This window comes from Camarhynchus parvulus, chromosome 5 (genome assembly GCF_901933205.1).
Source record: "Camarhynchus parvulus chromosome 5, STF_HiC, whole genome shotgun sequence".
Classification (NCBI taxonomy): Eukaryota; Metazoa; Chordata; class Aves; order Passeriformes; family Thraupidae; genus Camarhynchus; species Camarhynchus parvulus.
In genome coordinates this window covers 44,383,303-44,439,660 of record NC_044575.1, presented here as the reverse complement: position 1 = coordinate 44,439,660, position 56,358 = coordinate 44,383,303, and the positions used below count along the sequence as shown (strand labels likewise).

At 41.5% G+C, this 56,358-nt stretch overlaps 1 non-coding gene across 1 annotated transcript; it reads left to right on the top strand.

Moving 5' to 3' along the window:
- The first annotated feature begins 18,561 nt into the window (after window positions 1-18,561).
- On the top strand, window positions 18,562-18,634 carry TRNAT-UGU. Its single transcript has one exon. It is a non-coding gene; the product is annotated as a tRNA-Thr (tRNA).
- The last annotated feature ends 37,724 nt before the right edge of the window (window positions 18,635-56,358 follow it).

The window sequence follows — 56,358 nt, the reverse complement described above, 5'->3', positions numbered from 1 at the left end:
TTCCTTCCTTCCTTTGCATCCTTTCCAAAAGGATACAGATCACCTGAGCCGTATTGATCATTATCTTGTGAAATCCTAAGGGATTCTAAAGTGGCACCAGACATGTTTAAATACCTAAATGACTTCCCAGTTGTTGTTGGCAGCCAGCTTCTTACTCCAACGTTCTGCATTATGATTTTATTGGATCTCATAACTTGGCTGTACCGAGCACTGGTCACAAACGGGCAGTGGAGAGTGTCTTAGCAGTAGAAAAATCTCATTGCTCACACAAAGTTACAGAAGCTTCCTGGAAGCTGCCAAAGCCAAAGAAACTGTTCCATTTATTATGCTGGCTCATAACATGACCTGCTGTTGTAGTCTGTGCACCTTCTTATGCCTACAGATTTCTTGTGCATGTCTTAAGAGCATAAGCTTGCAATAAGAATGGTTTTCTTAGCACAGAGCTGTACTTCAAGTTGTGAGTAACAGAAAATCTGAAACATAACCGCCAAAGGACTGTCCAGTTACATGACTCAATTTTCAGCTCACCTATTTGTCTCTGTCACTTGCTTAACCATTCCATAAGATTCTGTTTGCAGGTTGTATTACCCATTTTTAACTGAATGATAGTGTTCACATTGCTGGGAATGGCAGGTGGCCTGGATTTTCACTGGATGTATAAATTAAACAAAATAGTTTAGACAGCCTTCCAAATTCTTCCATTCTTTCTAGAGTAGGTTATGATGTACCTTGTCAGGAGGAAAGTACCAAATTGCATCAGATCTGACCTACCTTTCCAAATAAAGTGTTGAAATTAAGAATCAATATTACATCCTTATGTTAACTGGTCGATGCAAATGTTATGCAGATATATACTTTCATAACAGTTGTTGTCATAACCTAGTAACAATTTATTTTAAAAGAATGAGTTCTACTCTAACACCTGCTCATACATTGTATATTCCCTCCTGTATCTCTCTACACATATCACATATTTATCAGCAGGAACTTGGGGATTAAATTATTGATAAAATGATAAAGAGAGACAGGAGGCAAAAAAGTTTTCCTGAATGAAGGCCAGCAAAGCTGTACTGCTGTACCACCAAAATCTGTTTTCCACATATACCACAGGAAAACTGCTTTTGCCTGTTTCCAGATTCTTCCAGTGGTCTCCACTGTGTCCTTCCTGTGTCTCATGAACATAGACTTCTTTATTCATCCTCTACCTAGGGCATTATCAAAATTGTCCTCCTGCTCCCCCAGCCTATCTGTGGCTACGAGCGCCATGCAAACAAAATCTGCTGCTCATCTGTTAGAAGAAAAGGGACCTCTGTGATCAGTAGGAATCTCTTGTCTCTAGCTCATAAGGCCTTTGAAGAATGGCCTGTCACTCAATAGATGTGTACAGCGTTTAGTACACGGGGCTGCCCCACTGGGGGCCTGGAGGTGGGACTGCAGGACAAGTGGGAGCAGTGCAGGTTTGTTGTAAAATGATGAATGACACAGCCACATGGCATCATTTATCACCAGCCCTCACTACAACAAACAAAGCATGGAATACAATAATTCCTGAAGATGTATATCACTTTTTCTTCCTTCCTTTTTTATCTTCTTTAGAGGGGAAATATATACACCACTATGCTAAGTTGAGACTAAGAGTGGGTACTATATGAAAACAGGGCTGCAGAAAAAGATTTGTTTCAAAATAATAAAATGCTTAAGAAAGCTTCACTAGAGAAGACTGAAAATTACTTGATGATAATCTGCTCTCAGTCTAGGAAGAGTCAGATGATGCTGATAAAGAAACATTTGAAACTTGAGCATTTGTCAGTGGCGTTAGGGTTTTTTAATTAATCAGCTTTCCAAGTACACTACAATTTATATCTGCATTTGGCATTTAGTCATTGCAGATAGTAAACTGTACTTAGCAATCTTGCCTGTTCCTCATGAATCTTCTTGACAGACAGATGGGAGCTGCCTGAAGCCAAAGAGGTCTTCTCACACATGAGAAAACTTACAATCAAAGCCTGACCAATAAAGTGATCCTCCAAAGTCAGTAGCCTCATCATAATAATGCACAGGAGAGCTGGAAAGGGTGGGAAAGAAAGCAGGAGAGCTTGATGGGAAAGAGTACGCAGGGAGGACCAGAACCCACAGAGGGATGGGGAAGGGAGGTCTGAGACCACTGGAAAGGCACAGGGATAAACAAGACAGTCTCCCACAGACCTGAACATGCAAGTGGCCTTTGTCTCTCACCTCATCTGTCTCCCATAGGGAATAGTCTGGCATCTCATCTCCAGGGTTACTGGGAAGGAGGAGGGCTTGCCAGTGCCTGTGTGACTGGGAGCTCCCAGCTACTGCTCACACCTACCACTTGATCTGCTGCTAAGTGCAATATGCTTTGCCATTACCCAGCTGTAATTTGTTAAATCGTTATAAAGAACTTTATCACTATAAAGGAAGGCTTCAGCTGCAGAGTTGAAAGGCTTGTTTCAAATGTGAATATTCCACATGAAAGAATTTCTCTTGTTTCAATCCATTTGCATTTTCCTTGCCTGTTATTGATCTGATTGAACAGTTCCCAGATCAAAGGCATGCTGGTAAATGAGCAGCCGAGGTGGCAATATGCGAAGTGGACAGCTGTTAAGGGAGCAGCTTAAATAATTGCCCAGGGATTTATTGGGTAACATGATTAATGATTATGGAAATATGATGACGTGATACCAAAGAGTAGTGTGCAGTGATTGATGGGGAACTTGGATAAGGCCAAGCTTGGATATCAGAGTATGGGAAACAGTATTATAGCTTGTAATCATTGTATATATGGTGCTTAGTTGTTAAGAAATTTTGATGTTTAGTTTTCCCTTCTGATAAGAACTTAAACTCCAAAGTTGTATGCAATATTTGTTTTGCAATGAGGTAAGAAAAAAACCCTCCTGCTAACAGTGCATAGTAACAGCAGTAACAGCAGAATAGATGCAAAGAGACAACCTCATCTTTTTAAAAAATCCCCATAAAACTTACTGGAAGCTCATGCTGCTGTTTTAATTAACACCTGAGCAAAATATACGTAACACAGTAAAGGAGAAGATCTGTTAGTGGAATGACAGTAGTTTGCATATAGACAGCTTTTTGTCCTGTTTTGTTTTTTTGTTAACCTCAAATTCCAGCAGCCAACAGTAGCGTAGCACAGGAGATGGGACCAAATTGCAGGCTAGAGCTACACCATGGCAAAAATAATGCAAACCCTTGCAGTTCATTCTCTGTTGAAAGTTACATGAGATTTCTATTCACTCTGTGCTGGTGAGTGATGCAAACCCTCCTCCTCCTTCAGAAATTTTTGTTTAAGGCTCACAAAAAAGAAGGTAATATTAAAAAAATTAATTAAAAGCTATTATAAAATGTGAAACATCAGCAGACAATTTTAGAAGTGAGAGTAGGCAGCAAAATCCTCAGGGTGAAACCCCAGTCCAGGAAAATGGAGTGCAAAATTGAATACAGCTTGGGAAGGATTCCATGCTGGGTTTTTTTGGTTTGGTTTTAAATTCTATTTCCTATATTGAGTATACATGAATAGGATTCTACTCTGGATCTGAGACACAATTTCTGTGTGCCAGAAACTTGGCTGCTGTAGGTGATGGGACCTCATTGAAATTTTCACTTGGGTGGCAGATGACAGCTATTAGGCCCAGACCTCCAGCTCCTGCCATTAGATAGTTGTGGTATGACAACAATTGTCATGGCTTTAAAGACAGAGTGATATGGGTAGAATTGTTTAAATGAAAGCAGCGTTGTTCATGCTAGACAGTTCTGGAAAGAAATATCCATATTTGAAGCCTTGGAAATGCTGTTAATCTCTTCAGGGATGTGAAACAACAACAGAGATGGTGTAGGATTTGAGAGAGATAGCAGGAAGCCTGGTGCTTTAAAGCCATAATCTAGTTTGCAAGCCTCAAGAGTGAGTATTAGTGAGATTACAGTTCTGGTGAAGATTTTTCACAACAGAAGGCAAGAGGTAGACTTGGATCATCTGTTGGCATTTAGGGACAGATTTATTTGTAGCCTTAGGTGGGAGACCTGGCACTATTCACATGCAAGATTAAGTGATGGGTCAGAGCCCCAGTGTTTAGCTATGGCCATGCTCAAACATCCTGAAATATCAATCTTTATTGAATCCATCACAAATACCATCTGCCCCATCACTCTTTACTATGAAGCCCACACTTCATTTTATGGCACACACAGGCTTCCTCATGAGAGAAAACTGGGATCTCTCTGCAGCACTTCCACACCAGCTACACTCTACCTGGCCTGTCTGAGAGCTGTTTTCAGGCAATTACAAATGACAGCTTACTACAGGGTTCACATACCAGTTCTGTCATTTCAGTATTTCCAAAGTGTAACCTGTAACTACTGTGTGGCAAGGACTGTGTCTGCCCAAGTGTCTCTTTATGCTGCAATCATGATGTTAGAGCCAGAGAAGTATAATTTACAGCCTTGTGCACACCTGAACCCAAATATGTAATGTCTTTTTATCTTGTTCCAGAGATTTGTTCTGATAGAGTTTCTCATTAATACCAGACTGCTAGCACTGCACTGGCTTTTTTTAAAAATTATATTTATAACCACAATCAAACCTGGCCAAGCCCCACCTGGTCTCTGCAATGCACCATGGCAAATTCTGTGGTACACTGGGATTCCTGCAGTGGCATTACTTTAAAACCAAAAAACACACAAAAAAAACCCCAAACAAACAAATAATTTAAAAAGTTTGTCCCAATCACATTTAAATCAGTAGCAATGTTGTTTGCCTACAATCCTATAGCATTTAAAAACATACTTCGGTGACTGTTCTCCTGATCATTTTGGTTCTCAGCATTTTCCCAACTGCAGGCTGGGCAAGCCTACACCCTAGAAGTTGGGAAATCATGTTAATACCACTGAACATGTGCAGGGGTGAGCCGAGGGTTTGTGCATCAAGCTGGATGGAAATGCTCATGACAAATGCTTATGCCCTTGTTTCAAGAAGGCTTGACTGGCAGGTGCTCCCTCCTTTCTCACCCTGCACCAAGTCCACAGCTCATTTCTGGCCAGCTCAGCTTTCACACTGATTGGCAACCTCACTGGCATTCCAGGTCCCTGGGCCTCCCCCACATACCCCAAACAGGCAGTCCTGCTTTCAGATTCCCTCTCAACACCACAAGAGGTGGGGAGATGACTCCACCCTTGGACTGCTCCCTCTGGTCTCTGTCTGCTTGGTGACTTGGCAGATCAAGCCATTTTTCAGTCTGCCCCTGTTCCTGGCTGAGGTTCTCCCATGAAGAGTCCTTTACACCTTTAATAGGAAGTTTTACTATCACAGTTGTGACAGCTACAATACACAGAGTATCACCATATAATTTCAGAAGGCTTCAAACCCATCCAGAGTAACACCATACCTCATCAGAAGGCTTCAGGCATCTACCCAGACAGAGTAACATCCCATCATTTCAGAATGCTGCAAGCATCTTGTTCTTCAGCCCAACCTTTTATACCCTCATGTTGATGCATTGCACCTGTGTGCCTCTGTTCCCTTGTGCTTGGTCAGTGCCCCTGGGCACTCCATGGCTCATTGCTGTCAGCGCCGCTCACCTGCTGCTCACAGCTGTACCCATTGGGGACGAGACTCAGCAACAGCCCCACTCCCAATCACCACAAACTGTGTGCCTACAATTCCCCTTTTATTTTTCTTTTAAATAAATGCTATGTCTACTATATCTTTACAGGGCCTTTGCAGAAGAAATAGTAAAAATGGTACAAGTATCTCTTTTGTAGGTTCCACTAACTCTGGAATGTGTCCATGCACTGACCTTGATTCACTCCTGCAGGACAGGAATTCAGGTAAGAATGAATGATCAAACCTTTCATCTCTGACTCCAGCTTTAACCTCATGCTAACCTGCTCTTGCTGTGTCTGGTTATAGCAATCAAATTATTAGTAAAAATATTAACTGGGCTAATTTGAATCAGTGTAAATGACTGATTAATACTGTAGGCATTATAAGAACCCAGTAGCTCCAGCAAGAAATTAATATGGGTTTTTGCCATAAAGTACACAGGAAATATATATAGGTTATCAATAAAACAGGGGGCATTTGGCACTTTTCAGAAGGTAGTGAGGTTGGTAACAAAACTCCTTTGGCAGAACACGAGACTGATTTGCATTGCAGGAATCAGATTGTGAATGCTTTTTGGCATAATGAACCTGATAACTTCACACCTACTTCTGATGGAAAGGTGTGCAAAAGCTGCACTTTGCATGCTTGCTGGAAGCTGTACCAAGGGACTGAGGACTGAAAAAGTAAGTGAGTGTGAAAGTTCAGATCTGGAGAGGAGCTAGATTTGCCTGCATGATGTGTTCAGAATTGTGCCCAGTTCTGGGCTCCTGTGTACACAACAGACATGGACTTACTGTGAGCCCAGCCAAAGGCCATGAAGATGATTCAGGGATTGGAGCACCTTCCATATAAAGGAAGGCTGGGACAGCTAGAACTGTTAAAAGAGAGGCTCAGGGGGAATCCATTTGGAAACAATCCTGTGCAATATGCTCTAGGGTAACCCTACTTGAGCAGGGAAGCGGGACCAGATGACCACTGTGATCCTTTTAACCTGACCCTTTCTGTGATCTTACCAGTGCAAACACCTGATGGGAAGGAATAAAGACAAGGGAGCCAGACTCTTCTCAGTAGTGCTCAGTGACAGAACAGGAGACCATGGGCACAAGTTAAGCCACATCAAATTCAAACTGAACACAGGACTTTTTTTTTTTTGTAAGGGTTGTCAATCAGTGGTTAAAGGTTGCCCAGAGAGGTCATGAGACTCCATTTATGGAGATCTTTGAAACCCAGCTGGACACAGTCCTGGGTAACTGGTTCCAGATGACCTTGCTTGAGCAGAGGGGTTGGACTGATGATATCAAGAGGCTGCTCCAAACTTCAACCATTCTGTGATTCAAAACCTGTATTCAGCTGCTCTTTAAATTCAGCTGGTACATGCCCTGTCATCCTGTGTGCATTTGCATCCAACAATCACTTTGCCTCTTGTCTCCTTGCAGTGCTGCCAGTGGAGTGCCAGGAGCCCAAAGTGTGTTGCTCCACCCTGTGCACGGCATCGCAAAGGTACCTAAATACCTCTGCTGGTGCACAGAAGTGCTTCAGTACTGAGAAGCTTCAGAACCTGGGTACAGCAGATCACAAACATGGGGTTTACTCTGTGTTACACTCAGGTTTTAGAAACAGGGATTATTTTGTTAGCCTGTCCTGATTAAACCTGCTAAGTGACCTGAGAACCACTGTAGGGACCAGCTATGTGGGTTTAACACCAGCTGCTGCTGCTTTCTATGAAATGCAGCTGGAGAAAGAGTAAGCAGTGGCATGTTATCTCTGCAGTAGCTTAGTGGTTCTCTCTGTCAGGGAATCCAAAAGTTAAATTATTTCCTGAGATAGAGATATTCAAACCCAAACCTTTTGCTGCCCCAAAGCACCAGCTACATAACTAGTCTACTGCAAAGTAGAAGCATTCTTCAATTTTCCTGTTGAAATTACTCAAGATACTTAAAATAATTCATACTTCATTGCATCAGACCTGGAGGATGACAAGCTGGCCTAAAATCAGAAATTTTTGCTTGGAGGCAGAGCCCTTATCCAAAAGTTTGTCTTGTAAAGCATCTACCTCAAAGTAGACTACAGCCATGTTATTGGGGTATTCCTGTGGGAGGCAGGAGCTGTGAGTAAAAATCCTAACTAGAAAGATATAATTAAGACCTTGCAGCACCAGAACTGAACCATACTGCTCTGCTAAGCCTTCCCTACTGTGGTGACCATGAACTCTGCACGCAAGGTGTGAATGTTGCAGCAGATGTTGCATTCTGCAGCTGCAGGGACTCCACTGTGGAAGGTGCACACTTAAAAGACACGAGTTGCAACAGTAAATGATATGTGCCTAAAGCAGTTGATCATTCTGGATCTTGGCTTTGGTAGCTTTACCTGCAGTATGTTTCCCCAGATCAGAGCTGAGGGACTTCATCAGAGATGCCCATGGAGGAATGAGGGAGGAAATGATATTGCAGTGTGGTATTGCTGTATTTGCTTTTTCAATAGGCTCTAGTCATTAGTGTTGTCACAACCTTGGAAATTCGCTCAAAAAAATATCTGAAGGAAAAGCTTCCTGTGCACACAAACATACACAAGCAGAGTTTTTTGGATGATGCCTTCAGATAAACAGCCATCACAAAGCCTCAGCTTCATTTTATCTCCATTTTAGATCCAGGAAAAAAATTGCTGCTTCTGCCCGCAGCCTAAACAATTCACTTTGCTGCCAAGTGCCATCTCAAAAAGAGGAACAGTATAAACTAATTTCATACCTATTCAGTTCAATAATAGGTATTGTTCTAACTATACCGCTAGTGATAAGAGACAGAACAGCTTATTTGCCATTGCTAAGCAACTGTTAAAACAGTGTGTAAAATTCAGCCAGCTCTAATGGGCTGATAGAAATCAGTGTCTGAAGTTCTTGTTTGCATTAGGAAGTCAACAATAATTGTCCTTCTCTATTAACATGCATTTAATCTGGCTGCATCAGATTCAATCAGGATTCTGTCTTAATGGCATTTGGAATGGTCTGCTCTCCCTTAGAAAAAAATATTTAACCATAATGCACTGACCTGCTTAAATCCTCTTGTCTTGTTTTGATGCAGTGATGAAGGCAACACAGGAAAAATAAGGTAATATGAAACACGCTGCAAAAATAAAAGCTGATGGTGCAAATGGTACCAAGTGGTAAAGCAGAATCTGAGGTATTTAGATATTTAGGTTCCCTCAATCACAAGATGGCATTTGAATCTGAGATGCAGACATCTGCAAACCCCCTATACATTTGGAAAAACAGAATGTAGGCAAAACAGATATGCATAAAACCATGGGATTTTTTTTTTCCAAGTTTAATTTATGAGTTCAGATTTTAGTAATTTCTGTACATCATTTAGGAGAAGGGACTTTGGGGGCTCTGATCATGCCTTACTGAGATAAGGAATGGGCAAATGAATAAATGCAAGGGCAGAAATGTTGCACAAGAGGCTCCTGCATTCATAAGCACTGCTTTGTAGCTGCAGAATTATTTCTGTGACCTGAAAGGAGAATGCATTATTATGAGAGGCTGATGCCTCCTCAGATGCTCTGTTCCCTGTGTGAAAGTAAAGATGCATGAGTAAGTAACAATGCATAAGCAGAGGGACTGAAGACTGACTGATGCTGGAGCTGGAAATCTGTACTGGTACTCAACACAGCTCCATTGCTTTTACTGGTACATAAACATATGATTAACACTTATGCCTGTCAGCAATCCTATCACATTCATCAGAACCACCACTGTTTCCTGTTAAGTAGAAGCTTAAATGCTCTGTTGTCACAAGCTGAGAAAATCAGAACTTTGTTCCATGCAGGTGAAACAACATTGCCTTGCTCAGCCCACTGTACCTCACACCATGACTTTGCAAGAGACACATCTTGGTGTAATAACAGAAAAATAAGTGCTTTGAAAGACAGACCTCAGCCACTGCCTGAGTCGGAAAACTAACTTGTCACATAATGATATGAAAATGTGGGGTAAAAAGTTGAGAGTGTCCCTGTGTGAAGCTTACGGCAGTGTCTGAGTCACCACAGGACATGAGCGAGCTGCCGGCAATGGCATGCAAAGCAGGCTGGAGCTGAATCCTCCTCTTATGTAACTCCTACGTTAGCATCTTCCCTGTTCCATATATAAACCCAGAAAACATTAAAAAGCTGTTGCTGAAAGCACTGCTTTTATTTATTCATTTGTATGAGCCAAATGTGACTTAAAACATTAGATATTTTCCACACAAGCTTTAGTGCAGGACCAGACACTTTCTTTGCTGGAATTGATGAGACCGTTTATTTCTGGACTCATTAAAAGGATGTTTGCACCCCCTAGTGTATAAGAATTTGCAAGAAATCAGGTTCTTCTAATAGCATTAGCTAAATGAGGATGTTTATTATTAAGCCATAATACAATTCCCCTGCTACAGTCTTGAGTAATTTCAAGGGAAAGAATCATAAACTCAAAGATCATCTTAGGTCCAATCTCTCATGTCCCTGACCTCAACAACTGTAGGGCCTGAAAATGAGTTCTACTGAGTTGGATTTTTATCTCACTGGAAGGTATCATGTGCTTACAGTTCAAAAATGAGACTATACTGAAACCAGAGAATCAAATCCAGACCTTCCTGAGACTCATGGGTGTTGCATCCAGCATCAGCCCATTTGTGAGATAATGTCTGTAGGACAGATTTCTCCAAATTGAACTTTATTCCAGTTAACAGAAACTGTGAAAAATGAGAGGCAGGCACTTAACTGTTCTCCAAGAACTACTGCCCAAATTGTCACAGGCATGCACACCTCTCAATTCTGACAGTGGCCCACATCCTGCTGTTTGGAGCTAGGTCTTAAAATACTTTGGAAAAAACTTCTTACAGCTGTGGATTCCTTTGTCATTCTTCAGATGTGACTTCACTTATGGAGTTAAGGCAGACCCTGTCCCTGAGATGAACCAACTGAACATCCCTCACTGGGACCCAAAGTGGCAGTTCAGCTCCCTGTGTCCAGGGTGAGTCTGGAAGCTGAGAAATGCCCAGGTGCTCCTGGAACCAAACCAAACTCAAGTGCTGGCTCCTGGCTGTTGAGTGTGGAAGGGGAATGGTTTATGGGGGCACTTTGTGGTGGGACTTGCACTGACTTTTGAAGATTCACTGTGTGACCCAGATCTCTGCAGCATAGCCTGCTAAGTGCTGCTTGCTGTCTGTCACTCGTGTGGGCAGGCTCTGATCTGACCAAACACACACATGTGGTCTCAAGAATTCCCCTGCTCAGCCCTTTGCTGAAAACAGGATTTCACCATTTCCCCTGAGGTGTCCAAACCCCAATCACTGCAGCCTTGGCAAATGTCTGACAATCAGAAATATGATACTGCCAAGGAAAAAAAGCAGACTGTTTTCATTATCCAAGCAGAATGAAATGTAAAAAGCAAACAAACTGCATAAATGATGAAAATTATATTCGATTTTTAGATTTACTTTCATTATCTAAGTAGTTTCTCATAATAAATGTATTCCAAAATATGACTTTCAGCCAGTGGTATTTACTATATTAAAACCAGACTGATTTTATTTACTGTACTATGCTTGTTAGCTCCTCCAAGCCACTTTATTCTGTAACTTTAAATTAATTCTTTGGGCTTTCTTTCAAAGAAAAGAAACATGGCTTTTTGACAGAATAGTCCTTAATAAGTCACAACCAAGAAACTGCCAGGAGCTGTATTGATGACTTCTGTCAGGTATTCTTTTCTTCCAGAGAATGGAGTCATTGTGATATTAATGAAGAGTTCTTTGTGTCATTTGTATAAATAACAGTAATAATGTAATATATTAAAAAAACCAGCATATCACTGCTAAGGGTCCCCAAAGAATTATCGTTCAAGGTTCAGTAGTACCAGTGTGATATAAGGCAGGAAAATGGTATAATAAGAACAAGTTTTAAAAATTACATTAACAAAAAGAAAATTCTACTGGCATGTGCAGGTGTCAATTTTAAAAGCAACTCTCCACCCATATTTTGAAAATTAAATTTATCTGCTTTAGAAGCTGGACTAGTTACTTGCAGATGCCTTTCTTTTTTGTTTAATTAAAAGCCCAGATCTTTCCATATAAATTAATTTATTGTTAGAGCCTTTCTTTTTTACTATCATTACCAGATACTCAGTACTGTGATTTTTGTGGGACAAAATTCCAGCTGGAAAACTACTGAAGTTCACAAGCTCTTCATTTTTATTAAGAAAATGCTGGTACCATGTGTCTCATTTCTAAGAACAGAAAGAAAAAATACTTCCTTCTGCAGATTTCACTGAATCTGGGCTGTGATTTTACTGCTTGGTCCTGCTCGATTACTTCAGTGGCTCATGAATATAGGACTGGGGTTCCTGGTCACAGGCTGCAGGAATGTTGAGGTTGAGGTTCAGATGCAGCTTGACTTGGAGATGATGGTCATCACTGTCACAGCTTGTCTGAAATGAGCTGGTGTAGAAGACACTGCAGTTGTGATACTGCTGACAATGCAATAGATGCTGCTATTGACAGTAAGCAAGCAGGAGCAGGAGACTGCTTTAAGTTTCAACAACTGGCCCAAGTGAACACGTGAATTCTTTTCCCACCTGAAATTGAGATGTTTTAGCCAAACAATATGGTGGAATTGGTACAGAGTCTGTTACTGGGATATAGAGCTCCTGGATGTTGACTAGAATAGACCTAGGGCTCTAAATTAGCCTCATAAAAGCAGTGCAGATAGGAATCAAGAAAAACTTTTATTACATATAAAAAGAAGTCTTGTTCAAGACAGCAAAATCTACCCATCACACCTGTCATTTTTCACACGAGGATGTCAACATAAAATGTAGTTAGAGAAGTGTGACACACAGCTTTCCAGGGATTCAGCTGAAATCAAACAAAGGAATGGAAGATGTGATAATTCCCATGCTCCAAATAGTGAAAATAACTGAGGAATTTGTAGCTAGGACATGGCTTGCCACAAAATATACTGGCTACATTGAAATTCCATATAAACTGAAATGGGCCTTTGTTGTTGGGGCTCTGGAAGAGACTGTCACACTTTTCTGGTCTTGCAATAATGCCCAATGTTGTTTACATAGGAATGTCAGAGTGAGTTGTTTCTACTCCTTACTGTGTAAAATTAAAGTATAGATGAGACAGATCTCTGCATAGGTTATACATCCAGGACTGTCTGAGATCATACTCAAAATTTTGATTTTTTTCTTTATTTTTAGGAAACCTCAATCCTACTTTTTGTTGGTGAGATGCTGAATTTCAATTAATAACCTGTTCTTGTCCCTTTTGAATATCTAATATGTTATTTTATATTAATATTAGTATGTGTACGAATACTGTTTGTATTTCCTGCTTCAAGAAGGCTGAAGGATTCAAACTTTTGCAAAGATGCAAATACTTGGTCATATTTCCCAAAAGCCTCATGCAGCTATTATTCCAAGAGGCATCACCTTAAAGTCTTGGAGAGAAAGCACTGTGGTTAATGCAGTTTGGCAAGTCAGTGTAATATTCACTGCATTACCTTGACGTGGTTTAATGGAATCAGAAGCATGCACTGTGTGTCAAGGAAAATTACCTGGTGACCCTTGCTGTAGCTTGATGCCTGTTCTTAACTGGATAGCTATGAAATGGTGTGGAAAATCTTATATGAGCTCCATTCCTCCCAGCTCTGTCCCATAGGAAACTCAATTCCTATCAGCTTGCCTATTAAAAAAAAAAAGCTTGCTTTGGTGTTTTCATTTGCTACAGTATTATTTCAAACACACAAGAGAAGTCTCTGTTCAGCCTTCCTCCTAGCATACCCCCTGATGGAAAGATAAACCAATAATGGAAGTTAATAGAGAAAAAATTAAATGTAGTGAAATGCAAAAGATACTTTTATTGTGATGAGAAAGCTAAGAGACTGTTGCAATCTCTTTTTGCAGGAAGCAGTCTTGGTCTGCTCTCAGGAAATTCCTTCTTTCCTAAGAAAACAGATTTGCAGAGTGAACTTTTTAGCTATGTAATATAAGGGAACTAAATTTTACCCCCCTGCATGAATAAATAGATTAATTGTGAGTGACAGCTGGGAAATTAATTTAATGTTCTTGAAAAACAGTGGATAATGTCAGAGTCCTCTGTTGATTCACTTCAGAAGAGGCATGTCCTCTTCCAAGGGCCTCACCCCTGACCAAGGGATCAAATTGGTAAGCAGTGGGCAGGGCAGATCATTTTCATCTTTGGTTCATCTGTTCTGATTGCCAGGAAGATTCCCAGTCACTGACAGCCCCAGTAAGTGCACACAGAGATGCAACCACCCAATTTATCACTTAAGAGCTGGCTCTTCCCTTGCTTTGGTGGAGAATGTTGGCAACTGGTTGGGGCAGATCTCTGGAGCCTCACATGCTGATCCTGTAAACGCATCCCTTTGGATTTGTGCCAGGAAACTTCTTGGTCAGACATCTGCAGCAGGGCTCCGGCAGGACCCTTCTGCTTTGGTAGCTCACTTTCTGTGGGAAAGAGGCAGCTGGGTGCCATGCACTGGGAGAATGCAGTACCGTGTACTGGGAGAATGCAGTGCCATGCACTGGGAGAATGCAGTGTCACGTACTGGGAGAATGCAGTGCCATGCACTGGGAGAATGCAGTGTCACGTACTGGGAGAATGCAGTGTCACGTACTGGGAGAATGCAGTGCCATGCACTGGGAGAATGCAGTGCCATGTACTGGGAGGATGCAGTGCCATGTGCAGGGAGGATGTAGTGTCACGTACTGGGAGAATGCAGTGCCAGGTACTGGCTGAATGCAGTGCCATGTACAGGGAGGATGCAGTGCCATGTACAGGAAGGATGCAGTGCCATGCACTGGGAGAATGCAGTGCCATGTACTGGGAGAATGCAGTGCCAGGTACTGGGAGAATGCATTCCTATGTACAGGGAGGATGCAGTGCCATGCACTGCTGTACCCTCCCACAGCCCGTGCTGGGTTCCCAGCCCAAGCCATGCTCAGGAGCAGGAGCAGTCTGTGCTCCATGGCACAGGCAGGGCTGGTTAGGTGTCACTAGACCTAGGCTCAAAGCTTCCAAGAGCTGGAAAGCTGCACACTGGCACCTCTGACACAATAAGGACTAGCACACTGCTCCAGCACAGGGATGCTATTTTGGCAGCGTGTTGGACTCATTAGGTGGGAGTGCCAGTGCCTGAAAAGGGTGGGAAACAGTAAAGAGACAGGTCCTCAGTACCTCCCTTTGATTTCTCTGATAACATGAAAGGCAGCCTATGCCACTGTTCTGGTACAGTGACATTAAAAAAATCAAAAAAGAAATGGAAATCATTGACCATAGAGGAGATCCCTGCAATTTGGCTGTGCTCCTGATCCACAAAGCTACTTTTCTGGTTTTTCCATTAGCCCAGCTGCAATATGTGCAGAGGCAGATTATGTATCAGGCCAAAATATTAACGTTCAGAGCATTAATGCTTTGGAGCCTTTAAAATGAAGAGCACTAACAGAAAAATCTTTTCAATCCTTTCATATAAAATCCCATCATTCTGAACTGACAAAAATAAATGCAGTGAACTTTCAGTGATATTGCACCATATAAAAAGGTTATTAAAAATGTATTTGAAAGACTAGCTTTGTCAATACTAATGCACTGAAGAAAGGGAGGGCTTCCACTTCAGGCACTGATGTACAGACTTAGGGAGGGAGTGATTACTGCAATAACAGATTCTGGTAGCTTTAAGTTAGACAGCATTTTTAGACTTCATATGCAAAGAATCACCTTCAGTTATAAAAAGATTAGCTACTTAGTAATATGGAGGTGAAATAAGAATATGTGTTTAAAGAAATTCTGCCAAGTAGATATTGGTTTGGCTCTGAAAATGTGTTTGAAAGATGGGGTGGGAGAGATAAAAGATAGCAGTGTAGAGAAATAGAAGAGTACTGGTAGTAATGTAAATGATTTATTGGTTTATTTGTTGATTCTTATTTCCATAGTAATCAGAAGGGTTTTTTGAGATGATCTGTACATTCCCTAAAGTGATATGAACATAGCAACGAAGTGCCAGCTTTAAAGCACAATTGCCTCCACTTTGCGAACTGCGTCCATTCTCTTATCTTGAACTCAGTCACCTCTGACCTTCCCACTCAATTTTGGACTAAATAACTATTTGATCAAGATTCAGTAGTACTACAATGGGGTTTTGGTCCCTGTTTTCCAAGAGCAAATGAAAACCAGTCAATCTTGTTTCATAGATGTAAATGAGCCTAGAACTAAACAATAACAGACAGAAAAAGCCAGTATTTCAAACCTTTACATCCAGTCATTTAAGATGATTATAAGAGGAGTAAGAATTTATTTTAAATTATAATTGTGGGGATTTTTTGATAATGCCCCCTCTGAAGAATACAAAAAACATTCTACTCCTCCCATCGGTACGTGCTGCCACTTCCAGTTTTGTTCTCCTCAAGTATCACAACTGGTGCATTTCTTTTGGTGTTCAGAGAAGATGAACATCTGTGACTCCAGGAGTCAGTTCCTGATGAAGTGAGAAGGTAAGTGCCAACTGCCTCAGCTGTGCTGACAGCCCTCACACAGGTTTGGTACAATCCTGCCTTTCTGAGCCTCAGCTCCTAAGGGAGCTGTGTTCTGTATTGCTTTCTTTTCAGTGCACAGTAGTCTCCTTTTCCCAGGTTAATTGAATTAATGCAATGCCCATTAGCTCTTGAGGCCTGTGTGTCTTAAGGATGCAAGGCTTTTAACTAATAAACCCAGTACAACTGTTCTTGTTCAAAGAGGGTCCCTTTGAACTACAGCTGGAATGTCTGGCAGCTCCTGCCCTAGTGGTGAAAGGTCCATCCCCATCAGGACTTAAAAAACCTTTCTGAAATATTTTCTGGCTGTTCTGCCTTAGCAGTGATGTGAGGTAACAGAAGAAAACAACAAATGTTTAAGAGAACAGTATAGTAACATGTAACAAGTTTTCATAAATTATATTTTTTTTTGGTTTGGGGCTTTTGGGGTGTTTGGGGCTTTTTAAAAATAATGTTTAAATATGTTCTGGACTTCTGTGCTCTAATGCACTTGCACGACAGTCTCCAGTAGGGATTTCATTGACTTTTCCAAGTTCATAGATGGGCATGTGGTAACTCAGGCTGAGCATGAAAAATGGCATGGGGGAAAAAAATTGCATGCATGATCTTTTGCAAGGCAATGGCATTTTTCTGTTTTCCAGGGTGTGACAACTAATCATGACAATATTATCTTAACAACAAATAATCTGTAGACCTACAGTTTGCTACAATGCAGTGCTCTTAAACTTCCACTGCATTACACATGTGCAGATAGGACACACACACCATCTAGAAAAGCTTTAAAGCTGCCACCAGCAGTCATCACAGTTTTGAAGACTGAAAAATCTGCAACCTGGCTTAGTATCAAGCAAATCTCAGAGGAGACATGTCCTGAAATAACACAGCAAATAATGTATGATTAATACATCCATATGTAATTTTAGCACAAATATCTTGGTCATGATGACTAGAAATAGAACTTGCACTTTCTTGTTATGTCCAGAGTAGAGATTTGAGATTAAGTGCTTAGTGGATCCAAACACTTAATCTTCACTGAATATTCTCCCAATGCTTCAAATATACATGCATGCAGTGAGTATCATTCAACAGAGAAAATGGACTTGCCCCCCATTCTGTTGACTGTATCTACTATCCAGCTGCTGCATGGAGCTTTGTTTTATGAGTCAGCAATAATTTTTTAGTGTTTATTTCAAATTTCACTGACATAATTTATTAAAAACTATCAGAGGGTTAATGTGAGAAGATACTTTGAAGGAAAAAATCTTTGGGGAGAAATCACATATTAACACATCTAGTGCCCAGGATACTGCAGACCCTGATGCTGCTGTGGACTTTGAGATTTAATTCCATAGTGCAACATTCCTTGTTTCAAGATTTTGTTAAGCCAAGCCAGGTTTACGAGCTCCCCCATTGCATCCCTTTCCCATCTGCTGATCCAAGTCTGAATTCTATATAAAGAGATATTAGTACAGAATGAAGACAGGGCCCTGAATAGAGCTTTCTGAAAGGCATATGGCTGCAGTAATTTTATTTACCATGAAGTAAAAAAAAATGTTCAGGCCATTCATAAGTTATCACAGACCTCTTGCTAATGTGTGCTGTTAGCAGCGATGATACCAGCACCAGCAGTGCACACCAGCATACACTTAGATGGATCCAACAGCGGGGCTGCCTTCCACCTTTTAGCTGTTAGCTGAAGCTTCCGAGCTCTATAACCTCTGTTAAAAGTTGATCTGCAGGCACCAGGTGAGAGAATTACCTAGAAATCCTCTCTCGGGTCCATGCTCAGCGCTGCAAGGCATCACTCAACAAGTGATGCTCAGAGGCCCCGGGCAGCACCTCTGCCCCGCAGCAGCCTTGCTGAAACATCCCAAGAACACCCAACCTTTGCTGTGGTAACCCTTTGTTACGACAGGGTTTTTTTACTCCTAGCCGGTACAGATCCACATAGAGGGGCGGGCGGGATCCCCCGGGGAGAGGGCACAAACAGGGCGTCGGGCGGGATCCCCCGGGGAGAGGGCACAAAGGGGGCAACGGGCGGGCTGCCGCGGGAGAGGGCACAAAGAGGGCAGCGGGCGGGCTGCCGCGGGGAGAGGGCACAAACGGCGCAAGGGGCGGCTCCCGCCGAGTTCCGGCAGTTCCGCGGCGGGCAGGAGCGGCTCCGGGCGGGCCGCGGGCTCCCCCCGGCGGTGGCGGCGGCGGTGGGCAGGCCGCCGTGCAGGGCGGGCCCTCAGGGGCCAGCGCGAGGGCGGGGCCGGCGGCGCAGGGCTCGGGGCGCCCGGCAGGGGGCGGCGGGGAGGCCTGGGACCGGTCTTAGACACAGCCGGGACAATTACAAAGCGGCGGCTCCATAGCTCAGTGGTTAGAGCACTGGTCTTGTAAACCAGGGGTCGCGAGTTCGATCCTCGCTGGGGCCTTAGGGTTTTGTTTTTATTTCTTTTCAGAGCGGCAGAGTTATTTGACTGTACCCACGACTAACGAGCCCGATTTTGGGTATTTTCGTGGCGGCGGACTAGAGCATGCGTGCAGGCGCCGGGGGCTTCCTGTAAAAGGAAACGCTTTGGAAACAAATGTGTTCTGTAAGACCTGAATGTTACCGTTACCGGCGGTCGCCAAATTAACTCATGGCTGTGCTTCGTGCCGGCAGGGGAGTGGGGGGGAACAATAACCTATTTGGGAGGCAGCGTGGGAATGACTGAGTAAATATTTGCACAGCTCATGTCACAATTTTCCTGATGGCAGCTTTGGCAAAATACTGTTAGGGCTTTAAAAGGAACAAATTGCCCCTGAGTGGAGAATAAACTGGACAGGATTATCTGAATCTTCACAGCTTGTCAGGCAAGCCAGGCTGTTGGGTTTATTTCTGCGCTGAAGGCTGAACAGCAGAAGTGTAATGATTCTATGCCCCTTCCCCCCTTTTAGGTTATAGAAAGAGCTAGAAAGCCCCACACAAATCGCCTTGAGCACAACACTTCAAAGATTCGCATTTGGAGTTTTTTCAAATACCTTGTCAGCGGGGCGTTTGGTTTCCAGCACCGCAAGCACGGCAGCAGTCGTTAACGCCATCAAAGAGGGCAGTTAATACACGCGCTCCGCTGAGGGGAAGGCCCGGCCCGCGCGGGGCTCGGCCCAGGCGGGGCTCGGCTCGGCCCGGCCCGTGCGGGGCTCGGCCCAGGCGGGGCTCGGCTCGGCCCGGCCCGTGCAGGGTTCGGCCCAGGCGGGACTCGGCTCGGCTCGGCCTGGCCCGTGCAGGGTTCGGCCCAGGCGGGGCTCCTCGGCCCGGACAGCTGCCGCAGGCTGCGCCTCAGCGCGCCGCAGGTGTGGCGAAGACTCGTGGGCTGCCTCGTAGCTCGCAGCCCGTGTTATACCCTCACAGCTCCTATCACAGCTTCTCTCCAGCCTCCTTCCTCTGCTGAGCAGAGATCAAAGCTGTGAGGATAGGATGCATGCGGCTGGGTATGTTGCCATTGCCGTGGTGAGAAGAGTAAGTGGCTATTTCTCCCTTATAACTGGAGTTGTGCTATGCCACGAGATACACATTTGAATTTGCAGTGCTTTGGGATACTTACACGTAAGAGTTTGCATGGAATGACTCCTTGTTTGTTACACTGCCTCCCCACCCCATCTGGGAAAACAGTGCTTGATCCTAATCTCAGTTTTACCACCTGACTACCATCCTACACGATTCCTTGGTTCAGCAGTCTTCCCAGAGTCCTTGTGACAGATCCATGGAGGTGGTGCTAAAACCCATTCCTTGGGAGGATCTGTTCTCTCCGGGGGCTCTGGTCGGGGCTGGGTACAGCGTTCCTGCGTTGGCACGGAGCCTGGTTTCGCCAGGACCAGGCAGGGCACCAGCGGATCCCTGGGATGGTACAGATGGCCTGCAGAAGTCACAAGTGTATTCAGGAGGCTGCGTGGACTGCTTCGTCTCTCGCAGGATCCTCCAGTACGAACATGCAGGAGCTCCTCAAGCGCTGGTGCCGGCAGAGCCCAGGGCGTCAGTCAGTGTCCGGCTGCAGGGCTTCAGCCGCGGCAGGGAAGAGCGTGCACCAAGGGCTCGGCTGCAGAGCTCCCCACTACGGACAGGGCTCAGCTATTCCCGTTCGCTGGAGCGACACGTGTGAGCTGCCACGGGTGCTTTCCGGAACGCTCGCTGTGCCCTGCGAGGTGGGGCCGAGCCCCGTGCCAGCACTCGAGCGGCGCTGACCCCGCCGCGCTGCCCCGCGGAGCCCCGGGCCCATCGGGCCTCGCGTTACATAAGCGGCGGAGCGCGGTCGATGCCGCCGGAGGCCTCCAGGGGGAGAGCCAGCTCCTGGGAACGGGAGGGCGGGAGGAAGGGAGCGGAGCCGGCTCCTCCGAGCGGGAGGGCGCCCCTGGCCGGGGCACGGCTGCGGCGGGAGCGCCCTGCCCGCAGCGCGGGGCGAGCCCCGGGGCTCGGGCGCAGCCTGGCGCGGCTGCTGTCAATACCGAGTTTTTAGCGGGTGCGATCGAATTTTCATTTCCAAAGATGTTTCTTCACACTTAACCAGGCCCTATTTTAACACAGCGAGTTTAAGAGCCCTGGCGGTAGTTCCGCTGCCCCATGCGCAGCGCAGAGCCGGAGCCGCGCTCCTGCGCGCAGCCCCGCGGCGGACCGGGCTGCCGCGCTGCGCTCCAGCCTTCCCCTGGGACCCGGCACGGCTGCCCATGGCAGGAGCCATCGGTGCCACCTCTTCTGCCTCCAGAGCATCCACTCACAGGCATAAATGGAAAGCAGGAAACACACCCAGGCCTTCCTCCAAGCTGGTTGTCCCTGCCTTCTCCATGCTCCAAGGGACACCTATATACCATTCCCTGATCCCACCCAAGGTGTGAGCCAAAAATTTCCTTCATCCTCTACATGTGGTGTCATCTGCACTTCATTTCTAGCTATAAAGGAAGCTGTATTAGTAGCTGTTGCTACTGAAGGTGAGAAATGTGTCGAAGCTTTGCTCAAAAACAATGAGATGACCTTCACTAGGTCCAGTGATGCAGTCATTAGTGATGTCATTAGGAAATATCTGTACGGTTTGTTTCTGCAAGCTGTGGTGAGGAGCCTGGATAGTACTAATTGTGTTTCCATTTTGGACTGCTAGCTGAGCCCCTGAGAATTACCACGGTGTCTGGAAAGACAGATACCTTGCCATCGCTGCAAGGCATTCTGAACTCAACGGAGATATTTCTCCTTGTTATATTTTTTCCAGGAAATTTATACCCATCTGCTCAGTTCAACAGCAGGAGGCCTTAGACAAGAAGATATCGTTTGCTTCATGAGTCTACTATTTTTCTTTCCAGATATGTTAAAAAAAAAAAAAGGATACATCTAAGCATATTTTACTGCAGTGTGATATCATTTTTGAAAATGAGAATAGGGAATCAAAGTCAATGGCCAGTGAAACTGGTTTTGTCAAAATGACATGTAATGAAATATAAACACTTTCAATATTCCACATACTTTAATATTGTGCAGATGCTGCCAAAACAATATGAATTTCTAAAGACCCCAAACAACTCTCTCATACCCAACTTCAAGCACTTTCTAAACCCACGATTAGTAAAGAATGTTTCTGTTTGTTTTGTCAGAAAAGAACTAAAGAAATTCCCACTAATGTTTCTGTATTTTCTGCAAGTGCTTTAATTTGATATCAGAATTTGGATTTGTGCCAGTGAATTAGAGCCAAAAATGAAAGTTCAGGGTTTTTTTCTGACCTATTGCAAACACAACCATGAAGAAAGTCTTCAATGAGCAGCAAAAAAATGTTTATTTCTACTAACCGAAGGTGTTAACAGTAACACCAAAAGGAAAAATGTGTTCGTCTTCTAAAGATACAATGTTTAGTTAGACATTGCTCTATTGCTTCTCTTCTAGTTGCTAAAAGAACACAAGAAGCTATCCTGCTCCTGGTCAGGTTCTTCCATGATGTTCCACACTGATGCCTAACCTCCCATCTCTACAAATTTAACAGCCCTGTTACTTTGTGTAGAGCTCCTTTCATAGGTGTCATTAACAAATTTGCAGGAGTTTGAAGGTCAGTAGAAAGAAGTCTGCACACCACAATCACCAAGTACAATATTAATCCAGTATGGTATATCCTGACCTCCAGACTGAGCTGTTTCCTTGAGCCTTTTCCTTCCTGTGTGCCAAGGAATTTCTCCCTTTTAAAAGGAAGTAACTAAAATAGTGCTGTTTAAGATGAGACTCAGGCCAAATTCATCCCCAGATGAAGTGGGAGCTAAATGCAGTAGGGCTTTGCATGATGATGCAAGGCCATCTTCACAGGGGAGTAATATTAAATAAATCCATGCTTACTGGTGTTCTTGGCAAGAGGCTGTATTTCTGAGCCAGTGAGCTATGGATAGAGAGACAACTAATGAACCCACCTGGCTTCTAGTACAGACACTATTTACTGCCATGTTAGCACATGAAGAAAGATGCTTTAAAAATAATGGGGGCCTCTCTGGTAATGAAAAAATGCAGGTGAATTAAACCATTCACTCTTTGCCAGGGCACTGACTGTTGTGTTTTAAAGAAAAACAGTGCTTTCTGTATTTTCAGGAAGTCTTTCCTAACACTTGAAGAATAGAAGAGCAAGCAGAAATGTCTTGTTGCAACTCCCAAAATATTTAACTAACTGCACAATATGTGATACTAACCTTGCTTATACTTTAATACTGGTGTTTGTCTTTAGGTTTTGATGGTGCACTTCACTAGAGAGATGTTGTCTCAAGATAATACATGGCCTTTTTCCATGCAGTTTTTAATCTAATGATGGAAACACTGGGTTCTGGCAGTACAGAATATAGGCATGATGCAGTAGGTTTGAATATAAAGAAATGCATACAGCAGTAGAGAGGATGGTCCTTTAAAAATCTTGGGTGTGTGTGTAATTTATTATGACTTGAGAATATCTGAAAAAGAGCTTGAGTTTAGAAAGGATGAAGCACTATTGATTTAGAATCTATGCGTGTTATGTATAGACAAAAAAAAAAGTCTCTCCTGACCTCACTAAACTTAATGGACTCTTCAGATTATTACAATACTTCTGACTTTCGGGTGACAAAAAAAAAATAGCATCCAAGTAGAATTATTCTTAGGGACAAGTTGAAGTTTAAATAAAATTTAGCTGGCTCTCTTGCCTGCTTCTCTTGGTTCTCTAAATGTATCCTGTTCCAGCTTACCTTAATATGAACATAAATTAATTCGGAGATAGTAAATGGAGAACCTTTACTGTAAAATAAGTAACTTCAACTTCTGTTTGAAGCAGAGACACTTCTCTGCTGACAACAGAGCTGTCAGAACAGTACCTAATGCTCCATGTATCTGACTGCCAATCTGCATATATCTGATTAACTCTCAGACAGTACATAGGCTTCTCATAAGTAAAGCGTATTTGTTCCTTCTGAATATAAACACAGTACTTGTTCCTGCTGGTCACCAAGTTACAAACTATTTTTGGACAAGAGTGCTGTTGCTTGCAATCCCCTGCTGTGTTTGTGAGACTTGTTAATGACCATGGTGCCTGCAAATATAAACAGGCACAAATTGCAATATGTTTGTTCCCTCCTGACAAGAGGTTCTGAGCACATCTGCTCATTCCTGCCACAGAAAGAACCTTAATCCATACCAAAAGCCATTTCTAATAGAAATTAGTACAGAACAAAAACCACAAGGATGAGTATTTCTCACTGCATATAGCAGCTGTATAGAGATATGTCTCTACCAATATGCTATATTTTGTTTGATTGAAAAAACACATAATTGAAAACTCCTACAGTTGAACTATGCAATTATATGACTGTAAATATGACCACATTCTTCTGAAGAGTCCTCAAGGCAAGAAGATTAAGGTTTTTTTAAGTATTTCATTTGCAAGTAAACAGTAGTATTTGCATCCAGCTATCATTCTGAGTGTTATTTGTAGTACAACTTCTTCACTGCTTTGTGATAATTACTCAGTTAAATGGTAAATGTTTTTAGTGAGTTAAGAAAGAGTTTTGCTTTCTGGTACAGAGAACCTTTAGTAACAAACCCTTCAGCCAGCAGGCTCCTAAGAAGAATTTGAGGAAGCTCTCCCTGCTTCTTTTATGTATTGAACATATAGGAGTTTTCCTATTATTTTTATAATTTCCCTTAAATTTAATGAGTTTCCTGCGCTCTGCAGATCCATTGTCCTGTGAAGCTGATAGAAATGCTGGTATATTTTGGTCCTCTTTCAATGAATAATAGCCCTTATTCAGTGTTAAACTTTATAAATGGCAGTCACAGTGCACATGCAGCAGATCTCCAGGGCAATCAGATGTGTGTGTGCCAGCAGACTGTTCACTTCACCTTGCAGAAAAGGGCTGTTTGAGTCCACTAGATTTTTTTCAACTCCTAATCTGGTTTCATTGGGGAAAATAAAAAGCTTGTTCAGATGTTATAATTGGCTGCTTAATAACTGCAGGCTTCTTACCAGCAGGACAGCAGGAACAGAACTGGAAAATGCTGTCATGACTGTTCTAAAATCATTTGGTTGTCCCTGGAAGACTTTTCTGTTGAGTGCTGGTCTGAGCAGTGTGTCTTTGCTGCCTTCTCTGTGTAGTTAGAGGGAAAACATGTCTGTTTTTGGTTTTTTTAAAGACTTTTCTGTTGCTATCCATGTGATTCTTAGAAATGGTGAAATACCTGAGTGAGCTTTAACTTGTTCACATCAGGTACCAATATCTGGGAAATGCAGCAATCTGGAGTTCAGGGGCTTGACATCCCACTCAGTGTCCAGCACCATGGACTGCTTTTTTTTCAGCTAAGCTGACCCTCTCACCTGTGTTCCAGCTGTAGCTTGTGGCTACCTTATGGAAGTTTGAGCTCACTGAATCCAATGTGCAGCCTCTGAGCCCCAGCTGGTCCTTCTGCACTTATGCTTCCCACTTGCTGAACTCGTTCCAGATTTGAGCCATGGAGAAACCCAAAATGTGGACCTTGTGGATGGTGAAGGAGCTGATGTTAGATAGAAGGCTTGAGTTCTGAGCAATCACAGCAACAGAGATGTAACTGGAGACAGTTTGGTAGCTGGGACATGCTGGAACACCACTGTTGATGGTTTAGCTTAAGAATGTCACTCAGCTAATTAGCTCAGTGAATCATAGAATCATAGAATGGCTTGGATTGGAGGGGCCATTAAAGATCATCTAATTCCAACGTTCCTGTCATGGGCAGAGACACCTTTCACTCAACCAGGTTGCTCTCAGCCCCATCAAACCTTGCCTTGAACACTTCCAGGTGTGGGGCATCCACAGCTTCTCTGTAGATCGCTGGGCAATCTTTGTCAGCATCTTGCCATTCTCACAGGAAAGAATTTCTTCCTCATATTTAATCTAAACAAAACCCTCTTTTAGTTTCAAGCCATTACCCCTTGTCCTGTAAAGAGCCCCCCTTCAGCCTTGTAAGACCATTTCTGTACTGAAAGGTGTCCCCAGGCTGAACAACCCCAGCTCTCTCGGTGTGTGAAGCTTTTCACAATGTTACCTGTGAGATTATTATCATTACAGTGCCAACACAAATAGCCCACATTCCAAGTTCTGAGCGGCAGAGAAGAAATCTCAACATGGGGCCAAGTCTGGACCTGATAGAAACAGTGGAGATAAACCCTTGACCTTAGAATCAGGGATTTTTAATGCCTAGTTTTCAATGTGATTGTCATCTCTCTGTCCCATTCTGCATAGCTTGCTTGGCATAACCACCTGCATGCTCAGTTCCCCTCCAGGCCCTTGGTGGAAAAGCAGGCAGCTGAACATTACAGGTGTCCCTCATAAACTGGGGGTGTTACAGGCAGAGCCTCATGAAGCACGGACAGGCTGTGTTCCAGCTGTGCTTCAGGGCTGGGGGAAGCTTGCTGTGCAGCTGTGAAGAGGAATTAGTGACTGCATTCAAGCACAGTAGCATCAATCATGAAGAATCAATTCTTGCTCCTCCCCTCAGAGCTGCGAAGTGCCAGGGGCCAGCTGCCCTCAGAGTTGATAAACACATCTGAGGAAATGTCAGGCTGGTTCAGGCAAACCTAATACTCCTGAACTACTACTGACAGAAGCCTGTATCTCATCCAGCCCTCAGTGATGCTGCTGTAACAGCTGAAAACCTCTGATCCAGCATGTCTTTAATCCATTCTTCTATCCTGCCCTGGGCTTTCCACACATCCTTGCTCTCTCGGCTTCATGCTGCTTTGACCCTTCATTTACATTCATCTCTTACTGTTCTGATCTGCTGTTTAAAAGCCAGGCTTTAATTTGTGCCTCTTGTTTGCTTTATCCCACCACAATAGCCATTAAATATGCTTTTTCAGCATACTCTCACAGACAAGTATGATTTTTTTAAGTGCCCCCCCCAAAAGTAGATAGATTTTCCTGTGATGATTTTTCAGTTTCCTTTTTTCTTCAAGACATTTATATTCCACTACTCCAGCATTTTCAATGCCATTTAATATTCAGCTTGGCTTTTCTGCTTCCTCAGGGTTTCAATTTCCTTTTGGTTAAGAAAGAGAAACTAGGTGAAGATGTAATGCAGCTGGACAATTAGCCACTAAAAATAGCTTGCTAAAGGTCTGGGCAATACAGAGACAACTATAAATATCAGATTTGCAGATGATGTGGATTCAGGCTGAGTAGTGTGCTTAATCCTCAGTGCTCTGCTGAACGATTCACTAAGGCTGCATTTTAATAAACACTCCTAAACCAGATATAGTCTCCTGCTATCTGTAATCCCCAAACTTTTAGTTGCCCACCACAGCCTACAGAATTTAAATTAGAAATAAAATCCTAAAATAGGATTATTTTCTCTACTGTTCTGTCTCATAAAAATGATGTAATATTTTCTTAAGCCAAAATGATGTCAGCATCAGTTATGTAATGGTAGTTGAATTAGAGTGTAGTAAAATTAAAGTCCAGCCCTTAGTAACTAGGATCAGAGATCTGTTTTGTTCGGCCGTGCCTCTTGGTTAATTTCACTCAAATGAAGGCCATGACAATTCACTTGCACTTGGTGCTCTGTGGCAGCATGCTCAGTCAGCATTTACTCACACATACCTCAGAACTCCACCAACATCACCCTGAGGAAAGGCTGACTGTGTGCTGGGTAAGGGCTTCAGCATTCAGCTCACAGTGGTGACAAGTTCATCAGTGCATATGTAAACATTGGATGGATAGAAGTGCACTGACACCAAATGTCAGTGAAGTGCAAGACTAAGAGCAGGAACAAGACTAAGAGCAGGAATTACACTGCAGTTCTATCATAGTTCTACACAAGCTTGATCTCTAAGGGTAAGTTAAAAGTTACTGCTTTTTAGCTTGTGACATCAGGGTGGAAAGTGACAGATTTCTGTTCTACACACAGTGCTCATCTTTGGTTATCACATGTCCTGAATTTCTGAGATGTGGTTTTGTCAAAGCTGCAGATGATTTCTAAAATTTTTTTGATTCCTAAAGATCTCAAATAAAAATAATTTAATTAGTGAAATGTTTGGGTTTTTTTAAAGAAAGGTTATTTTATGTTTCTTAATTAATTCATTACCTTGTATTCACATTCATTCCTGCTCCACTTAATATTGCATCTCAACTTCCTCTAATCTTTAGGTGTGCCCAAAAAAAACCCCACCCCAATATCCCTTAGAACATTTATTTGCCTCCGTTTTCTGATCCTACAATGTGGAATCATGTTTTCTAATCCTAGCCAAGGGATTTTTTTCCTGAAAGAAGCATAAAGTTTCTGATGTATTAGAGTTAGCACCAAAGAATTCTGTGATAGGAAACAGTGATAGTAAGAAAAGAGGGAAAACAAAACCTTACAGTGTGTTTGCCCAAACCAGGTTTTTTTCTCTGAGGCTTCCAAAGCCCCATAACAATGCAAGATGCCTCCTAATGCAAAGATCAGATGTATTATCTTGATAAGGCTTACCTATTGAAAAATTACTGAAGGATTTAATTACAGTGATTGTTAGCTGCATTCCAGATTATCTGTGACAATAAAATTATTATCAGTTAATCTTTAAAAAGTCAGTCAATTAATTAGTTCAGGAGAACTATTCAAAACACCGTCCTTGATGTTATTGGAATTAAATTCCTAGCATACATAGCCTGCATTTCAAACTTAAATTCTAGAGTAGCTTACTCCACACAAACTGGCAAATGCCAGGATCTTGCAGGATTGTAAGGAGTAGACCAGAGACCTCTTGCCCTAAAGTTGGTGAAAGAGTTCAGTGTAGTTTTTGCCAGTCACAGGAGGCAACTGAGATTGGGTGGACAAAGAGAAAGAGCTAGAGAGCAATGACTGATGAATCTATTGCATCCAGACATCAGACACACATTCACACTAATACATTTCTGAGCTGCATGTCTTCCCTAATGAGGTCTCAGCAGTGGTGTCATCAACAGTGAGCTCTGTGGTGCCTCAGGGGCTGCATCTCCCTATTGCCTTGACATCCAGTCAGGACATAGCACAGTGGAAAAAAGCTACCTGTCACCTTTATCAGCTTAGCCTGTGGTACAAGCACTCACAAGCTGTTTATACATTAGCACTTCTGTCATTGCTATCAACAAATGAGGGAGAAGACACCAGAGAAGATTTCTTCAAAATTCTAGATGTGAACAAAAGTAGGCACTTATTTTTCCCCTTCCCCCTGACCTCTTGACTGCTTTCTACTGTCTTTCTGCTGAGCTACTGCCTCTTCTGGTGCAGTTCCAGTCTATCTAAGAGCCACTTTGGCTGGACAATAACCTAGCACAGAAATTTTAGACTCCTGTCATTATTATTCTTCCCCTCTGAGCCCCACAGAACCTATTCTATTTTATGTAAAGTTGTTTTGGTAATGTAGGTGGTGCTGCTTCGATGAGGGATGCAGAAGCAAGTTTGGTACAACACCTTGCTGTTGACTCAGATGTAGTGAATATTGGCTGTAGTTTGAACCCATGATGAAAATTCCTCTTTTCCCTGCTTTTCATCTTCATCAAGATGAGAGCAGGAATCTAAGAAGCCAAAGATGTCAGAATACTTATTCTTTGGCATGGGAACTTGGAATCTTAGAATCATAGAATATGCTGAGTTGGAAGAGACCCATCAGGGCCATCAAGTCCAACTCCTGGCCCTGCACAGGACACCCCAGGAGTCACACCATGTGTCTGAGAGCATTATCCAAATGCTTCTTGAGCTATGTCAGGCTGGTGCTGTGACCACTTCTCTGGGGTTCCTGTTCCAGTGCCCAACCATGCTCTGGATGAAACACTTTTTCCTGATACACAACCTAAACTTCCCCCAGCTCAGGTTGATGCTGTTTCCTTGAGTCCTTCACTGGTCACCACCACAGAGATCAGTGTCTGCCCCTCATTTTTGCCTTCTGAGAAAGTTCTAGACTGCAGTGGGGTCTCCTCTCAGTCTCCTCTTCTCCAGGCTGAACAGACCAAGTGACCTCAACTGCTCTTCACACGGCTTCCCCTCAAGGTCCTTCACCATCCTCATGGCCCTCCCTTGGATGGTCTCTAATAACTTAATATCTTTCTTGTATTGAGGTGTCCAAAATTGCACAGAGGACTCGAGGAAAGTATTTGCCATGGCACTTTTGACTTAACTCATTGTTAATTACAGGCATACTTCCTTTCTGTTGTTTGCTTTAGGATGAAATCTTGTCCGTTTTTTGGAATGTCCCCTGTAGACAAGCCCTTAGGTGATTCTTGTTAATAACCTAATTTCTGTGACTCCACAAAAGCCCCAAGCAGAACCTGCAGATCAGTTTCTACTTGAAGTTAGAACTGATAAGGTAAATTATAATTTAAAACCCACCTGAGGGAGAGATGACTCTTGCATAGTTGAGTAGCTGTCCCTGACCTTGCTTATTGAAAGAAAATGACCCATATGAAAACTGATAGAAAAGGAAGCATTTTAGTCACAGGATATTTATTATTAAAGATGTAGTTTTATTTCATGGTAAGAATAGAACCTACAATTTGATCTCTTGCTTTTAAAGAGGAGAAAATAAACAGTCTTAACTGCTTTTATTATTAAAATACTATTATTGTATAATAATAAAAAAAGCTTAGAAAAGTCGAAGAAAAATACATAAAAATTTAGTGGACTATATCCAGATGTAATACAGGGCTTAGGCACATGTGAGCCAATCCAATGTGATCCAATTAACTATGGCAGCCTGTCAGTTGAAGTTACTATAGAGGACTGCATGTATGCCTCAATTGCTCAGATAATTGCTCAGTTCCTGTATGTCACTTGATAAAGATCACTAACCTAGGAATATAATAAGTAACTTACTGATATTCTGTGTAAACAAATGTACATCTATTTTTAAACAAATATACATGTGCAAAATAATGCATGCTGTGTATTCCAAAAATCCCTTCATTCTTACCAAGCTATTTATTTTATTGTAATTTCATATATATCAAAATTTTGGACTTGTAGTTAATGACTTGAAAGTATCAACTCACTGTGGATTTGTATAAATATATTATTGTACAATCTGTGAATTCGTGAATATTTTGATAAAATTGCAGCTACTTCAAATTCTGAACTGCGAAGACCAGCTGGGTGAACTTACATCAGCATGTGCCTCTGCCATCTGGGACTGAGTGTTACCAGACATTCATCACAGGGCTGGTACAACCAGATTGAATTTGTTTGCTGTACCTCAAGGACATGAGGCAGGTATTTGTGTCCTTCCTTTCTACTGAAGAAATGTTGAAAAAGATGCTTTTGAAAGAGGCATTTTTTTCCACCTGCCGGAGTCATAGGATCTTCAGGCCAAAGAGTACCAGGAAAGAGAAACTCAAGCACAGCCAGATGCCACAGTGATGTAGCACAATCCCAATCACTCTTTCCTAGGAACGGTTTGGTTTACAGATGGGATAAAACTGCTAATTGCATTGACAGTCATTGACAACCAGGGTCACTGGAAGACACTCGTGGCTGCTTCCCTCTGCCCTGACAGCACCAGTCCCATGCACAGGCAGAGAGCTGGAACTGGCTTAGTGGCTGCTCTGCAGAGATGTCTCATTGCTTCCAGATGAACCCTCTGCCTCGAGCTTACCCGGCTCGTCCGGTGATAAGCGCAGATAAGGTCTGGCACAGTTCCTCTGCGCAGGGCTGCTCTGGTGCCTGCAAGAAATCAGCCCTTCCCATTACAGGTGTGCTGAGAACAAGAAGGATTTCAGTATTTCAAACTGGAATTGAGAATAATAATGACTATTCTTGAAGCAGGTATTTTCCACAGCTGGCGGGGTTATTTTATGGTGATATAATGAAAGCCATATTCCCTGTGTTTGTTTGTGGAGGAGGTTGTCTGAGACTGCCACAACTTCAATAAACTGAACATCTACTTACCTTCTTCCACCCAAAAAGGCAAATTATTCTGAAAAGCCAAGTTATTAACTTGGAAAGAATTTAGCTGGGTTTATCACACTTTATTTGATAAATACAAGCTGTCTGTTTCTTCTCATGTTTATGTCCCTAGATGCTTATACACAGAATGTTTCACATTTTGTTGTGGTACCGTTCCAGGTATTAAACATGGACTGACTAGCCTACAATTTTCCACCTTTTCTTTTTCTTTTTCTGTAGGAGAGCACTATAATCATTCTGATCAGCCCTCTGTGTGTCCTCAAAGTAATTAAGATTGTTTCAATTATTTCTTAATCTTCCAAGGTGGATTTCAGCAGGGTCCGTTGTCATGCACACATGTTGCAACTAAATATCTGCTATATGTTCTCTCCTGATTCTAGCTGGTGTTCCACACCACTGAAATGTTTTAAGAATCTCACCACAAATACTCTTTTTATGAAGGCTCAGGCACTGAACACTTTGTTCTTTTACATTGCTTCATAAACTTTTCACTATTCCTGCTTAAGACCAGTGAAATGTTCTTGGTCTTTTATCCTGACTGCATTTATAAAAGTTTTCTCACTTTCTTTTATGTCCTTTGCTGGTTACATCTCATTTTATGCCTCAGATTTTCTGATGTTATCTGCAAATCACTTTATGTTCTGTGAGCATTTGTGTTTCCATTTTTAAACAGTTAATTTCTGATTTTGAGGTCATTAGCAAGCTATTGATGTTCTTGATATAGAGCATTTACAATATATCTTATCTCTTTTCTGCAGAGGAATAATCTGTGATTCTTTCAATATAGAACACTGTTATATTCTATTCCAAAAATGGCAAAAGAGTACTTCAACATCGTCTGAATCCTTTTTTCCAATTTTATTTTATAAAACAGAAATTGTAGCAAATCTATCCAGTTTCAGAAGAATGTGGATTTTGACAGACTGCATACAAGACTAAAATAAGATTTCATCAAACTTTTTGCAGCCAAATGCTATTTTAATAATGGTGCTTCAAAAATGTGCAACATCCGCAGGAACAGGGGAAAGAGGAAATAAAAACAGTCTGAATATATCTAACATAAGCAGAACATCAGATAATGCTCCATTACAGCAGTGCTACTGAAGACTTACTGACAATAGATATCTGGCAGAGAAAGCCCTTCTTGCCTTCTGCTGGATAAAATTGCATGTGGGAGATCCATATCAAGGAAGAATCTCTCTGCCCTAAGGCATTTCCATGGGGAATGCAGATCATTAGGACTGTGGTACCAGATGGCAGAACTGTAAAACCTCTTCTAAATGCCCCAGTTATCCCTGAGAGTCTGCCAGGCCAGGTTTATACCTGAACTGCATACCATTTTTTTGGACAAAAAGGGTTTTTTGTTTCTAGCTAAGGTGGTGAATTTTCTTATGTGAGAAAGTCCAACCAAGAGCAAATCAGACAATGAGAACTGTCAAAATAGTAGTAGATGCTTTTTTTTTGAAAGAGTAGAGCTTAGGCCCAGTAGAAGCATATCCGATTTTTACATATCTATTATCTGAGCAATTCTTTCCTAATGTTCTTTATTTCTAAATTTAGATGGAGTGTAATATGTTATAATCTGTGTTGGATTGTTATTATGGAGGTTTGCTCTACTTCTGAACTCAACCAGAGTGATGAAGCAGTCACCGGCTCTGACCCACAATGGACCCTGTGTTTTAATTTGCCATGGCAGAATATTGGGTCATTTGCTTTTCCTTGGGTATATGGAGCCCCACAGTCCAGCTGTCCTCAGCCCTGAGAGCTGTGCTGACTCCCCAGCTAGGCTAAGGTCATCCTCACACAGAACATCTCTGCCCTCACCTCCATAGATACTCTGATTAATAATTGTATCTTTAAAAGGTTGGAAGTTTCATTAGGTTTTGGACATCTTTATAAAAGCTCCTTTAAATTCAAACCATTTTGCCAATAGATATAGGACATGAGATTGACAACTCTAGAGACATCCCGTGGCTAAACCTGCAAAATCACCTCTAAGTTTTGCTGTTTCATTTAAGAGAACTTTTAACTCTAATAATAGTCTTCAGCAAATTAGAGCCCTGCTACTCCTTTGGCTAATTCCAGAAGTTTTTCTAATACTGATTTCCCTGAGGATTTTCTTCTCACCACTCTGCCACTTCCAATTCTTTGGATGGTTACAGCTCATAAGCATCATTAGCAAATCAGTAGAGTTTGGCAGTCTGTCTTCATTTTCCTGCTAGGGCAGCATTATGCTGTCACCAATAGTCCATCAGTTTTCTCAGATTTCACAGCAGACACCAAGGCACAGCTTTCAGCTCTTCTAAATGAATTATGTGATCCAGCTGGATCCATTCTTCTTGGAAGGGCAGATCCTATGGTTCATTTTGGTGACTGAGGGGAGGTGAACACCACCAACTCTGCTGATGCTACCTCAGTCCTGGCAGTGACAGAAGAAAATGAAATATATATGGGCACTTTTGCTGCGCAGCTTGGCAGGGCAGGATGGGGTTAAGGGCCAGGGCAGTGCATTCTGGAAAGCTCTGGCAATGGAGAGCAGGACACTCTGAGCAGGCTCCAATGGCTCAGTTCTCCTTTCAGGCTGTACACAGTATGTGAGCCAAATGCTGAGCTCTTCTGATGTAATCAGAAGTGTAGAGTAACAAACCTAAGTAAGCTTATAGCCATATGGAGAGTTGATAAAGTCAGACCAAGTATATTGGTTTATACAGATGGCTCAGACTGTCAGGAGAACACTGTATGAGTGACAGAAAGCAAATTATATTCTTCTCACAAAGAATCAATTTTTTGATAAAAAATAAATACTTCAAAACCACACAATGCTCCCCACAGTGAATATATTTTGTGTCTATCATTAGCTAAAAGGAACCTAATTTAACAACTGAAAATACTTGTATAAGTGAGATGTGAGCAGTAAGTGTTAATGTTACTGATGTTCAATTCTGCTAATTCTCAGATTAGTTATATGCTATGGCTTGTATCTCTAAAAATACAGAAGGGATGTTCTCAGCCAGCTTGATGAGACGATGGTACATAGCTTCCTGTAATTCTAACAGGCATTCCAGGACAGGATGTGTTTGAGATGTGCTTTGCTGAGATGCTGGGTGAGCCAGAGGAACCTGCGATTCCCACCTCTTCTCCCGTGGTGCTCCTGCCTCCCATCAAGGTGGCCAGCCTTTATCCAGCACCAGCAGCAGGGACAGCTCCTCTGATAACGGCGGCGCATCGGACGGCTCCGAGGAGGAACGAGCACGGCAGTTCCTGAGCTCCAGGAGCAGGTCCTGCATCACCGTGGTGAGCTGGGGAAGGCCAGTGGGTCTTTCTGGAGCTTGGTGGCCTCGGGGTTGTGGCTCAAAGCCATGGACTTTCCAGCTGTGTAAGAGTGACTGTCAGATGCCAAGCGTTCCAAAATTATTTGGTTTCAAGAAAAACACAAAGAAATTGGCACTGTTCAGGCTGGTATTTCCTGCTAGGACACAGGAGTTGGTTCCCAATGGCAGAAATTTGCTGCCTGCACTTGGGTGGTGTCTTAACAGCTGGACCTGGGGACATGGCTTGGGTATGATGGTGGTGGTGTTGGCTTGATGTTGGACTCCATGGTCTTGAAGGTCTCTTCCAACCCCGGTGATTCTGTGATTCTGTGACTCATGTTAGGATGGATATGGTCACTTCTGAGGGCATTTGGTTTTTATTCAGGCACTCAGCTTTGCGGATGCACGTGAGGCAAACTGACATGCCACACAGCTCATGATGTGTGTGTTTTAACTTTAAACCAGCTGCATCAGCCCACTGCTCAAAGCAGCTGAAAATATCAGACTGCCTAATAGCTTAGTCCAGATGGGACTCAGATGAGTTTCTTAAAACTGTTGGCATCTCAACTGAAAAAAAATCTTGCAGATAATCAGAAAAAGATTGAAAGATCAAATTAAAAAATAAATACAGGAAGAAATTTGAAGCCTTTTGCATTTCTCTGACTGTAGTGTATTTACTTCTCTGAGCTACCTCAGATTGGTTGGTCTTTTTTTTTATTATACTGCACCCCAACCCTACTATGTGTTAAAATATTTAGCTACTATATATATATATATATATAAGATATGAAAGTTATTATTCTGTAAGTGCATAAGAAAAATACTAAGGTGGCATGCAGAAAGATTCTGTCTGATTGCCAGGGTTATACAGGAAGGAAAGCTAAATCAGGGATTAACATGAGAGAAATGTGAGCATAGAGAGTAAGGTATTGAATGAAATTAAAAGGACAATTACATAAACTTGGAAGACACTACATTACTGAAAACATTAATTATACCTGAGTTTTGTTCTAGGTCAGTATTTAGAGCTTATGCTGAAGCTGGTCAGAGTCATCTGGTTTTGTGAGTATAGTCAGTCTTGATTTAAGTAGTACAGCGTTCCACTTCTCTTGATAAATTTCTGATTTTGTAGATGATTGACTGTGCTCTTAGTTATGCTTGATTATTTTCTTGGAGAGATTAGCTATGGCTGTGAATACAGTTTAGTGCAATGCTGTCAAATTTTTTGTGCGCTAAAAGCTGTACTATGCTGATACTAAAATGCTCTTCCCTGGCTCCAGACAGTCTCCACTCTCTGAGTGGGCACTTTCAACTAATTGTGGTGGTACCCTGATATCCCTGCACTGTAACTGGGGATTAGCAAAGTGAAGGCAAAGGGTTTGGGCATGGGTAAATACAATGTGCAGAATATGCCACATTATAATGTTTCTAATAAAAACGTTGGGGTGTTGGTCTCCACAGGCTATTGAAAATCAGCTGCAGAAAACATGAACAGAGTGCATTCTGGCTCTTCCTGACTGGAGCCATCAGCTCTCTACAGATCTATATTACTCATCATGGATAGAGCTCCTGAAAATGAGATCCCCCAGGCTGTGCAAGTGGTACATAATGAAACCATAACAGTTCTGTTAAACCTACAAGCACTTAATTGTATGACTAAGATGTACTCAGTGTTGTATGTACTACTTCCTTTTTCACAAATTTCAAAGTCTACTTGTACTTGAAAAGGTCCATATAATGAGTTTAAATCTGGTGCCCATTGCTGCTACTCAACTTGATTCATTGCTGTCATGTGCAAAGGGAAAGAAACAAGAAATAGTGACTGACCTAAAAAATATTCTTCATGATTTGTATATAAACCCTGTACCTCCTTAGTTATCACTAAATTTCACAGGCAAAGAAATAAGAATACTTCAAATGGATTTTGTTACTTGAAAGAACCAAACCTCTTAGGATTATCTGACTGGGTTGGCTGTCCCTCACTTTAGAATCTCTAGAGCTGATTTTTTTTCAGTTTGTAGCTGTTAGATGATTAGCCTTGATCGCTTTAGAAAGCAGCATGAGACTTTTCACCACAAAGCCCATCTCCAAGTTTTTAGTTCTTTTTTATTTATAATAAAAGCTGGTAAGAACTGCAGTTGAAAGGAAGGAAGAAAAATGATGAGAGTATAAATAAAATAAAAATTGATTCTTTAGATTTTCTTTGCAACACAAGTTCAAAACAATTTTGACAGAGCATTTAAAGATACAGGAATAAGAAAGTGGAAAATATTGAAAATATTTTTTCCTCAAGTTATTTTTGACACAAATGCAAAAACAAGGAAGAAATCTCATTTATAGGTTAGAAATTAATTTTTCCCTCTACCATGCATTTCCTGATTTTTAATAAAAAATACTGAGGAGATTGATTATGCTGAGCAAGTGAAAGGACTTGCTTTTGTTTTGTTTTAAAACACTTTGGGTTTTTTTGTTGCCTGTTTTCAGCATGTCACAGAATGGGTCGGGTTGAAAGGTCCAACATGCCCAGGGTGATCCCAGAGCTCCTAGCGCAGGATTGCATCCAGGCTGCTCTGGAATATCTCCAGGGAGGGATTCTCCACAGCCTCTCTGGGCAATCTGCTCCAGTGCTGGGTCACCTGCACACCAAAGTTCTTCCTCATGTTCAGGTGGAACATCTTGTGCATCAGTTTCTGCTGCTGCCTTTTGTCCTATTACTTGGCACCACAAGAAGACCTTGACTCTTCTTAAACAAAAACATAAAGCTGGGGGGAAAGGTTCCAATCATTGCTTTCATTGTTAAAGGCCTAACACTCCATCCCATAAAGGAAATGCTAAAAAATCTCCTCCAGAAGGCACAGTTAGTACCTCACATTGTGATATGTTCATGGTAGCAATAATATCTAATACCTTTGTTTTATTTGTCGTGGGAAAATGGTACTTCCCAGTATTTTATCTTTCACACTTTAATATTTGAAAATGGAATCAAATATCTTTTTTCTCTTTTGCAAATCAGAGTAAAAAGCCTACACTATCCACATTAAAATTACAACTGTTTACTTGGCTTTTCCTACCCTCTTCAGTATGAATTAGGTGAAACATGCTTGCTGGGTCTGGATTCTTGTCAGGTATCCCTAGATAAACAAGGTCAAGTATGATTAGCTTTTGACTAGATGCAGTTAAAGAAAATGTAGGATACTGCTGAAACTTTACTAATGTTGTGGCTTTTTTCTCTTATCAGCTAGTATCAACTCTCCAGAATACTGGAGAATATACTCCACAAGCCACCAGAATACTGAGGGCAGTAATGTCAGGCTCCAGATGAGCACAAAGACTTCCCTAAGAGCAGAGCATTCATTTGATGCATGGGCCCATTTCTAATTTCTGTAATTCTGTCCTGCTTGTCTGCACTTCCCACTATTTCAATGGATCACAGTGTTGTTTTCCCTACCATGTAACACCTTGTGAAGTGGCAATGTGAGCTCTTAAATGGGCTGCTGCTTTTCACCTCTGTGGGGGCATCATACTAGTTAGATGAAGTTACTTGTGAATTTATGGACTGCACTGGAATCCTTTGGGAATGTAAAGCTCTCAAGCATTATAAATCTTTTTGTAACTTACTGGAGTCTGACATCTCTGAGGCAGTTGTGATTATTTACAAAAATATCTACAAAATAATATTTCTCTGAATTAGTCTTTGCTCTTAGTTTGAGCTTATTAAAATAGTACTTCTTTTAAAAAAATACTTATATAATTTCTAGGCTTTATAGATATCCTAGGGTAATATCAGTTTGCACCTCTGCAGTTTCTAACACTGTTGTTGTTCCTCCTCTTGAATTCCCCTCCTTCTCCAGCCTCTGCTAAAACTGCATGCAGGAAACCTTCAAACAAATTACTGACCAGACTTCTTGAGGCAATGTGTCTGGGCTTTTTGGGTTTATGATATTTTTTTTCCTTAGGTTTATCCCAAAGATGAATGACTCCTATTTTTCATTTTTCTAGAGGCTGACTATAGTCTGTATTGTATCCTGGTGGGATGGAGTGATGGGAGAAATTTGCTGTAAAGTGCAAGATTCCAATATTTTCTCTGCTGGTTTTTTAGATATGCCTAAGCTGATGGAAGCAAACAATATTTTTCCCTTCCAGTCACCTCCATCCCCTATCCCCTTACTAGCACTAGGCCTCTTCCTTGGCAGCATGTATGCTGAGCTGCTCAGTGGCTGTGAGCAGCTCCAGGCACTCGGGCAGTGAGAGCATTGTATGGCCTCCCAAAGAGCCTGCACACATCCTGGCCAATCCAGCTGCTGTAGAGCTGTTATTTTCAATATTGTCAGCAAATGATGGGAAGTATTTATTGGCTGAAAGAGAGAGTTAAATTGTTCCAAAGCTCTACAAGCTGTTCAAAACCAACTTCTGACCTGCTGCTGCTGTGAGTGTGGAAGTCTTGCCAACATGAGTGAAGTACATGAGCCTGTGGAACAGCACTAATCCTTATAAGGGAACTTGTGTATTTCTGTGTAGACCAAAGTAGCCTAGAATATTTTCTGGAGATGTATCCATAGCCCAGTGTCTCATCTGTATTAATGTGCATCAGGAGCTGAAGCCATTTTCCTGTGCACTTAGTGCAGTGTGTTAAGGAAGCTCAGCCAGTGCAAGCAGCTGGGCTGGAGTGAACTACTGGCCATCAAAAAGATTTAAGTTGCTCTAAATAGACTTGTGGGAATCTGAAATACTTTAATTGCCTAGCTTGAAGCAAAGCTTTTGCTGTGTCTGGATTTATTTAAATTCTCCTCACATCCTCTGGAGCAAAACATAATGATAACATTTCCTTCTACCCCACTAACTTTACGTAATTATTGAACAAAGGTTTTTGCACATGTGCCCAGGCTTAAAGCATGGTGTCAGGACTGCCTGTGCAGCACAGAGGATCTGTTCATTAGAGTAAATAGGAAATGAAGAGTCAGGATTAGATACATAGTTTATGAATAAGCAATATGTGGAAAACAATTACTCTTGTGAAAGAGTAGGGTTCATTAAATTTTAAAGTTAAAGAATTTGAAAGTATCCATTAGCTACAGCATGGTAGGTTTGTCCTGGCCTTGGACAAGGGTAATTGTGAGGTGGAAATCTCCTTGCTGTGGGGAAGGCACCAAAGTATTTGATAGACATTATGTAGCAACTCTCTCCACCCCGACCTTGTTTCGGTTATTTCAGTGACCTTGTTGAGATCCCACCTCAGTTGCTTTTGTCATTGCCATGACTTGAACTGGAACTGCCTGATGTTTGTCTGATGCAGGAAAGGGTTGGATGGAGCTCTCATTGACCCAGATTCAGGCTCCCAGTGTCTGAACTCTCAGTAAAGCACACACTGCCCTGCATTTCCTGCTCCCAAATGTGGGCTGCTGAATTTAGCAGCAGGCAAACATGGATGAGGAGCTCTTTGTCTGGGCATTAATACATCTTACAGGCCCCAATCTACCCAATTTGGGGTCTCACTCATCCCACCAACATCCCATGTCAACCCCTGTCCCAGTGATGCCACAGCCCTGCTCTGCTCAGCCACGGGTCCTGCTGGGCCAGGGCTGCTCCTGGTGTCCCCATGTCCTGCCTCTGTCCAAGGCAGTAGGATCAGCCCTGGCTGCCAGGCTCTGCCCTGCTGCCCCAGGAACCCCCACAGCACAGGGAGATGTCAGCTGTGGCTGCACCTCACTCTCTGCTGTCAGCCCACCTCCAGCCCACACTGGGTTTTCTTAAAAAAATGTGAAATGCAACTGGGGATTTCTTTTTACCAGAAAGGTCAGCACAAAGCACATTTGGGAACTCTTTCACTCATTACATGCAGAGAGATCTCCCTCTAGGATGGAAAAGCTCTTTGTCCTGTGGGGCTTGTCCCAGTCTTAATTTGTGTATCTGTATGAAATATGTCAATGTCTTATTTCAAAACCCCCAACCCAGGCCATTCCTCCATATATTTTTTACTTCAGTGATCTTTAATTTAAGTTTTTCCTAAGTTTATGACATCTACAAAAGTTTGAACTTTTAATCCTCAAGTGGCATCCTGGAGTGAGACATGTCAGGCTCCTACTGACAGTGAGGGAACAGCTGGAGTTACTGATTGTCTTGGTCTTTTTTGCAGCTTTTTGGTGGCATTTTATCCCATTTTATCAGTAATTGAGACCTAGCTATTTTCTAGAATTTTTCTCAAAGTCCTAGAGTTTTGTTAGGTTAACAGAATTTAAAAAATAAAGCAGCTAACTGCTTTTCATACAGCTATAAAACCAAATGTAGTGTTAGAAAGGATGAATAGGACTCACATTCAGCTGCTGCTTCCATATTAATTGGTCATAAAGAAGTAAAATTTTATATGCACTTGCAACAACAGACAAACATGAAAAAAAACTTCTTAGATTTCCTGTGTTCAGGAATCAACCAAGATTTTTAGAATATGCACTGCCTATGTGCAAGATACAGCAAATGGGCTTTGTGATTATCATTAATCCTCTTGAAAGCAGTGTCCATGATTAAAAACTCTCAGTGTTGTTCTGTCTATTATGTTGTTCTGTCTCTCTGTTCTGTTTCTCAAAATGGCAGAGGCTGACAGAATTAATATAAAGAAAGCAGTCAAACATCTGCTGGTCTGATACCAACTGGGACCAATAAGTCCTTCCCACACAGAAGCAGTCATCCCCATTTCTCACAGTTCTGCACAAAATTCAGAGAGTTGGGTCTTTCAGTGGCAAGGGGAGCTAGAACCAGCAGCACTCACTCGCTTGCCTGACGCATCTGTTTTGTTCACCTTTCAGTGGGAAAAAAATTAAAATGGGATTGTAAAGACTCGGTTAATGTATTTATTGATGTCAGATACCTGGAAGCATCCAGGACATGTGCAGCTTCTATGAGTGTGACTTCATCAAAGTGCTAGTTCTTCATGTGGAGATTGGCATGGGTCTCATCTTTGTGTCTGTGTGTGCACACATGTGCACCTTGCATCTGCAGTGTTGTACATGCAGCAGATTAAGCATTTGCCAACGTTTCTCAATACTGAGATTATTGATTTGGGACCATGAAGAATAAAGAGGTAAATCATGGCTTAAAAGCCTCACAGCATGGTGTACACTGCTTAAAATGGCCCTCTCACTGTTTGTTCATTTGACATAATGCTGATAGAAATTCTCAAATATGATCTGTCACAGAGAGCAGTATTAGGTGTATCACTATAAAAGGTAGATTTCTTATGCTACATTTTTATTAAATTTATTTAAAAGGCCTGAAAATTTCAATGCTTCTGCATATGTATTAACTTTTAAGAGTCAGATCAGAATTCTGTCTGGCTCTTCTGACTTAGTCATTGAATGACTAATGGGATGAAAATCAGGAAATCTGGGCTTTTGTCCACATTTTGTTGTTTGTTTGTCTGATTTTTTAAAATCTCTGTGTGCCTTAGTTTCTCCATCTCTAAAAAGAGGAACATTTCACTTGTCCCTATTTGTAAAGTATTTTATTACATTGACTAAATTTGGTCCATTGATGGAATGTTTTATTTAACATCTCTTGTTTGCTGCCTGCTGCTCATGGACATTTGGGAAATGGATTAATCAGATGCAGATGCACTGGTGCATTTGTGAGATTATTTCTGTGCAAGAACTTATTAAAAACCCTCAAAATATTTCTGAATATGTTGATGTTGTAAAATTTAACAAAGGACTAAAGTCTTAAGAATGAGCAAATCTTGAGGAATTTAAAAAGTTAAATATGCATGATAAAGTTGACTGGCTTTGCACCTCAGTTTCTTTGTCTGCAGAATGGGATTAAAGAAATTATTGGCTTGTCTATTAAGCAGCGAGAATTCAATCATATGTCAAAGATGTAAAAAAATTCATAATCATCTATTTGGGTTTCTTTAAAGTCACAATAAGATAGAAGCAAGGAACTGAGATTTCCTTTTAAAAAAGTGGCTTCAAATGCATGCATATTTACAAAACAATTATTGGCTTCTCCAGGTGATTTGTTCCCCTTGATATCCATGACAGAAATTAGATAGACTGTTCTGGAAATAGGATCAGATTATTTTTCTGATGAACCTACATCTAGTGATGCTGGTTTTTGGAATTCATATGGGTAACAGTTGGCAGCACTCAGACAGATTTATGGACCCTGACAACACCCAGATGTATACTAGGAACAGCAGACAAGCAGCAAAGGCTGCAAGTGAATATATAATGAAAGTCAGAGGACACAGTTCATGAAAGCAATTGAAGATATTTGGATGAAAATCCAGTGACCTTCCTTCCATTGGTTCCTTTAGACAGTGGCAGACATCTGTCCATGCCTCCTGCTACCTTGCTGCATGTCTCACAAACACATGTTGGGCTGTAGAAGTGGAAGTGTCAGGGAATTTCAGCCCAATCCATTTAGGAGTTAACTCATGGGGCATGTGCATTTTATTACATCTAGTTTCATGTAGTGATAATGAGCAGCCATGTGGCATTGCAACCTACTCTTTATTTAGAGCATAAAACAGCTTTATTCCTGCAAGGGCAGAGCCAAATGTTTTGCAAGGAAACAGTCTGCACATTTCAAATGAGTTGTTTCTATAATTCTAGCACTTTATAGTAAGAACTGAATAGCATAATTATAGGTAAGGAAGTGATGGTGTTGGGAGGAAATGATGGAAGTGTTTTCCAGTCAACAAGCAGAGCTGAGAGCTTGCATTCTCCTGCTGCAGGAGCACCACAATGTCCCCCAAAGCCATTGAAGGAAACCTCCAAAACTTACACAATGAACATGACCTGGACAAAAGCATGTAACATAAAATGGAGTTTGAGTGTGCCTGGCCCATAATTAGCTTAAGAGGTATGAACAGGAGTCCTCTGACTGGAGCCCAAGGCTGGCAGATGGCTGCAGCCCTCTGCAGAGTAAGTAGCTCTGAATAGATTACTTTGGAAAATGAAATAAAAATGAAATAAAAATCAGTAAGAAGTAGAGAGAGACAGTTTTTTGTTGTTTTGGTTTTTTTTTTGTTTGTGGGGTTTTTGTTGTTGTTGTTGTTGGTTTTTTTTTTGCTACAACAGTTCTGGTTTAAATTGATAAGACAGCTACTGAGCTGTTTTCTTCTTTTCACACTAAGGAAAATTTGAGGAAGGCTGTTCTGTGGGCCTGCACAGGGGCTATGGGATCTTTTCTTGTATCCAGTAAGAAATATTTTAACAATCACTTGCTCCTGAACAATGCATAGAAGGGGTTTTTTTGTGTTTATTTGATAATACATATTTATATGGAGAGCATGAATCTAGAAACTGTTATTTGGATGCATCTCAAGATATGCTATGTAGACAGACAATGCAATATATTGCATAAAATGTTCCACCAGTTGCACTGCAATCCATGGTACTCCTCTCTGAAATTCTTTTTTCTTGTCACTATCTCCTGTCTCATTAGTAAGAAGTTAATATGAATATGTTTATAGTGTGCAGAAGGGCTTTTCAGTGGTGTGAAGCAATTATGTATAATCCACATTGCACTGGGCATTTAGCCAGCCGGGGTTGCAGGCAAGTGCCATATGTCATTTCTCAAGTACATGATACATCATTGCTTGAGACTCAGGCATATTTCACCACACACATTGCCCATCCATTTCTTGTTTTTATCTGTGTTTTCTGCATGTTTCTCTTTGCAAACTCTCTGCCTTCTGTTCTCTTTGGGAATCACTTTGCTGATTATGGATGGATGCTATCACCACAACTAAGAGTGGAAATCACACCATATCTTCATTTAATGTAAAATTGAAGGTTATGTTTCTGAGATTGATCTGTTGTTATGATACCCAGAAGAATTCTGCAAACCCAAGGAACAATACAGCTCCTTCATTAGCAGATTACAAAGAATATTCTTCAAAGCAGTTGCTGAAAAGGATAATTTTCTTCCTCTGTTCCACATTTTCAGATGTCTGGTAAATTCTATAAGATAAAGACATAACAGTTCTGGTTTATCTGCCTATTTATTTCTCCTGCAAAACTCCTCTTTAAGAAAGCTTTGCAGTTCATTTGAAGGTTTATTACATTAAGAATGACCAAGTGATTATTTACTTCTCAATCACCAAATAAATCCACGAAAATGGACCAAAAAATAGGACTACAAGATTTTGAAATGGAATAGTTTCACATTGAAATCGCAGTTGGATTTCTGCATGGGGTGTTCCACTGAATCTTCTCTAAAATACACTTTGTGGAAATGCTTGACTGAAAAATGTGATGAATTGCTGTTGCAATCTTGGAGACAGAGGCCTTTAAGCCAGTAACTGTGTGGTGAGTATTTTCTGCCAAGATACTGGAAACTCAGATTCAGTTCTACCCTTTTCAGCAGGATCTTATAGTTAGTGCCATAGTTTCAAAGCAGTTGAAAGAGGCTAGATTTTTGATCTGGAAGTTCCAGATAATACAAATACAACTCACTTTTAGTAGAAAGATAATTAATAGACCTCAGCTTCTCTCCTTTTAAGTCACTGTTCCATGCTTTGCAGTTGGAACTAGATATTTGCTGAAATTTTAAAACTGCCCCCACTCCTGGTTTTGCCAGAGGCTAAATATGTTCACTTTAGGGCACACTTTAGAACAGCACTTTTCCTTGCCAGGGTGTCCTGACAAGCTGTAATTTGAGAATGATAGCTTTCCTTTATTTCAGTATTACAAAAATAAATTCCTTAACATTTATTGCACTTGGCTGAAGGTGCTATAGAAATGCCACCCTTGCCACAGTCATGGTCAGGGTACTGTGAGCATGCAGTACCAAATGTACTGTGCATGATGGCTTTGTGCATTCTTAGGCAGCACGTAGTTCCAGATCTGTCCTCTCAGCTGGACTTGGCTGTTCTTCCTCATCATCCTTTCCCTTCAGGAGTGCTTGGTTGTGAATCCCAGTCTTCGCTCTCAGTCTGTATCCCCATTTGCAGCAGAGGAAATGCAGCTCACTGAACTCAGTTCTTGCAGGCATGTGTCTAAACTACTTCACTGGGCTGTGCCCTTACATTCCCTGCTAATTTACTGGTTACCATCAGCTCCTTTTCTGGTGCAGAGTACCACTGCTAGGGAGGAGAGGGAAGCAGCAAATCGGAGACAGTATCAGCCAAAGGCTCCAAATTTTACATTGCTACTTCACTGCACAGGAACAAGACACAGCCTTGTTTTAGTGAGTAAAGGTATCTTGCAGATGGAAAATTCAGTGCTGGTGATATGCTGTATTCTTATCCCTAGCTGAATTTTAAATACATAAACTGGCATGTCAAAATGTAAGTGTAAGCAAGATATGAGACTGCTATTATTAGGTTGTTCAGTCTATCTCCCAAGTTTGAGTTCAGTGCAGGACAAAAGGTATCCAATCTAAATATATTATATATTAAATATAAATATCTGTCAGGGGTTTTACTTGTCATCGATGTAAACGTCAGACATTTTCTTTTCAGAATATGGGACTGTGCATCAGTACAAGTCATTAGCTCTAAACTCCTTTACTTTATGCAGTGTCATTTGCTGCTGGATTTGCATACATTTTCCTAATTACTCTACCTGTCAGCTGCCATGGTTTCTGCAGTATTTTCATACTTCACTGTTCAAAGTTAAGAAGGCTTATGAGATCTTGGATCATTTATCTGTATTCAGTGTGGAATTGCATTATTCCAGGATGGATTATGGAGGCACAAACTGTTATTCTAATGGCTTCATTGCAAGTGACTAACAATGTCTTATCAGGGACAATTTGTGTAGCCCTACAGTATGTTTAAAAAAAATATGATGTGGGGTGTGCAGGGGACAAGATACCAACATTTGTTTTATTTGTATTCTAGGACACAAGGGTATTAAGGAAAAATGAAATGGCAGCTGCAGCTGTTGTAGGCATTCCCCAAAGGGATAGAGCTAATAGGATATGTCTTCATCCACAGCTGAGTTAATTTTGAAAGCAGAGGATGAAAAATGAAACTAAATACATACAACAAAATCTTGGATAGCGGGGGTGGGAGGAAGTAGCCACCCTCACTAATCTGTGACATCATTGTGATAAAAAAGGAAATCTTTCCACTAGAAATCCTGGAAGAGAAGATTTTGTGAGGCAGCTGAAGTATTAATCTGTCTGAAAAAAAGAACATTTTGTGCAACTGTATGTCTAATGGACAGTGTTTAAAATCTGCAGATACTGTAATATAGATTACTGGAAAAGCATTGCTCAAAAACTTTAAATCTTTTTTAGGCCTGGCATCAAAGGTTGTATTTTCTATGTTAATGCTGAAGATGAAATGTGGTGATAGAAGTACAAAGTCACAAAAACTACAAGAGAAATTTATCCTTTAGTCAGGCCCTAAGTTCATTCTGACTAGATATATATTCTGCCTTTCTTCAAATATGGTGTCATTTTTTTAAAGGAGCAGAATGTAACTTTTCGTTTTTGTCTTTGAGAAGCCTTCATTCTGTCTCCCAGATCTCATGGTTTATTTCTCTCTGGAAATTTGCCAGGTGCAATACTGTAGAGAAAAATGCCTCAAACCTTTCTTTAATCTTTACTTGTCTCTCCCACACAAAGAGCATGATTTACAGAAAAATGTCCTCATGTGCAATGATTTCTCCCCTGCACACTGATGGACTTTAATGTTTCAAAGGTGCTTCTTTGCTGGAAATTCTGAAAAAACAAATCTCCCAGAGGAGCAGATTCACAAGCAGTGATGGTGTCATGGGTATAACATAGGCAAGACTCTGATTTACCACTTGGTACACTAATACTACACAGAAGAGATCTAGAAAAAAGTATGTCCATCTACAGCCTGGCTCTCTGAGGCACAGTCAGCCTAATGCACCACTCAGTTCCTTAAGTTCTTTTTTTAAACATACTGATACTTAAGGAGCACAGCAACCTTGTCCTCCAAGGTTTCTTACTAGAGGATTTCCTTTTTATCTCCATGGTCTGTCTCCATAAACCTATGGAAATCCATGTTCTGCAACATTCAGGTCTTTATAGAGAGCTGCCAAGTAGTCTTGGGCAGAATCAAAGCTACAGATGTGTTTCCTGAATCAAATGGTAGTTGATTTTATGAAGTATTCCATTTGTTTGCTATGGTGAACAAAAAATATTTGCTCATGGTCATTTGATCAAACTATGGGGTTTTGGTTTTAATTGCATTTTTCTGTAATATCAAAAATTTGTTGCACTGATTCAGTGGCATTTTGGGTCAGTTTTCTTCTTCTGTTTGGTCCCTGAGGAAATAGTGCAGAAACTGGTGCTAAGAGCTTATGGAAAGAGAGGTCATGCTGGACAAAGAAACTCATATTTCCTTTGTTTCCCCTCCAGTCTTGGGAACATGTCATGTTGGCTACGGGAAAGTTTTCTATTTATATAAACATTTTCCATTAATTGTTTGCCCATCATTGTCACTTTCTCCATCAGCATAATTCACTGTACTAATTACAGTATACTTATCCTAAATTCCATATTAAACCCACATTCTTCTGTTCTGCAGAAAAAAAAATAAAAGAGGAATAAGTTATGCACCTTAAAAGTAATCTCTGAAGATCTGAGGCAATATTCTAATGGATCAGCAGGTACATCTGCAGAGTGGGACTTACCCAACAGGGAAAAGAGGGGGTGTTTCTGATTTCACTGAGGCATGCGCAGAGCTGCTCTGCACCATGGAAACTCTTATCTCAGTCCCTGCAGTGTAAGCAGTGAAGGATGAGGTTGTTTAAATGACACAAATTATCTCTCCATTGGAGTGTGAGGTTGAGTTTTGCAAGCCCTGTGATCAGAGGTTGCAGTAGCTCGGTGTCAGCAGCAGCTCCTGCAGCAGCACTTGACATTGGATGGACAAAACCCTCCCAAGGGTACACACTTCCCAAGGTATCTGCTTGTCTTTCTGCAGCTGGATCAAAGCTCTTTGCAGGGCAAGAAGGCAAGGGAGAGAAACAACAAAGCAAAGAGAGAGAAAGCAATCAGTAATCCTGAAATACTTTCCTTGTATTCTGGTAAATCACCTCTTGAGTTTAATTGGGCCAAATCTGGATTCTGGGTAGCAAGACAATTGTTCCCAGGTATCTGAATGTAAAAGTCAGTGTCATGTGATACTAAATTGAGAGCAACATTTCTCATCATGCTGCAATTCCTGTTCTTAAACGTTGTTTAAAAGAAGGATGTATCAAGACCAGTTACTGATATAGCACCCTGCTTAGTTCAAGTTACTGTTTTATTAATTCACTGTAATGGGAGATCATAACAAACCTATCCACTTTTGGCACCTCTGGCACTTCTCCTGTCCTAGTGGAGCTTCACAGGTAATTGATAGTGACACAGCAGTGTCTTCAAACTGTGGCTTTGAACTTGTTCAGGCTAGAAAGCACTTTCAAAGAGAAGGAGCCCTTTGATAAAACCTACTAAAATTAAGATTTTTTTTTCCCCTTGGGAAAATGGAGGAACTCACCCACTTTGCTTCATTCCCAGTGCTACACTGTCTGTGCTGTGGAGGCCAGGAACTCTGACAAACAATATATGCTACAAGACTGCAGCCAGACCAGCCATCTGGAATGAAGGTGTAGTGCTGTCAGAGAGGAAGGTGAATCCTACTAGATACTCATATGATTCTGTAGGATATGGGAAGAAAAGTAATAGGGCAGAGAGTGATTTGAGCCTGAATGTGATCAGTTCTTTTCTTTCCCCACTAATTGCTGAATAATTTGAGCAAAGGTTTTAAAGCATGAGGGGTTTGGAGGTTTTTGTTGGGTTTTTGGTTTTCTTTTCATTAGCTAGTGACTTTAAAAAATAACACTTATGATCAAAGCAATCAAGAACTCATGTCAAAATTTCTCTGCTTTGCTACTGGTTCAGCCACTGGCTTCATGTGTGATGTTGAGCAACAAAACCCTTTGAATACTACAGGTTATTCTTAATAATTGTCATCCTGTGAATAAGGGCATAATACAATACAGCTTCTTGGAAATCATTGTGACCAGGCTTTACTCAGAATGAGAACTGATTATTTACTCAAACAGCATGCCTGGTGAAGTAATCTATATGAACCTTTTGTTTTAAAATATCCTTCATTTTATGTTCTATTTAATATTTTGGCTCTCCTTTAGGGAAAATACAAGGGAAAAGTGTTTTAAAACTGATAAACTACCTCTAGTGTATTTGGGAACTGATAAATTCCCTCTATTAAAGTCTAGCTTACACTTTAATAGCTAGAAATTATCTTGGTGCTCATGGCAGAAGGAATCAGGTATAAGTATGCACATCAGCTGCCAGATTTATTTAGTGCTTTTTCTGTTAATGTTTTTTTCAAATGTCAGTAACCTAGCATTTTAGAGAATGATTGCCTTACCAAATAGTGCAGCATGATGAGAATGGAAGTTGAGAAGAAAACTGCTGAAGCCATGGATCAGCTGCCCACGCTACACAGCTTTCAGGGCATTTCACTCCAGTCTGTTTCTAGATCAGTCCTGAGAACTGAGTTGGTGTTGGAGGCTCTTGATCTTCCAGATTCCAGGTTGTGTGTGCCAAGACATATTCTGGTGTGACCAAAACCACAGTAAAGTGAGCATTACTAAGAGTTCCCTTCCAAAGTGCATCCCGATCTGATCTTAAAGCCTAGTGTAGATACACCTTTCAGTTGATACTGAATTAGCAGCAAATATTTGTGCAATGTACCCCCCATTAGAGGACTGTGCCTTCTCTGCTAAGCGTAGAGGAATTATCTCCAAAAACAGCCTCTGCACTCTAAACCTCCCCTAGGGCCTCTGAAGCAGAGGAAATCTGCATTTATCTGTCATCTCAGTTAATTCAAACAGCAGTTATTTGGAGCAAATGGTAATCACTCCTTCCCGTAATAAACACAGATATTCAGATTGCCAGATGGATCTCAATGAGCGACAGCCTAATTATGCCTTACCAAAATAATAATAAAAAGCTTAAGTGGAAATATTTCTGCCCCTCACCTACAGTTAGAGTTAAAAAAGAACAACATATGAGAATATGAGGGATGAGACCTCAGACCACTGTGTAGCATTTGTGCCATGGATTGCATCACATGGTGCAGCAGAGAAGTGTGATATTTGCATAGAAGGTGTATGCTACAGAATTATCTATCATGTCCATGTATGTTCAGTGTTTATACAATTTCCCCAAAAGACCTTTGATTTGGTAGCCTTAATTAGAAGTACCTTCTCATTGACTAATTACTGGTATTTATATTTAAAACTCATCAATTCTCGTAGTGATAAATAACCAAGACCATTGAACCAAGAGTATTTATGGAGTATGAAACATGACCCTTCCCTAAATGGAGCTACAACTGCAGTAAGCAAAATGTCTTGGGGTTAGCTAGAAATCTACACAAAATCCAGTATTGCTAATGGCTTTGCATCTTCTGCTTTATTTGTCTGATTTGACAGAGGGTTTATTTTCATTGCAATGATGCAGTTTCTCAGCAGCATCTGTTTCTGTGTCTGCTTTAGTTAAAAAATATCTGTTTTCACTGGAAATTCTTTGTCTTCTGTGAGAATTACCATGCTCTGAGACACACCAAGAATGAGGGAAGCTTTCATGCTCACTATGGAAGACCATTTGTGATGAAGTATTCAGAACAAGAGAGGTGGAGAAAGCCACTACAAACCACGGGCCATTGATGTCTCTGCGTTGTTGAACTGCACAGGAGCCAATGAGGAATATTAGTCTGAGAGCAAACTTTCAGACTGATCCAGACACACAGGACAGGGCAATGCATGGAGAAACAGTCAATGAGACTGACTGAATATTCCAAAGGGTTTAGGTTTTTTTGCAAATTAAGTATCTGTGTCATGAACCAGAGGCAATAAGTACACCTTCAAGGTGCTGATATGTAAGAAGGCTGTATCTAAATGCAGTACTGATGTCTGTGGTATGTAACTGTGCATAAATAATTAAATAATCTCTCTGCCTTGTCAAGTGGTGCATGTACTGCTCTTGGCCATATTAACAATACAGAGGGTGTAGGCTAGAGGCTAGAGGAAACTGCTGTTTCTGGATAACCCTGCTGTACTTCTGAACAGGGAGAGATTTCCTCAGAGGAGATACTATCACATGCTCATCTCAGCAGACTGTCTTTCAAGCCTCAGTGAGCCCTAAGGCTCCTCAGCAAAAAGGAGCTGACAATAAAGCACTGGTTTCTTAGGTGAGCTCTCTTTCTGTCTTTGCTACCTTACCTGCACATGTTAATTGTCGTGCCATTTCAGGAATAATTCCTTTTGTATAATTCAATTTCAGGTGCTGTCTAGGTATGGGAAGTTGCTGGTGTATATATAAGGAAACCAAAATGTCTTCTCTGTTCTAAGATGGTAGAAAGAAATAATGACTCATCATTTGTCTCTTAAAGAGAAGTTAAGAACTTCTGACTTCAGGGGTTCACAAAGACATAAAAGTCTTATCTTTTTTTTTCTCCTTTTTTCATATTTCCAATTTCTTCTTTTTATCATAGTTAGATGACAGCCACTTTATGCCGCAGGCTCCTTTATGTCTCTGTAAAAGAGCTATAAAAATTGCAGTCTGACTTTTCTCATCAACAAAATTCCCCTTCATGAGATAAATTACTACCTTGACCAATGCTCTGAGTGACAGCCAGCATCCTGGGAGCACTGGAAGGGGATGAGAAACATGGGGACATTTGCAGAGGTAGGGTAGATTCTTCATATAATTTGTCATCCACCTTGCCTTGCTGATATTGCCCTCTCCATACTGCAGAATACAGCTCTGCTGTAGTTTGCCTAACATAGGATGGACCATCTTGAGTGCCCCATATCCCAAGGTCACAGCAGTAACAGACACAAACCAAGAGCTTCTTTTGTTTCTCTGCTGTGCTTCTCAGGGGTACTTTGCTAATAGAACTTTTCAGTGATATACTAAGGTTTCAACATCCTTGGGACAGTGCAAGGAACAGTGCAAATGCACTGCCTATAGCCATAACCAAAATCCATGTCTCAGAGGAATTCTCAAAAATTATACATTACACTGAATGATATACTTCACTCTAGGAACAGCTTCAGGTAAGGAGACAATCATTCTCCTCTTGCAGCTCTCCCCAGTTTCCCAGTCCTCAGACAGAACAGCTCAGGCCCACATTTTGTCAGCCCTCTTTGCTGCTGTTCCGTGCCCCAAACCTGGAAAATAAAACGTGCAAAAAAGGGCAAAGGAACTCATCAGCTCAGTTTCCATAGGGGAGGTAATAGAAGGGCAGAGGAAAGGGAGCCCTTGTAAATGAATTGTGGTTGGCAGCGTTTGTGCTGCTGCTGCTGCACAGGGAAGGTCCTGCCAGCTCTTCCTAGGCTATATTCTTCAGTGGTGAAAAATTGCTAGAGGTCAAAATATGTCATCAGAAAGCCAAGCCTGCAAGGACAGAGGTTTGATTGTGAGGTGCACTGTGGTATTTGTCCCTCTGTACTTTAAGGGACTCTAGATTTTGAAAAGCTATAGGTGTGATTCCTTATGATGTTGGACACCCCCACAATATTTAAATTAATGGAGGAGAGATGTAGCAATACCCTATGACTCATTCTCCAAGTTTAGGGCATAACCATGATTAATCATTTTCAACACCCTTTGCAATGTATACTGTGATGCCATTTCAGGTACCCTACTTGTGTCCCATCCAATGGACTGCAAAGTTCCTGATGTTGGAAGATCTGTGCTCTCTGATAGGCAAGACAGGCCCTTGGGAAGTCACTGGGGAATGCCCATTGTAGCAGCTGGGGGGACCTGAGAAAAGTATTTAAGACTTATTTGTCTCAAAATTTTTAATGATGATGCATTTCTATTCCTGGCAGTCTTCTACAACCCTATCATAAATTGAAGATGAGGATGCAGTAAAAGTTACTGACTATTTCACTATATATCTTAATGTACACAAGAAAAAAACGTACTTCAGAAATTTTGCACAATAAAAAAATGCATGTCATTTATTAGCTATTCTAATGAATTGTGTTGCTATGAGAGTTCTGAAAAGGTATAAATTGTCTTCTGGTTTAAGATCAAGTATATTAACATATATGAGGGTTTGTTAGTATCTGTGAGCACAGAATTTCAAATTGCTTTCAGAAAAGGAAGTGTTGAATCTTCATAAGAGATCTTCAAGGTAGACTGCTTTTGACAGTTACTCTGAAAGGAGAGAGACTGAGGAGCAAGAGGGCCATGCAACTTGCTCATTTGCTTAAGTCTGAAAAGAAAGACAGGCTTAGTCTTGTATTTTGACCACATATATTTCCAGCAATTTTAACGTGGAGTCTGATGTACCCCATTAGCATTAAAGTGTTGTCCTATCTTAGAGATTCAGGAGGTATTAGTTAGGGCATGGAAATTGAACTCCCAGGTTTAGTTGTGGCTGTCCATTTGTGGAACAGTTGTGTGTCAGAACACTTCTGATCCTTGCTCTAGAGCAGGAAGCCAACCACATTCTGGGCTACATCAAAAGCAGCCTGGCCAGCAGGTCAGTGCAGGTTATTTTCCCCCTCTGGTTCACTCTGGGGAGACCCTGGGTACAGAGTACTGTATCCAGCTTTGGGACTCCCAGCATAGGAAGGATTTGGTCCTGTTGGAGCAGGTCCAGAGGAGGACCACAAAGGTGATCAGAGGTCTTGAGCACCTCTCCTCTGCAGACAGGCTGAGAGTTGGGATTGTTCAGCCTGGAGAAGAGAAGGTTGTGGGGACGCCTTATAGCAACTTCCAGTACCTAGAGAGGCCTGAAAGACAGAAAGGGACATTTTACAAGGTCATATAGGGATAAGGATGAGGGAGAATGGGTTTAAAGTGAAAAATGGCAAGGTAAGGCAAGATATTAAGAAGAAATTGTCTACTGTGACAGTGGTGAGGCACTGCCACAGGTCACCCAGAGAAGTTGTGGGTGACCAAACACTGGAAGTGTTCAAGGCCAGGTTGGGTGGGACTTGGAACAACCTGGTCTGGTGGAAGATGTCCCTGCCCATGGCAGTGGGGTTGGAACTAGAAGAGTTTTGAGGTGTCTTCCAAAGCAAACCATTCTATGTTTTTCTGATTCTTTGCCTTGTGCTGCTGAACCAGTCTTTCCCACTGAGTGGCCATGCCCCTTTCCCCCTGCAATTTTGATGATAAGAAAATGAAAGAAGTAAGAACCATCACTTCATAGATGAATTTATGAATGTTTCCAAGTCACCATGTCCAGATGTGCACCTGAATGTGTCATCTCAGGGTGACCAACCATTCCTGGTTGTTTGCCAGCAGATTTCCTCAGGATTTCCAGATAGCATTGGCTGCACTCCAGCCTCACCACCTGGGCAAGAGGCCCAGTGCAGATTCCTCTATTTTCACTATCGCTATTTTTAATATTTTATTCTTAATTATCCACATTTTCTACTAAAGCAAGTGGAAGGTGTATAGGATCAAGCCATATGTTCTTCAAGCTCTAGAGCTGTAGCACATGTTAAGAAGCAGGTACATGGAGAAGTGCTATTCATGCTACAGACCATGAGGGGCAGGCCCAGATGAAGGTATGGTAAAAGAAAAATCAAAGAAGCTTTTTAGGGGCATCTTGTGAAATTATTCTGAGATATCAAGGACAAGGAAAGCAGTCCTACCTGAATCACACCTGAAATTGTAGGGGTGAGTCAAGTTAAGAAATTAGGAATGTTACAGGTCTGTGTTGTTGTTCCTGACCCTGATTTTGAAGGACTTACTCTCCTGCCATGTTACTGTCCAGCAATAGCAAAGCTGTCTACCTCAAAAAGGACTGATGCTTCTCCCTTGTTTCCTTCAGGGACCACCACTTTTTAAGATACCAGTGAAAAGAAAGAAAATTTAATATCACTCTGTATAATTTTCATTCTTTGGAATTATAGGCAGCAAACATGGTCTGAATAATTTCCTCATCTGGATGTCCATCTCGATTTCTAGGAGAAATACAATTTCTGGTTGTAACAGATAGGCTGGGAAATCCAAATACTAATTTTATATTTCATGAAGATGTATGTTCTCTCTGATGCCTGGACCAAAGCTTTGTCTCTTTCTCTCTGATATTTTGAATAAGAAAGTTCTCATTCAGTGCTTATCGACCAATCAGAGCTGTACACCTCAAAAATCACATTTTCTGGTGTGTTTGTCATGCTAAAGTGTCAAGGAAATAAGAATAGTTACTGAATGTCAGGTCAGGAAATTCATTCTGGACAAACAAAAAATTTTCTTTTTTTTTTAGAGATGGGACATGCTGAGACATTCAAGTCCTTGTAAGTAAGGAGCACTCAGACGTACTATTTACTGCTTATGTCATGTTTGAATCTTCCCATCCTGAAATGATCCTGCCTAAGCATTATGGTTCATATGGCAGTGAGCTCCTACACTTTACTTACCTGGCTGGAAGCACTGTCAACGACGTTATGGATGAAAAATGTAACAAACTTGAAACCATGCCCTCTGG